At 43.6% G+C, this 72,089-nt stretch overlaps 3 protein-coding genes across 3 annotated transcripts in view; 2 read left to right on the plus strand and 1 right to left on the minus strand.

The window, feature by feature from the left end:
- The window catches only part of cfap74 (cilia and flagella associated protein 74), a 48,122-nt gene extending 17,985 nt beyond the window's left edge, over positions 1-30,137 (minus strand). Inside the window, exons 1-21 of the mRNA XM_034537349.1 lie at positions 30,046-30,137; positions 29,613-29,708; positions 29,375-29,456; positions 28,897-29,061; positions 27,956-28,054; positions 27,723-27,827; positions 26,939-27,112; positions 26,527-26,637; positions 25,529-25,631; positions 24,491-24,648; positions 24,131-24,344; positions 23,865-24,020; positions 17,200-17,343; positions 16,911-17,029; positions 9,999-10,065; positions 9,309-9,398; positions 8,855-9,040; positions 8,519-8,642; positions 6,534-6,649; positions 4,631-4,753; positions 4,413-4,534 (exon numbers count right to left, since the gene is read on the minus strand). Coding sequence (XP_034393240.1) covers positions 4,413-4,534; positions 4,631-4,753; positions 6,534-6,649; positions 8,519-8,642; positions 8,855-9,040; positions 9,309-9,398; positions 9,999-10,065; positions 16,911-17,029; positions 17,200-17,343; positions 23,865-24,020; positions 24,131-24,344; positions 24,491-24,648; positions 25,529-25,631; positions 26,527-26,637; positions 26,939-27,112; positions 27,723-27,827; positions 27,956-28,054; positions 28,897-29,061; positions 29,375-29,456; positions 29,613-29,703 — 2,549 coding nt within the window. The 5' untranslated portion in view covers positions 29,704-29,708; positions 30,046-30,137. The remainder of the gene's footprint in view (positions 1-4,412; positions 4,535-4,630; positions 4,754-6,533; positions 6,650-8,518; positions 8,643-8,854; positions 9,041-9,308; positions 9,399-9,998; positions 10,066-16,910; positions 17,030-17,199; positions 17,344-23,864; positions 24,021-24,130; positions 24,345-24,490; positions 24,649-25,528; positions 25,632-26,526; positions 26,638-26,938; positions 27,113-27,722; positions 27,828-27,955; positions 28,055-28,896; positions 29,062-29,374; positions 29,457-29,612; positions 29,709-30,045) is intronic.
- A 3,273-nt stretch (positions 30,138-33,410) lies between these two features.
- On the plus strand, positions 33,411-50,506 carry gabrd (gamma-aminobutyric acid type A receptor subunit delta). The gene is made up of 9 exons (XM_034537164.1): positions 33,411-33,475; positions 42,073-42,188; positions 44,211-44,278; positions 44,961-45,181; positions 46,862-46,944; positions 47,131-47,268; positions 47,729-47,884; positions 48,715-48,926; positions 50,183-50,506. Exons 1-9 carry the CDS (start codon positions 33,411-33,413, stop codon positions 50,504-50,506), a joined length of 1,383 nt encoding a protein of 460 aa, XP_034393055.1.
- Positions 50,507-55,041: 4,535 nt separating this feature from the next.
- Positions 55,042-59,455, plus strand: LOC117733706 (transmembrane protein 26). The gene is made up of 4 exons (XM_034537529.1): positions 55,042-55,235; positions 56,859-57,003; positions 57,508-58,059; positions 59,345-59,455. The coding sequence occupies exons 1-4, from the start codon at positions 55,042-55,044 to the stop codon at positions 59,453-59,455; spliced, it is 1,002 nt and encodes a 333-aa protein (XP_034393420.1).
- Positions 59,456-72,089: the final 12,634 nt, after the last annotated feature.

Genomic DNA, 72,089 nt, shown 5'->3' on the forward strand with positions numbered 1-72,089 from the left:
ACATTATGTAAGCATCACATTATACTAATATTTCTGTTTCATTTGGTCGCAGATGTACGGGGGTTGTTTTTTCTATGGTTCGGGATCGGCAACTCTGGCAACTGTAGTAACTGTAGCAACTGTGGTGTGAGAAAAGATTACACAACCACTGGTCGTTAAAATAACCACTGGAGCTCGACTTGATTCCCGTTTACTGTGACAGACTTTTGAAGACCTTTGCTGCATTTCGTACCCCGTTCTCTGTGTTCTACCTTTTGTCGGAGCCACATTGATAACGACACTCATAATAACCATTGAGGTTTCTTGGCAATTGAGTCGGCGCACGTTCCAGAGAAATTGCTCGTGTTGAGTCTACGCGCCTCTTCCCTTTCTTCAGCGGACCAGGTGACCGTGCCTGCTTACTCCACATGTATTGCAAAGCCTCACTGGGGCACCGAGCCTTCTAACGGTCCCCCACAATGCATCACTGTCTGCTCTATACGGTGCATTTCAAAATAACCAGCTGGAGGACTCCAAGGTTGTTAATTTGCAACTACGGTTCTAATAGAAAAAAAGAAGAAACGACCCTTAACGCCAACCACACGCTCACATTGCTCTTGCCAAACAATACAGGACCCAGGTTGGATGGTGGGCATTTTAGAAATACAGTAAACAGAGAGAAACCAAGGACAGAAGGCGTTGTGAAGGAACAAGAGCTGGTCGAGTGTGTTTGTGTGGCTGAATTTGGCCAGGAATGCTCAACTTCCCAGCAGGAGCTAGTGGAGGAGGGTTTGAAAGTCCAGGCTTCCTGTTTGAAATGAACTTTTTTTTAAAATTGAAAAATCCTCACTGCTCCCAAAGTGAAATAAAACTCTGCCAACTGCCTGCGGAATATTCCAATCATTGGCGCGCAAGCAAAAATCAAACACATTTTAAAGTCTTCAGAAAAAAAATCTTTCAATTAGCAGGAGTAATATTCAAATCACTGGCTCACAGACAGGAGAGACATATTCAATGATGCTTCGTGCCGTTCTCTTGAGAAGAATCTGTCAGAAACTAAGGAGGACTTGTGGGATATCTACTCATCTACTCAAAAGGAACAAGTGACAAACTGCGCGATGCAAGCAGCAGCTCTCTTATTGTTTCCCCCAAAAAGCCTGCCAAGCTATTTTGTGTTCAAATTACTGTCTTGGAGGACGAGTGACATGTTGCATGGTTTGCTGGTACAAGCAAACATTTCTCCTTCTTTTTGTTTTTGTTTACTTTCAAAATGCTGTCATCGTCATCTTGTCACATGAGCCGTGTGCCAGCGCACCAGATGGCAGTTGTCACAAATCCCTCACCCCCTCACATGCACTCCCCCCACCCCCACATGTGACACAGCAAGCGGCTAGGTGGTGGACGGCACGCCTGCAGATGTTACTCCCCCCCCCCCGGTGAATTATTAACCTCGCGGGGCGTCATCATGTATCGCATTCATAATCATGGGGGGATTTAGCGTTTGTCCTGTGTTATTGTACGGACCAAAGAGGATTGTGGGGATGTGGGCTTACCGCTTGGTCCCTTACCTCGTCTGGGTGTTTAGGAACATTTATCAGCTAATGCATCTCTATTTCATTATGTCAGCATGTCAGTTAGGGCACTTTGATGCGGGGCCAGCTGAAAAGTAAGATGGCCCCGTCAATTTTAAGGGATTTCCATGAGCCGGTTTTCTGTGAAAATGTCTGTTTTGGCTGAGACTGAGTACATGAGGGAGTTTTCGTGTTGCATTCAGCAAAGCCAGCGGTCCAAACTCTATTCCAAGGATGTTCCCAAGCATGACAACAAATAAAATGGAAAAATTACAAGCACCACTCACTTCTGCAACAATCTCATTGGGCTGAGTGAGGGGTTCAATGCGGCCTCTTAAATATGAATATCCTAATATGTGGTTCATTATAATAACCTATCAATTTGTCGTCAATATTAATTACAATTGTGAGTGGAATAGCCTGATGAAGCTCGGTGACTGAAACGCTGCCTTTTCAGTAAACTTCTGAAAAGCGCTGACAGTGTGAGGTTCACTACGCTCTTCTGCTTTCTACCAGGTGTGTATGCATGTGTGCATGAGCCAATATCCAAAAGGGCTTCATAATAAACAGTTTAGTACGCACTCTGTGGTAATCACACACACACTGACATGCTTTTAGTTTGCCTGCGTTTTGTTTGACGTCTTTATCTGTGAATATTGTGGAGTAGAGTTTTCACCATTACAACATTAACACAAATTCATGTGAAAGCATTTAGTCTTAAAGATACAGCGTGTAGCATTGAAGAGGATCTATCTACTATGATAATCATAACTATGTTTTCATTAGTGTATGATCATAAAATGAGCCGCTCTCTACGCGGGGAGTGGGTTCTCTTCACTGAGTCCGCCGTGTTGCACCGCCACGTTTCTACAGGAGACTGTTGGGAATAGAAGATGTTTACAACCATTGACAATATTTTATAATAGAGTAAATACTTTTTTGAACTTGAAAAGTTCACCTAGTGCCTATTAACAGTGTCCATGTGTTCGGCATGTGCAGTCACACATTACACATTGCAGTTTTTTTTATTTTTATGATGCATACATACATAATACAGCAGCTATTAGGTCTCTTTAAAATGCCTCATGTTGCTTTGATAAACCATTGATAAAAGTGGTGATTGTCATAGTGACACTGTTAACTGGCATAGAAATAAATTTCCCAGTTGGGTGGTGGTGGTCGGTGTGGTAATGGACACTTTGCTCTGGCATTTGTTTTCCCACAATGGTTTACAATGTATAGCTGTGCCCCCACTACGTCTACAAAGGCTACATTTTACCTTAGAGGCTGACGACGACATTAGAATAGGTCTAAATCCGACATGTAGACTGTGTGCACCTGGGGAGGCAAACGCTTGGGTCTCATTTAAGTAAATTGCCCGTGAAAGATAAAAAGTAGTCCTGAAAAGATACAAAATAACAATTGGTGAATACTGTGCTGTTTATTTTGGGAAACGATTGTGTGTGTGTGTGTGTGTGTGTGTGTGTGTGTGTGTGTGTGTGTGTGTGTGGACCATCTGCTCAAATTGTACATGAAAAAACATGTCGGACAGCAACTGACAGTGACTCTTTTTCTCGTGTCCCTGCTGTCAATGTTCATGCAGGTGAACATGAACTCATCTTTAGCACGACTACAACTCATAAACCCTGATACTGATTACAAAGATAGCGCTCTCTTTTATGGTGACTGATATGCACACTTCTATTATGCAACGACTACAGGACTCCAGGCAATAAATTAGGTGGCACCCACCAAGTGCACCTATTCCATTTTGTTATAATCAGTACCACATTAGTACGCTTGTCCAAACAAAATGATTTGGATTAATTTAAAATAAAAGGGGTGTGACTCGTCCTTTAATATTACTGAGTACTGAACATGCACGTCACCTTGAGAACTAATGGAATTGAAATAAGGCTTTGTACAGTTTCTTGGCACACTATGTTTGTCCTTGATCCAATGTCTCCAACGGTTACAGATGATTATATGAAGTGACACTAATATGGTATTAAATGACGTCTCGCGTCCCGTAATTTGATGCGTTGCCTGTTCAAACAAGGTCGTCAAACGAGACATTTGCGGCTCAGTCTAAAGTGTAAACCAATTAGACATCAACTAGGGATAAAACACTAGTTTTGTTCAATTAGAGGGGCAGAGGTACTTTTCTCCATCGAGTTACACGTATCGTCGGTGTTTAGTACGTCAGAGAAAACGAGCTAACAAGGTAGGCAGTTCATTGTTTTTTGCATTTTAATTTACTTTTAAAAAATGGGATTATTTGAAAAAGGTGTTATTTACTGTACATCAGGACCGAGACCTCACGCCACACAAACAGTTTCTTCCCGTCGGCAGTCGGGCTCATGAACAGAGCCGGGTCCCCCACTGACCCTCATGAACAGAGCCCGGGTCCCCCACTGACCCTCATGAACAGAGCCCGGGTCCCACTGACCCTCATGAACAGAGCCCGGGTCCCCCACTGACCCTCATGAACAGAGCCCGGGTCCCCCACTGACCCTCATGAACAGAGCCCGGGTCCCCCACTGACTGACTGTCATCCACAGGACAATTTCCCATCGGTCACTCCCCTGCACATCCCTGACTCCCGTCACTTTAAACTTACATTACACTGTTTAAAGTACTGTTATCTGTTTGTCTGGGCAGTTTATTTTATATTCTTCTGTAAATGTAAGTGACTTTTTGTTGGATTCACTAAGATAACCCTCGCGTGTTACATTCTGGGTTTTGATTTCGAGCCGACCACAAAACATGAATATATTTCTAAGCAGTGCAGACGTGCAACAACGTTCCTGTATGAAGGGTGTTTACATATATGACAGATCTGTCAGCCGACCTGGGACCAACCTGCTTTGCACCATGATACTGTCTTGATAGAGGCGGTCAAACATGCAGATCTTCAGGTCAACGCTGGGCTGAACCACAGATACAGGGACACTGACTGCAACTCCCCTCACCTGGATGGGTATCTGTTTGTTTGTAATCACAAAATGGTGTGCATGAAATAACGCCAATATGGAATATATGGCTCTATTTACTTCTATTTGAAAAATATTGTGTCTTACTGGTTTGCAAGTTGAGTCAGAGAATTTGATGTGGAAGTCCAGTTTGGCCTCTCCTGGGATGGTTGGAGTGAAAACAACTTCCAGTTTAAGGCTTTCAAAGGGTCCAATCTCTCCTTCTCTAACCTGAGGGAGGGCACATCAAACAGGACCAGTGAACATTTGATTTTGTAAAGAATTCTGAAGCTGCTTAAGTGCACACAGGACACACTTTGGTTTAACCGTTTCACTTCACGACACAAAGCCATTTCTATCCATGTAGGGGAAGTGGAAATCTCTCACAAGTGCAACTTTAAACGGCCTGCAATCAAACTACACCGAAAAGCCGTGTGGATTGTGTGCTCAGCATTAAGGAGGTGGGAGCTGTTAAAGAGTAAGCCATTCGTGCAGCAACTGCCTCAACAGAGTGGGACCGCGATAGCTTGATGGATAATCTCCCATTTGAGACACAAAGCCTTCAACCACACAATATGAAAGTATTTGTCAAGATGACAATAGCCGAGCAGAAGGCACCCGGGGGCATGCAACACACAAACACGGCCAGAACAGGCGCAGAGCGAGAGGCGTTGCACCATTAGCCCCCCACCAGAGAGACGTAATGAACCCTGAACAACTCCAGAACTTCACGTGGGCCACAAGGCACACACAGTATCGATGCTGAAAACAAGACGTAGAGGTTGAAAAATGGTTTGCAGACGGAGGTAATAATCGGTCTCTTCAGAAACAGGCCAAGTGTCTCTCCACTAGTCCTGTTACACAGGTTGAGAATTAGATTGTTGTGTCAGATCTATCAAAAGACATTCATTTAGCCAATGAAGATATGATCACTGTCCTACCAGGAGCAGAAGATGTGTTCACGTCACAGGTGAGAGATAATTCAATCATATATATTCATATATTTGCATTCCAGCAAAATGTTAATGGCTTGTTAATGGCATGTGCAAATATGGAAAAACCTAACAAAAGAAAACACAACAAATTATAGGAATCAAAAGAAACTCGGGTTAAACCCGTCAGCAGTGACTCGAACGACCTAACCCAGGAGGCTTCCACGGAAATGCACAAGAAGGCCACAGCTGAGGATGCGAGCAATATCGGAGCATTCTTTGTGACGTCTGCAAAGGAAAACGAAGCCTCCTATCTGTACCATACGGTTAAACACAGACACAGCATTGACGGTCTCGTCAGGCTCTACAGTGCTTTGTTGGGTGGGTGGTGGTTTTCTAAAAAACGAGATCATCATGTACAGGGTTTTGTCCTCGCGAGCATTTGTGGAGAAGATTTTCTCCCCCGAATGACCATCAAATGGTCCGACTCGAGAAAAATCAACTTTAAATTCATGTGAACCCTGACTTGTCAATGAAGGACTGTTTTTGCTGTAAATTATTTCTTTAATCATCTATTTCGAGGTTTAGTCACATAAGCTTACATTTTGATACTAAATTGAAATTAAGCTAAATTGAATATACACATGTTTGCCTTTCTAAATGAATAAGAATACCATTAAAACATGGACCTTATATACACACCATAATAACCACACTGACATGGCGCCGTGCACCGTGGCTCGTGAACTTTTGTCCCTTTTTTGGCAGTAAGAAAGTTGTCAATCCGAGTCTTCAGCCATGCTAACAGCTTGAATGCTAACGTCAGCATGCTAACATGCTCACAATGACAATGCTAATTGTCATTGTCATGCTAATTGTCATTGTCATGCTCACAATGACAATGCTAATTGTCATTGTGAGCATGTTAGCATGTCATTGTGTTAGTCATTGTGAGCATGTTCACAATGACATGATCAGTTTTTTACTTGGTTTAAATTATTGCACAATAATCATTTTAGTAGAGGAAAAGTCAGGGGATCGCCACATTAATTGTGTTACCGTTAGACATAAATACTTACATTTCCTAGAGTTATGTCACCAGAGTCTGAGTGGCTGTGGTCCATCTGAACATGCTCATCGGTGGACACACACGTCTCAGGAATAACTTCTGGACTGGAACCTGAAGCCTCCGACTCTGCCACACACACACACACACACAAGGCAACACCTGATCAAAGGAAATTTCTACTGTCAACCTGTCCTCAGGAGAGCTAACAACACACCAAACACAACACAAAGGAAACACTGTGAACTCAGGAGATGAAATAATTGTTCCATAAGCCAAAAGTTGGCCCTGTGGTGTCACCAAGGGAAATCTCTTCATCAGAAACCTGACAGTTTGACCTAGAAAATAAAGCGCTGCTTCTGCTTCGGAGCATGAATGGGCACGTCAAATGTGAAGCCAATCTGGCCTTTGGTTCAAGAGATATCGGTGGCATAAAAAGCAAATACAGTACACAAAATATAGATACAGACAGCCTCTCCCCAACAATGGCGAATAGATGAAATAGTCACAATCTTTTCCAAACCAGCAGAGCAGAGGCAAAAGACTGAACAGCTTATCGCGGCATCTGTGGAAAAAAGTGCTGAGTGAAGCGATGAAGCGTTCTGATCCGAGGGGACGTTAAAGAGAAGATGCCTCCTTGCCATCAGCTGTGAGAGCAAGGTGAACCCTTCGCTTTCTATGTGGGCTTTTGTTGTTGTGTTTTTTACCTGGACCAAATGTTCTAACAGAAATAGAAAGATAAGAGAAATTGAGATTTGTGTCAGTCCTCACTTTCTGTATTTCAGAGGCTGTTTGAGGAAACACTGTCCTCTACAAATGATGTTCACATACAACTGCATTGGCTGAGGTGCTTTTCAGTGTATTTCTTTTCCCTACAACACCACTTGTTGTGACTAAAGCATGATTATGGCTCAGTTTAGTCAACTCAAAACACTTTGCTAAGACTAGGGGAAGATGGTGGGTGTTGGTTGATACTGAAAAGGTCACTATATCCTACTGCACACTTTTAGTCAGTGTTGATTTTTTCCCATAGGCAAGGCAAGTATAAAATACTTTCAGTTGTCAAATAGAACCGTTTTCAGCCTGGATTTAAACATTGTCAGAGTTGAGGCCTGTCTCACATCTTCTGGAAGACTGTTCCAGATGTTAGCAGCATAAAACTGAAACGCAGCCTCCCCGTGTTTAGTCCTGACTCTGGGCACCAGCAGGAGACCACTCCCTGAGCTTCTCAGAGCCCGAGATGGTTCATATGGCTCTAACATGTCACACATGTACATTGGTGCTAGACCATGAAGAGATTTGCACACAAGCAGAGCTGTTTTAAAGTCTATTCTCTGAGCAACGGGAAGCCAGTGCAAAGACCTGAGCACTGGACTAATATGGTGGTATTTCCTGGTTCTAGTCAGGACTCGAGCATCAGCGTTCTGGATGTACTGCAGCTGTCTTACAGCTTGTTTAGAGAGCCCAGTGAGCAGGCCGTTACAGTAGTCTAACCCGCTGGAGACAAACGCATGGATTAGTCTCTCCAAGTCAGGTTTAGACACCATACTCTTGACGAGTATTGTAAAACAAGACTAGGACACTCCAGCCGTGCGAGCTGCTCTGTGAGGCTGCACTTGAGCTAAATGCTTATCAGTATGATCAGTATGCTAACATGGTTGCACGCCAGCGTAGCTAAGAAATATTATAATTATTAATATTAATATTATAATACAAAATATTCTGCAGTATGACAAAGTCAGAACACGGCCAGAGAACATAATGCAGCAGAAAAGTGACATGCAGTGTAATTTAAAAGATAGTTTGCGGTGGGCAAGGTTGTTTTGGGTTCAGGGTTGGCTAAAGGAATCCTGCCAATCGTCTGTGTCCATGCTTGTCCACGTGTTGTAAGCAGGTGTATAATGTACAGTGGGAAAAAGGGGAAGAAATGATACCAAGGTAAGCAGTACCGTTGGTAAAATTGGCATCATGTGTACATAATGTGTATAACAGCCTTACCTGGGTGCTCTTGCTGCGACGCCTCAGAGAGCTCTTGACTTTCCTGCTTTGGTTGGAGTTCTCCGGTGCCCATGGAAACAGAGCTGCTCTGGTCCTCAGATGTTGTGTTATGACTGCTTTTCTCCTGTCAGCCAACAGCAACACACACATTAGATGTTGTACAGTACATGGCACTTTATTTAAATGTCTTTCGACCTGGCAATGTCAATTGACTACACATTCGTCTTGTGCACTGTAGGATTTTCGAATATTAAATTCATTTCGTAGCTGTGAAGTAGCTCCATCAGGCCATCAAAGAAAACGGCCACTCTTTGAGGTCAGGATCGACAGTGTGACCTGGCAGGTGTTGGCAGAGACCTTGGGTGCCGTCTGGGCATGGCTGGTTTCTGGACTGAGATGTGTGGAGGTGTCCAGGCTGAACACGGTGGCCAATGCACCCTTGTTGGTCAAGGTGATCGTCCATGAAATAGCCTGGCCCACCACGTGCGAACCAAAGTCAACGAGCTGGCTGTCAACCTCCAGCTGGAGAGAGGATACATTCACACACAGCAGCTAAGAAAAGCTACTCAGTTGTTCATCCGTGATCTATTCAATAATTATTGCTCCTATTCTCCATTTATCATTACGACTACAGCAATCAGCTGTATGAGCCAACAAACTCTGTGTTGTATATACTCATACGCTCCCAAACTATAGCATGCATACAATGTATAGCAAGACAAAAAAAAAACGGATGAAAATGACTTTTTGGAACACTAATTCTCTCGGTTGGCGACAGCACACAACTCACGTCGCATCTCTTTATGGCGCATCTGACGGGCACAGAGAAGGGACCCACCGCGGACGCAAACTGGACCTCACCTTCCAAGTCCTCGTTGATCTGAACGGGAGTGAGCAATGAGACAGTGAATTCAGAAATAAACCTTGATTCTAAAACAAAAGAATGAAACGAAATCGGGCAGAGAAGTTTTGACTCGGCTGAAGGGAAGATGTACAAGCAGTGTTTCACAAAGGATCTATATATGTCATGTTTTGGGATTTGATTATCATCTTATATCTTATTTGTTAACAAACCCCTGGGGGGCTGCGGGGAATATCTCAGGCCTCTGTACCTCTTGTTGGCTTGCATTGCTCACACAGGTGTGAAAACCCTGAAATTAAGAGCCAAAACTTTGACTTTTTAGGCATTATTTCATTTGACATCCAATGTGCTATAGAACAGAGTAGAACTTTATTAAATATCACGAAAAGAATTAATCAAAAGGTGCATTGCGAAGCTATATAAGTGCATATGTCATGTGAAGAATGAAACAGAAATAAAGCAGCGTGGTGTCGAATTCTATACAGCATTATGGCCTTTTATGCAGTTACAGACATGAGTTTATGTACTGACACTAAAAGTCGGTACCACGCTTTACTCCAACTGGATAACATGATGTATACACTGTATATGTCTGAAAGGAGGGAGGATGTTACTAACCACAGGTTTAAAGACAGCCTGCATGACACAGGACATCCCAGTGGATAAAGAACCAGGAGGCTCAAAGCTGAAACACAAATCACAGTGACTTTTTTTTAATAAACAGCTTAAAATGCACTGCATTACCACATATGGAAAACAGAATGCCTTTCTTTTGGGTATTTAACTGGATATTACCCAGTTAGGACACATTGTAAAATATTTTATATATTGACATATCTCTGCCGAGATACACAATGCAAAAGCAGAGTTTCACACGTGGGCAGATTAATGTCATGAAACCAGGCTCGGTGTAAACCCTTTGGCTGTAAAGCACCACAGAGTGTACAGTTCGTGCCTTTGCATTGAGGAGGCATTCAACCAGAGATCAGGAGCTTCGGATGAAATGCGGAAGCGTGATGAAATCTCCTGAGACCGGAGAGGATAAGCGAGGAGACGGAGGCGAGGTACAAACAAGGGAAAGAAAAGGAGGCCATCTTCCGTATGGAATTATGTCAGTATCATCTCGGACCGTAAACCAGAGCAGAAAACCAAAAGTTTATTTCCAGACATGAAGAATAGCATGGGAGCTATTTCAAAGCAACATGTGTATCTCCAGGCACATGCTCACACCAACCCTAGAGCTGCCCCGAGGAGCCCTTCGTAAAAAAAGAACACAAGGAGAGAGCCGATCGATAAGCATGGAAGCGGGCAGTCAGCCAGAGAGGCAGGGAGGATTCTCAGAAATTCAATAGACAAACAAAATAGTTGGACACATGCAGCAGTGAGCATAATTAGGAAGCAGCCGCAGTCACAGAACATCTCATAACCAGGACCGTGTTATGAGATGCAATTAAATTACATTACATTCTCTGACAAACAAGTACAATATCGGTGGCTGTTGCAGGACTGTCATAATAACCCCTTCATCACTCTGCCCGTGGACTCATTGCTCGTCACCCAAGTCTTCCACAAGCAGCTAGCTTGGCAGCTGCGAGTACCAACAGTAGCCATGTTCTTGTTTTTTATGTTGATTATGATATGTTTACGTTCATAGTGATATTCTTGGGGGAGTGGCTTTGGAAGGAGGCCTTTCGGGCTAGATCTAGCAACCTTTGGAGCTAGTGGTGCCAGCTACTTTCACTGGGAAAGAACTGGTAACACTGGGCTGGTTGGATACTTTTTACAATCTAGCATACTCTTCCTGGTTCCTCCAATGTTACTTACCCAAGCTTTTAGTTTAAAATCAAGTATACACAGATGGGAAAAGAAAATCGCCATCGACCTCTTCAAATTCCATTTGATGAAACCAAAAGGTGTTTTATGTGCCATTGTTAGATTGCTATAATAAATAATACTATTTGTACCCTCGAAAATGGGGACATAATTAGCAAATGTGTGCATACTGTCACAAACACCAGTGTGCAATGGACCGTTCCGTTTTGGTTTGAGCCAACTGTTTGAAGTTGCTGGCGCAGCTGTCAGGATGGCTGGCTGAAGCTGGTATCCATGCTCACCACTGTGACCTGGAAGTGTATGAAAGCCTTCCAACCGGTTGGGGCCGTCTGGTGGTAATTATGAACGTCACACTGCACTTTGATCAGAATTCATTTTTTTCTCCATTTGGTTCTCCCTTCCTTATTGGTACACCTCGCCTTTCCTAGTTTCAAGCCAGGTTGTATGGAAAAAAAAATAAAAAAAAAATAGGACAGTTCACTTGGGATTAAATGCTGAGTGAGGCAGAGTTTGAAAACGGCTGCTCGAGCCCTATTTAGAGTGCTTCAAACGAGGCCAGTACAGTATATCTATAGCAGCAGACTGAAGTGACTGTCTGGTACTGTACTAACTACGCCGTGCTCTATTTTAGGTGCAAGCCCATTGGCTTCTCCTGCAGCAAATCAATAATATTATACAACAATATTTAGTACGTCACACTCGGAAAGCGCTTTGCAGCGAAGCGTCGAAACTCTGACGACGTGTGAGGATATTACTTGAGTGATCTTGTTTCACAGAAGTGAGAGCTTGCTCTCTTTACATCTAGTGGCGACAACATAATGCATATTTCTGCACCGTAGTTTTAGGAATGATATCAAATCAATGAAGGTTTGACATTGACAACGTTTTTTTAAGGGCAGCCTATTAGGTCAATTCATCCAAACCCAGATGTATATTTTCTTTTTGGTGGATCTTTCAGCAGCTGGAGAAAGATAGCAAACATCACAAATGGTCTGAGGTTCGAGTTGTTTTGAATAAAAACAAATATGGACCTATTAAAGAATAACGAGCTCCACTGCAGTTTTGACTGATGCCCCTATTGAATTATTTCTTTTTGGATTCTTAGTCAGACGACCAGGGAAGATGAATAAAACAACGAGCACAGTTAAGTGCAGCACGGTTTTCTGATGTCAGTCAGATTACAAGCACTTGAGAATGAACGAAAAGGCCCGTACAAACCTTTCAAGACTATAACATACTGTGGCTGTCAGGTTTGCATCTATTTGACAGTCACCAAGTCTTTGAGACCAACCAAAAGGCTGACAGACCACTTTGAAGTTGGTTCTAAAAGGCTGAAACTTTGACTCGAGGCAAAATTAAGTGGAGTTTGCTGTGATCTCGGTTGGAGTTCGCAGGCAAGGCAATCAAACTGCCAAATATGAGATCGACCAGTTTTATCTATACAGCTAGCAAAGAAAGCTCTACCGCCTCTCAATTCTAGAGATTATATATTTCTTCTGAGATCAAAACAGGGATTTTTTTTAGTTACAGTTATTGATTACTCTCGAGATTTGATCGGTGCTTACAAATCTCTCTCTGCAAGCTCACATCCTAAAAGTCCAACTGATTTCACGATATACTGTATATCCCCTGTGTGCTGAGGTTAAGAGAGAAAGTAAAAACTAGCCTACGATGTTGGCTGATATTGAGAAGACACGCTGCATAAGGTAAATTAATTCGTTAATCAAGGGGTGCCATATCGAATTCAAAACTATTATTCAAGCAGCCCAAACGGACAAGAAAGGCCATTGGGTGAACCATGCAGAGATGTTGGGGTAATTCTTTATTCTGGGAGGATTTGTGGAAAGGTTTTCTATTAAAAAACAGGAAGTCAAAGAAACAGTTACATCCTGTTAGACCTGACTTGTAGGCTACTTGTAGTTTGCAGACCGCATTCTGATTTATTCACGTGTGTTTGTAAATATATATTTATGCGTAAATGTGAATGTATCTGGCATGCTGTCATTTGTTCTTGTTATGTCTGCCTGTGAAGCACTTTGCTGCTCGTTTTGATATGTGTTGTATAAATAAGTTACTATCAATCACACATGGAATATTTTTAGATTAAAGCTTCATTGCACAACATGCGGCTAATTGCCAACAATCTAGCGGTATTACAATGGCACAGGAAAATAGGATTTTCTATAAAACAAAGTTGTTTGTCGTCAAATCTAAGAGACAATCAGCTCTGTGATCCGGCGACAGCCAGGCGTTTCCCATCATGCCCTGGGGTCATGATTGGCTACAACCGTTTGTTCTAGCAGATACAAACATCCACATTGATTGCAGTTTGACTTCCTTTTTTAAATGTGTATACTGCATTCAAACTGTCGCCCAATTAAAGAAATGTCCACAGACTGGATGCAAGATTGTTGAGAGCAGCCTCAGATTGTGTCGAGTACCACCATTTCTACTCACTTTTCATTTTCACAACGCAGCTGAGGAGCAAGCAGACCACAGAAGGGTGTCTCCCGCTCAGCATATACAGAACATCCGATGAGGTGACGTGGAGTGCTTATAATGTTCTTTGCAACCTTTTTTTGAAAAGTGCCATATAAAATACAGTTTATTATTATTATTATTATTATAACTAATTGCATAAACACTGTTTTCTATACCTTTTCCACCCGGTCTGGCCGGGACTGTTGTGTGTTTAGTCCCAGTGGTGGAAACATACAGCCGAGCCCATTCTGGCACAAATGCTCAATGTGTGTACGCTGGGTGAGGGGGTGTAGGGGGATGGGAAGACATTTTTAGAAATTCAGGGGGCGTACAGGGAACCATGGGATGGTGTGAAAAAGCCCAGTGCGTTGCTCGTTCACATCTCTCTCTCTCTCCTGATGTGCTAATGGTTTAAGCCGTGTGAGCCACGAAGGGTTTGCAGTCGTCAGGACTGATCTCAATATTGTAGGTAAACACAACAGACAGTGAATAGTAGACAGTGGGTGGCATGACGGGTACACTAGCAGAAATAGGTGAATTGAGTTTAATTTGTCTTCCTGACTACAATAGACACCAACATATTACTATTATGTATATTATCCTGTTCCAGTTATGTTGGTGGTTACAGTTACAATGGTTGAATACTGTATGTACGGTTTACAACATATGATACAAAACATATTGAATCCATATTTTTACTTATCTTTTTTAATCAATCTGTCGCTGGGCTTATCACTAACCCACTAAATCTCACTGGGTTAGAAATATAGCACCAATGGAGAAATGGGTATCCCCAATACTCACACAAGGGGTAGTTTCAAACCAGTAATCCAACAGCAACACAAGAATGCCAGACTGGCTACTGGATTTAAGTAGACCCAGTATTGCAGTCTAATGGGTCAATTTTGTAGAGAGGGTTGTTCAAGAAAAGAAATGCCTGTTTTTGTTGTTGTGCTTCAGCTGAATGAGTCATCCAGTGGTCACGACTACCTCTAATGTGAATAATCAGTGCAATGTACGTAAACATAATTGAATAGTAGACCTTCGACTGTATGATGGACCCAACGTATCGGCAGCTGTTGACTGCTGAAAGGGGGGACTATGTAACGTACCGAAGAGCGGCCACTGCAGTCATAAGCAATTAGAGGATAATGGCACATTGACTTTCCCTTCATTTCCCAAGACTCTCTTTTGTCTGTTGCTTTAATGACATCATAAGCTGACCAGTCGACAAGCAGGAAACAACAAACATGTCTCCTGGTGAGGTCTGTTCACTTGTTAAGTTCTCAGTTTTCCTAACATCAGCCACGGACCCTGACCCACTGTCACGCTGCTGGATCTTCCTAATTTGAATATTTGAGTCACTCAGCGGCTCATAACATTGGTTGGTAAGCATTTATTCTAACAGACTTTTAGGATTACATTACATTACATGTCATTTAGCTGACGCTTTTATCCAAAGCGACTTACAATAAGTGCATTAAACCACGAGTACAACTCAGAACAGCAAGAATCAAGAAAGTACAATTTCTTCAATAAAGTTAAACTACAAAGTACTATCGGTAAGAGACATTTAAGTGCTACTAAAGTGCTGCTACGGCGCTACCTTCCCTATTCAAGGGATTAGATGACCATGTAGGCGGAAATACAGAAAAAAAGTTATTTTCCATTCAAATTAGCAATGTGCTGTATTGAAGCTGTATTACAAATATAATACTCAAAACAACTGTTGTCTTCTTTGCTGCTGCTGAAGCAGCACTCGAGTCTCGGGTGAGGAATAAACACTGCACCGTCTTTGACTGATCATGGTTGGTATTGATGCATGCGTTCAAGGAAGAAAACTTTGTTTCGGCGTCGTTATTTGTCTTTCGTATTATTTAACACCCGCCTCACATCCTTTTCCCCTCCACCTTATTTTGGGAGATGACCATCTCCAACAGCAGGTAACCATCTACGCTTTGACATGGCGGAAGAAATGGAGTGGGTATAATGTACACTCTATTACAGTATGTGGGAATTCACCCATCTTTCTTTTGGAAAGTGCATGTTTGCTGCATGCGAGTTAAGATCAGAGGACTAGAAGTTGCGACAGGTGTCACAGCACGAAGGCTCAAGAACGGCATCAGTAGTTTCCAGCTGACCCTGCTGTTGCCCGGGAGACTCTTCACTCAGTCAGGCAGAAAGAAGGGAGACGAAGAAACCACATCGAGTCACGGGGGAGCTCATGGGAAAGTGATACACAGCGAGTGACCTGGAGAACAATGCATCTCCGCTCGGCCTGTGGGCTGCTGGCAGGCTGAGAGAGAGAGAGAGAGAGAGAGAGAGAGAGAGAGAGAGAGAGATAGCCGACTGACTCACTGAGCTGAGTCTCATAAGAGGAGCTGCGATCGTGGTGATACAAGCTGGCGTCAATACGTGGGAGGACAGGCTTTGCTTTCACGTCCACTCCGTCGTCTTTTGAAATGACAAGAAGTGGTTGAATTGAATTCCCACGTGGTGAAACATCAGCAGATGTTTCCAATGTGATAATTGAAGTGACCAAACACACAGTGGCTTCATAGGAGCTTTAACATAAACTCGAGCTCTAGAGTCGTCCCAATACACTGAACAACAACTGTGCTAAATTGTGTTTATTTGGGTGTCTATTTTTATCTTTGTAAAATGCATATTTTTTTATATTTTCCTGAGATGGGATTTATTTTCGGTTCTGGTGGGCTGCTTGATGCGATGCTCTGTGTGTTTGTTTCCACAGAGATGGATTTGCACCACAGTCTAGTCTGTTAATTTCGATGTAGAATCAACCTCCTTATGGCATTTGGAGTGATGGGGCGCTCTCTAGGGACGGTGTATTGACACATTAAAAAGGGACAGTACCCAAACAACATAGATCAATGTAATCCCTTTCCTTCCAGTAGAGGTAGGTCCAAGTCACGTGTCATCTACCATCATCCAGACTTTCTTGGAATTTGGATGTAGAAGTAGATGACTCTATTAGGTTTGGCGGACTGATGTCCTAATGACATTTTTGTGGGAGCAGTAGAGGAATTGAAAGTCCTAATAGCCTTGTAAAAGGGAATTCCACCAATTCTATGCATCAAAGTCTGTTTACAGGTTTTGGGGAGTACTACCGTTGACAGAGTCCAGAGTTGGAAAGAGTTTACCGGACCTCTGTAACCGTGGTTACTACTGTAGTGTGTTTAAAATGTAAAATCTTACTTGACAGAAAGGAAATCCTTCAGTTTGGCGGAGACCCCAAGGAGCTTGCAGTGGTTGGTGACGTAGCTGATGTTAGTCAGGACGATTTTCTTCTTATACATTATCCCAACTTCAAAGTCCTAAAAATGAACATTCAATGAAATGTCACTCCTCTAATTCAATACAAAAATAAAATAAAAAAATCAGCTGTTAGACATACATAATTTTGAACAGGAAACAAGTTCATTATTCTCCTTTGAAGACATGAATTCCTATGACAAAGTATTTTCAGGAGCCAGTGGTGAGGTACCTTGAAGAGGATGACCTCTGGTTTACTGATGAATGGAGGCCCTTTCAACTCTTTTCCATGAACCTTTTTAGCAGGAATGGTCATTGTCGGTGCTTTCTGGTTCACTTCTGTCTGCACTAATGGTGCTTTCACACTCAGGAGCTTCTGTAACCACAAAGAGAAGCAACAGCTGGTTGAGACTTTACAAATAATCCAATACTAAGACTCAATCGTCATAGCTCAACATAACAAAAGCAAAATCTACTGACATAAAAACGCATCTTTAATGGTTTTTGAGAGTGTGCCTGGTGACTTTGACACTAAATCTAACCTTCCATCGTCATAAATGTTTTCAAATTGATGTCAGTTCCTCAGATTATGCCTTCTACTCTGAATGCTAGAGCTACGTGTGAATAGGAACTGTGTGTAATATTCCCCTTCAGATTGAGCGGAGCTGGAAATGTGCGCCACATGTCACGTGTGAAAAATATATCATTTGATGTAGGATTATGATTATGAGATCTTCGATGAGATTGAAACAATGTACTTCCTATGGGCTTAGTCTGCTGCAATATAAAATGAGAGACTGATTCATATATGAACATGTCGCTTTATCTTTAGCCGAGTCAATTGGACACTTTGGAAATTGTCCATTGTTCAAAACTAATATTAGATATCCCTTGTGTATGCTATCTTATGGCCATTGTTGGGTCAATATATATAATGGTTGATATTAATTTATAAGATAGAACCTACTCGGTCACCATGGGTAATTACTCATTCTCTACATCACCTGTGGTGTACCACAGGGTTCAATTTTAGGTCCAATGTTCTTTTCCATATAAATGCTCCCACAGGGTCAAATCATCCAATGTCACAATGTCTCTTTTCATTGCTACGCAGACGACACACAGTTATACCTTCCTTTGAAACCCGATGACCCTGGAAGCCAAGCTGCTATTTTAGACAGGCTCCCTGATTGTTTTAGGATTGATTTTAAGATTTTACTGATCACATTTAAAGCTCTAGGGACGTGGAACGTCACCTCACTAGCGGGGAAAGAGCCGGAGCTGGTGCAGGAGGTGGAGCGGTACCAGCTAGATATAGTTGGGCTCACCTCCACGCACAGCATGGGCTCTGGAACCAAGCTCCTGGAGAAGGGTTGGACTTTGTCCTTTTCTGGAGTTGCCCAGGGTGAGAGGCGCCGGGCGGGAGTGGGGATACTCACGAGCCCCCGGCTGAGCGCCGCTGTGTTGGAGTTTTCCCCGGGGAACGAGAGGGTCGCCTCCCTGCGCCTACGGGTTGCGGGGAGTAAGGCTCTGACTGTTGTTTGTGCTTATGCACCGAACAGCATTTCGGAGTATCCGGCCTTCTTGGAGTCGGTGGGAGGGGTCCTGGAAAGGGCGCCGCCTGCCGACTCCATAGTTCTCCTGGGAGACTTCAACGCTCACGTGGGCAATGACAGAGAAACCTGGCGGGGCGTGATTGGGAGGAACGGCTTGCCCGATCTGAACCCGAATGGTGTTTTGTTGTTGGACTTCTGTGCTAGCCACAGTTTGTCCATAACGAACACCATGTTCGAACATAAGGTGGCTCATAAGTGTACCTGGTACCAGAACACCTTAGGCCGGAGATCAATGATCGACTTTGTAATCGTATCATCTGATCTGCGGCCGTATGTCTTGGACACTCGGGTGAAGAGAGGAGCAGAGCTGTCAACTGATCACCACCTGGTGGTGAGTTGGATCAGATGGCGGGGGACTCGGCTAGAGAGACCTGGCAAGCCCAAACGTGTAGTGAGGGTGAACTGGGAACGTCTGGCAGAGGATCCTGTCCGGGAGGTCTTCAACTCCCACCTCCGGAAGAACTTCTCACAAATCCCGAGGGAGGCTGGGGACATGGAATCCGAGTGGACCTTGTTCAAAGCCTCTATTGTGGACGCGGCTGCTCGGGGCTGTGGCCGGAAGGTCATCGGTGCCTGTCGTGGCGGCAACCCTAGAACCCGGTGGTGGACACCGGGGGTGAGGATAGCCGTCAAACTGAAGAAGGAGGCCTTTCGGGCCTGGCTGGCCCAGGGGTCTCCTGAAGCAGCTGACGGGTACCGGCGGGCCAAAAGGGCTGCAGCGACGATGGTCGCGGAGGCTAAAACTCGGGCATGGAAGGAGTTCGGGGAGGCCATGGAGAAGGACTTTCGGTTGGCCTCAAGGAAGTTCTGGCAAACCATCCGACGGCTCAGGAAGGGAAAGCAGGGTCTACCCCAGGCTGTTCTCAGCAGGGGGGGGGAACTGCTGACCCGGACTGGGGACATCGTCGGGCGGTGGAAAGAGCACTTTGAGGAACTCCTAAACCCGGCCAACATGTCCCCCGGAGAGGGGGCAGCGCCGGAAGACTTTGGGGTGGATTCACCCATATCCCTGGCAGAGGTCGCTAAGGTAGTCAAAAAGCTCCTTGGTGGCAAGGCGCCAGGGGTGGATGAGATCCGCCCTGAGATGCTGAAAGCGCTGGACATTGTTGGGCTGTCTTGGTTGACACGCCTTTTCAGTGTCGCATGGGGGTCGGGAAACAGTGCCCATGGACTGGCAGACCGGGGTGGTGGTTCCCATCTTCAAGAAGGGGGACCGGAGAGTGTGCTCGAACTATCGTGGTATCACACTGCTCAGCCTCCCGGGAAAAGCTTATGCCAGGGTGCTGGAGAGGAGGCTCCGACCGCTTGTCGAACCTCAGATTCAGGACGAACAGTGCGGATTCCGTCCCGGTCGTGGAACAGTGGACCAGCTCTTTACCCTCGCAAGATTACTGGAGGGGTCCTGGGAGTTTGCCCAACCAGTTTACATGTGCTTTGTAGACCTGGAGAAGGCTTTCGACCGGGTCCCTCGGGGGTTTTTGTGGGGGGTGCTGCGGGAGTATGGGGTGCCGGACCCGTTGGCACGGGCCATCCGGTCTCTGTATGCCTGCAGTAGGAGCTGTGTTCGTCTCCTCGGTAGTAAGTCAGACACGTTCCCGGTGGGTGTTGGCCTCCGCCAGGGCTGCCCTTTATCACCGGTCCTGTTCGTGACCTTCATGGACAGGATATCTAGGCGCAGCCAGGGGGCGGAGAGGATCCGGTTCGGGAGTCTCGGGATCGCCTCTCTGCTGTTTGCGGATGATGTGGTCCTGTTTGCCTCCTCGGACCGTGACCTCCAGCATTCACTGGGGCGTTTTGCAGCCGAGTGCGAAGCGGCAGGGATGAGAGTTAGCACCTCCAAATCTGAGGCCATGGTGCTCTGCCGGAAACCGGCGGATTGCTCCCTCCAGGTGGGGGCAAACTGCCTACCCCAAGCGAAGGAGTTCAAGTATCTCGGGGTCTTGTTCACGAGTGAGGGTAAGGTGGAGCGGGAGATCGATAGGCGGATCGGTGCGGCTGCAGCAGTAAAACAGGCGCTGTACCGGTCCGTCTTAGTGAAGAGGGAGCTGAGCCGGAAGGCAAAGCTCTCCATTTACTGGTCGGTCTACGTTCCAACCCTCACCTATGGTCACGAACTCTGGGTCGTGACCGAAAGAACGAGATCTCGGATACAAGCGGCCGAAATGAGCTTCCTCCGTAGGGTGGCCGGGCTCAGCCTTAGAGATAGGGTAAGGAGCTCGGACATCAGGGGGGAGCTTGGAGTCGAGTCGCTGCTCCTTCGTGTCGAAAGGAGTCAGCTGAGGTGGTTCGGGCATCTAGTTAGGATGCCTCCTGGACGCCTCCCATTAGAGGTTTTCCGGGCACGTCCAACTGGTAGGAGGCCCCGGGGAAGACCGAGGACACGCTGGAGGGATTATATCTCCCGGCTGGCCTTGGAACGCCTCGGGATCCCCCAGAATGAGCTGGAAAGTGCTGCGGGTGAGAGGGAAGCCTGGGTCGGCCTGCTGAACCTGCTGCCACCGCGACCCGACCCCGGATAAGCGGGTGATAATGGATGGATGGATGGACATTTAAAGCACGTCTGGGTCTCCCCCCAAACTATATCGAAGAAATGTTGACCCCTTACGAGCCAGCTCACAGCCTGCTCTATTTTATCATTGATATTATTATTTTATTTGACGAAATTACTTAATTTCATTTATTAGTTTAATTTTTATCATATCGATTGGTATTATGTTTAATTTATTGTACTGGTTTCTCTTATCTTATCATAGCTTTGTCTTGCTTTGTTGGTCCTCACTGTCGAGCTTTCTGTTGTTTTGTTGCCTTGCTTTTGCTGCTTTGTCCGTGTTTTAAAAGTGCTATATAAATAAACTTATTATTATAAAACGGCTAAACAGAATTTTCTGAAATGCTAAAGATAATGTTTAAGATCACTCAGAAAAGCTTTTGCCAGTACATTGTTTTTTCAGCAGAGACCACGGACATATTTGTATTTCAACAGTAATATGTCCCACTCATGACATGGTAGGAATTCTTAAAAAATGTAAATAACTTGTTTTTCTACAGCACCTTTTGTTCATTTAACATAAGCGGCATTTAGGTTTTAAAATATTGTCCAGACAAAAGCATCCGTGCAAGAAATCTGCCTCAATAGTACACATTTTAAAATTGGCAAGGTTTCAGAAAATAATACCTAATCGCCATTCGATACAAGCAATCGACAATTTTGACACACGGTTCTTTAGACGGTAGCAGAAAAGTACTGTTGTCAGATAGTGTAATAATTAAGTTACTTAAGGAGAAATAAAAGATGCAAACTGTGTGTTTAGTGTTCAACATGTAAGCGCGTTCTTTAAGAGCCACATTTGACTTCTCGTGGTCATTTTATCCCTGCTCTGTTCTTCCTGCGTTGAAAAGCTCTTGACGTGAACTGATAGTTCATCATTGCCCCCCCCCCCCCCCCATTATCAATCATCTCATTAGCTTTGTTACATTGCTGTGCTCATCTATCGCACACGCCATCCATTACTGTGTTGAGAAGATGAGGGACTGAGTCTGATCCGTTGGGAGCAGGGAGAACGCTTCCACTCGACTTGCCACTTGCTCAGCGCTGCGAGCGCCGCGCTTGTTGCTCGGAGGCCTCGAAGGCTCCAGCGCGATGAGAAGCGATGCCTTGATGTCCCGCGTTTCGAGTGTGTCGACGGGCTGGACGAGCGAGACAGCCGACTCACCTCCACGGCTGCCAGCTAGGGACACACCATATCAACGACTAATGATAAATAATAAAACAATACCAGCTTTGCACTAAATCTGTTGTGTTCTCAAACTGTGTTAGAAAGTCAGTTATAGTTGCCTACAGGCGTTCTAATAGTCTGTATGCTAATGTATTAGTATGACTTTGTCCCCAGATATCAGTGCCATACTTTTTTTGCAACAAGTAAAACAAATTGTCTGGTAACTCTTGTTAAACCTTGTTAACTCTTCTTGACCCTTTCACCAGATTCTAATAAGGCACTTTGATAACGATGGTGATGATCGTTGTTATTGCATCGCCTTCATCGCTCCTATAATCAGTAGTAGTAGTATCATCATCATTATCCTAATGATGAAGGGTTGTAATGGATTTCAGAAATTTAGCCACAGATCATTTTACGGGGGGGGGGGGAGGAGTTTGTAAAAGTAGCAGCAGCCATAAGGAGCTGGACAGATGAAGAGCTGCAGGCTTCCGCGGTGTAGAAGAAAAACGTCTTCTACAGTTCATCCTGCTGCGAAGGGCCAGCTGCTGGAGACACACACACATCATTTGGCAAAGACACTGGCGGAGCGCAGAGAAGACGATCAAACTTGACTATCTAGAGGAAGTAAAAGTCGTAACAAGGTTTCAGATAATGTAAATAATGTTGCACTGTCTTTAGGAATTAGCGCTTCGCGCTTTTTTCTCGAGCGGTCGCTTGATGATTAATCCACAGTTGGACTGCAAATAAAATGATGTACATTTTTTACATGAACGTTTTTTGTTTGACTTATTACTCAATCGTAAGTAATAATATTAAAGTGAAAAATACAAATCTCTAAGTTTCCAAGGTGGCGTCCTCAAGTGTTTTCTCTGTCCAAACCCAAATATATACATTTTGCCACAACGTAAGACAGTAAAATAGCAAATTAACAAATTTGAGAAGCTGGAACCAGTGATCGATCACAACTTTGTCACAAACATTGTTGTTGAATAATTTTCTGTTGATTGATTAATCAATGAATCATGAAATTATTTGTTTTGGTTCCAGCACTAATTGCTCACATCCTTAATTTAAATCTTCCGGTCAAGCGGAACATTGAGCCCTGATGGTGGTGTGAGGGGTCCCGAGGAGGATGTGGAAGTTCCCCCTCAAAATCCAGCGCCCCTAATCCCTCTGCGTCTGTAGTGCTGGAACGAGAACGTGACCCCTCACTGACTTCCCAGGAGCAAACTGTGTTTATTGGGTCACACTAAAAAGCTTGCAACCTCCACCCCAATGTCGAGCCAATCCCATTAAATCAGTGAACAAGAACTCGGATGAATCAGCTTCGTTGTTTACATCAAACCTGCTACGCAACTATTTGAAATCGATTAAAAAACGTCTTTCAGTGGAATTATTTACAACGTGCGTCAGTTTGTCGCCGGGGTATTCCGCTGTTGAAATATATGAAATAAGTGCGTCCAAGAAAAATAATAATTATATGGCTGCTGTACATGGGACATGATTTATGAGTGTTTGAATTCAACAGCTTGCAAGGATTTGCTTTGAGTTGGCAGTGGCACCTTGTGGTTCTGTTCCCACAGCCCAGAGAACTCAGGCTCAGCCAGGCTGTCAGCAAGGCTCTGGTGGTCCACTTCCTGGTCCACGGTTTCCTCCAGGTCCTCAACATCAGAGGAGGCTGACGATGAGCTGCTGAGGTCACTGAACTGTCTCAACTGCTAAACACACACACACGCACACGCACACACACACACACACACACTATTGTTTCAATTCACTCGACCTCTGTTAACAGCCATTTCACAAATGTCATCTGGGACCCACTCACGACGGTGGTTCTCTCTTCGGCGGCTGGCGGGGAGCTGGGATCCAGGTAGCGCAGGAGCTTCTCTCTCGCTCGCCCCAGAGATGGGAACTTGTCACCGGTTGAGGGTTTGGGCAGCAGCGCCTGTTGCCTCTTTCTGCTTTTTACCAGCTGTTCCTCCTGAAGGATTTTTGCCACAATCTCCACTCTCTTTGACTTCTGCCTCTCCTCGAATTCCCTGAGAAAGGCAAATCAACAACACCACATTATACGGAAAATGCACTCATGTACTCCTCAGCGCACTGCGAGAGAAAACACCCACACACTGCTGCATTGAGTGGGTGTGGAGGACATGCATGTGGGAGAGGAGAGGAGCGGACGTACGCTTGTTTTCGTTTTATCTCCTCTCGTTGTTTCTGGTGGTACATATGCTTGATGCTGTTGATTCCTTGGGCCTCCAGGGATTCTCTCAGTTGTCTCTGTCGCTGCTCTTTCTTCTGGGCATTCGCTTTGGCTCTGCTTTGTTGGACCCGTAAGCTCTCCTGAAGAAATCAGATTAATGAAGCGATATTTGACCTCATGTGAACTAAGAAACTCAGAAACTATGAAATGTACCTGTTGAATGTTGAATCATAAAATACAGCACTCAGCATGATGTTGGCCGCATTGGACAGACACAGCCCAGAGCTGAGTTTACTGCATTTTGGGATCCATGAGGGGGTGTAGTAATGACAATAAAATGGAAATGTGGTTTCTGCATCACATCTCTCCTTGCTCAGAGGATGGAATAAATAAATCCAGGTCCTAATGGCAAACAAAATGCACGATGCGTTCCTTTGTCTTCCCAATGCAGTTGACCGAATGATAGTCTTGTTTCAATGTGCAATGAGTCATTTTCAATGTAGATACACATGATCGGAGACATTAATGCAACTTCAACAAGTCTTATGCATATGACACCGACGGCTCTCCCATTAAAACACTGTATTCACACTGAACAAGTGGGCGTGCTGGGAAGAACACACACATTTTGTTCACACGGGACTAATGGCGATGCTTTGCTTGAAATTAATTATGACCCTTGGCTGTAATAATAATTTGTCAGACCAACATCAGAAAAAGACATTCAGTTTCATAAATACAGAGTTATAAGTGTGCTCGAGTTGACATGTATGCACAAATAAAATTAACTTGTATCTCTGTCTACGAGGTCTGTAAAGCTTCATGAGCTAATAATGCATCACTAAATATAGTTTGGACTTAAAGGTTGTTCACGTGTGCCCTTTGGATTTAGTCTTTCTTATATTGCACTATAGATATGGCGGCTATAGAAAAAGTGAATAATACATAGCCCTAAAGCTTGTGTTTCTCAATGCTACTACCAATGATTCTGCAGTGTCAGTGTTGGAAAGTGTCGCTCACTTGGGTGGCCGCTATGTTAGATTTCAGTGACTCGACAGCCTGTATCCTTTTCTCCAGCAGCTCCTTGTTCTGCTGCTCCTTCTCCGCCTCTTGCTGATGCATCCTGAATATAACGGGGAAGATCCAAACAGCACGTAAAACTAATTGTCTGTTACTGCTCGGGATCGACACGCACCACTGCGGTTAATTATCGTGAGTGACTCAGAGAAATGATGATTACGCAGAAATAACATTCGCATCAGCGTTTAGGTGGCACTCTGTTAGAAAACACAGTTCCAGATACATGTACGCATTTATACGAAGAAATACATATAAATATACATCTGTGTAAATGAACGGATACAAATCTTTATACGACAACACCGATTTTTACATAAACTAATGACTTTCGTTACAAAATGTATGAGGAATGGCAAGCAGATGAAGTAATCAGGCGTCTGATTGGCTGATAGCTTCTTTCACTGTTCGAAGCAGGACATTTATGTTAATCAAAAGTAGAGTATCGTAATATAAATAGATGAAAAATGATATTGTGCATGATGACATGTTTCTATGGTAGAGGCAGGGCTTTATTTACAATTCTTTGCTTGATTATCTGACTCGTGGCACATAATAAACTAGTGCTTATGGTCTTGGTAAGGACGAATCATGTGACCCATTGCTGTAGCATGGCTCATTGATGTGGTTTTAATAGTTTTTTTTAACCAAAATGGTGCTCAATAAACTTCAGTACATCAGAACTGGGCTACGCAGGGAACACAAAGAGTGATCAGTTCAATGTTGGAAAGGGACATTTTATCTCAAACTTTTCTGTATGCATTTTAGCGTCTTCATGTATCCTGTCCGGACGACTTTTAATATATTTTGCCAGCATGAGCGAATTATCAATATATTGATTATTTGCCTATAGGCTGTGTCAACTCTCCAAAGAGTCCTCTGGGTCACCTCATATTCTTGTACTAGTCGACGGCCTGTTTATTGGCTTAAAAGCTGATTACCTTTTAATGGTCTCTTTCAAGTACTTGGCAGCTATCTTGCGGCTCGCCCGGCCCTCTTCAACCTTCTTCCGGCATTCAGCCTCCTCCATCTTCAGCACGACTGCCTGTTTACTATCAGAACACAATTCCAAACACTTACATATCAGTCATCACATGGGTTTTCAAGGTTGATATAACTGATTCCCCCATACAGCCGTCTCATAAAAGAATCAATAAGAAAATGCTATAGGACAATGTCACAGGACCAACATTACCTCCATAGAGGGAGTGATGATTTGGATATACTTTAAGGCATTTTCTTAATCATTTACCATGTGCCTATTAAGTGGTATTGTACATATACACACACACACACACACACACACACACACGAAAATACAGTGTGCACATAAAAGACGATTGCTGTCCCTACTCCCTGAGGTGCTGCATCTTGAGCTGCAGGTTCTGGCTGGCTTTCCTCTCCTGCTGCAGCCTTGTCGCTGCCTTCTGGCTCCTTAGGGCCTTGAAGACCCGTTCCTCCTCCTGCACCTCCTGCCGCAGCGAGGAGAACCTGCCGAGCTCCACCTCCACCTCACTCAGCAGCAGTCTGAGAAGCGAAGATGGGGAATGAGATGCATGTAGATAGGACATGGAAGTAAAGAATGGTGGTTTATATTATCTACCAGTCGCCATTTACTGTCATTTAGCCGACGTAAGAAGCTAGACCTATATTGGGGTTTTGAAGCGTAATGCGGCTTTGATTTTGTAATTATTTTTTTTTTAAAGATCAGTCAACTGAATCAATTGGCCCAGGAGGCAAACACTTAACGGGCGATGATTGGAAAAGCCTAGAAAATAGCATTCTGACTGTTAGAGGATATTGTTTTCCTTTAGAACAACAAGCAGTTCCTTAAAACAGAACGAGGCAGCTTTTCTTGCACGTCAAGCTGGAAGACGATGGTTTGCAGCATTTATAAATCACTGTGACGCAGCTGCACAAGATGTCAAATGAACAGGCTTCCTGACTAAAAAGAACGCTGCAGTGTTGTGGGCGGTTTGTTTCAGGTACCACTGAGATGCTGAAATAGGATCCGGGAAGGCTGTTTCGAGAAATAGATTCACAGGATTGAAGGTTAATCAGACGCCTAAGCGCTTTTTTTAAGCCCTCTGTGTTTGCCCCCCCCACAGTGCCAATGCCCGTGTCCTCTGGGACTCACTCCTGTTGCTTCAGCCCAGTGTTGACGTGGCCCTCCAGCTCCTCCTCATTCTGCAGCTTTTGACACAGATGCTTATGTTGGGCTCGCAAACGAAACACTGCCACACTGCAGATTGAAATAAACAAAGAGCGGAATACAGTTGTGAGGGGGGGGGGGGGGGGGGGGGTTGGACAAAGTGGAAACATCTCATATACGGATCAGACCAGTAAAGAACAGACCAGTCACCAACTCACCTGTTGTCCGCTTCTCTCTGTCGCTCGATCTCTTTCTCCAGGTCGTCCCTGTGCTCCGTCAAGCTTTCAATGTTCTGACGACAGAGTTCAAGCTCTTTTCTGGCAGAAAATAAAAGAAAAGAAATGTGAAATAACACAGAGCGGCTCCAGTGTTGATATAGAAAACATCTCAGATCAAAGCCAATCGGAAAGAACAATTTCAAGGCTGTTAAAGTGCAATGTACACAAAGCATCAAGCTAATGGATTTCCTTGTGGCCATTGCAATAAAAGGAAGGCAATCCTGTGGGCTAACAAGGTAATCCAATGAAGATATTGAAGCTGAAAGTGGACACACACACTCACACACACACACACACACACACACACACACACACACCCCTTAACAGCTTTGAATTGCCCAATGTTTTTTTTTGCAGTTTAATGGCGTGCAAAAGAACAATCTGTGAGCGGGGGAAAAAGAAAATGGTGGCGCATGGTACAGCATGGGCTGCATGTTGGTTAAAAGCGAGGTGTGCTTAGGTTCCATTAAACTTGAGTTTGGTCAGAGCACAGCTCTACAGCTCTACTCTGACCTTTGATGTTTTCTGCTAAAGGCAAATGACGGCCATTTTCTTTACCGGGGACCGCATCACAGATCATGGGGCGCTTAATGGCACGCAGTGCAGACAAATAAAAAGTGGGAAGAGAGCACATTATGTGAAATGTTCTCTCTGCAGCTGAAATGAATTCCTTCAAATAGCTGAATCAATTGGTTTTGATTGGCTCAGAGTGAAGAGGGCACGAGGGGAATGACCTGGGAAAAGTGGAATTGAACTGAAAAAACAAAAAAGAAACAACAAAAAATCTTTCCAAAGACTTTGTGTATATATAATATAAGATTGTGTCATGTTGTTTGCGCTACTGTGGCCCTATAGAGGTCTGCTGATTGCCAGGTCCGGACCTGGCTTTCAGCACGTCGAGCTCCTTCTGTCGGTGAAAGCAGTCCAGCTGGTCCAGGTTTCGTCTCAGCTTGAACATCCGCGCTGTCTCGGCATTACGCCTCTTCTTACCATTCACGGCCGCAACCGCAAGGTCACCGTCACCGTCAACATCGCTGTGGTCATCGCTACGGGCAGATGGAAAACTACATTCGGGAAAGGTTGCATGTTTCATGCAAAATCTGCATTAAACACGCATTATGCACACGCATAACATTAGACCACTTTTATAACCGTATGTGTTCGTACTGAGGATTTTACAACGTACAAACTTATCATGATCACAATGAGCTTTGCCATTTACTAGCAACATATCTTAATGAGAATGACACTGAGCCACATTGACTTGATGTGTGACATACTGAGAGGGAATTAACAAGGATTGATACAATCATGATATATCGTGATGATATGATCCTCAGAGAAGCAAGAAGCACTCACTCATACAACTCCTCTAACCACTTCAAATCAGGAGGAAGGGCTCCCTCTTCATCTTCAAAGGCCTCCTGGCCCTCAGCGTCATCTAGAGTAAATGTGTATTTTAAGTGAGGGATCCCAGTCTCTTTAAAACAATAAAACAGACAGTTATATGTATAATTGTGAATTAAAGATATCTTACAAGTTGAGGCTACAAGCTGCATTTTGCAACAACAAGGCAGCAACAGAGGCTGTCACTCACCATCGCTGTCCTCATCCCCGAGGTGGACACTCAGCAGTCCGCACCTGTCCGACCCCACATCGAGTGGACTTTCCTGGTCTTCGACGTCCATTTCGCCTGATTCACGAATGACACGTGCGCATGTCAGCGGACAGAAACCCCACATATTACATTTTTAGGATAATGTCGATATTGTTTTAGTGAATTGGCCGAATTAAAGACCGACTCTCGGAGGCGTGCAGCAGGTGTTGGGTCGTATGTTTAATGTGTTTGTCAGGAGACATTCAATGACCAGATTTGTGAATGGAATTTGGCGTGTCGTGTCTTCGACAGCGGCTAGCTTGAGACAGCTCGGCAGCTAACAGCTAGCTCCGTTAATTCGCAATGAATGCTGAATGTAGGCTATACGACATGTATAGTTCACAACGTAATTTAACGAACACCAAGCCGTTACCTCGCTTGTCCGGGGTGTCCACTTCTTGGCAAGGTATCTTCTCAAAATGACTTTTTTCTCTCACTGCAAAAGTTAAGCCGCCATGTTCGCTAGTGTTGCCAAGGAGACGGGACGCAAGGGGCGAGGCCCCGTAGTCCGTGGAGACCTCACTGCTGTAAATAAAGACGTCCGTCACGTGAACTTCCAACTGAAACCTATGGTAGCAGAATAGAAACTATAATGACGACATAATACTTTGTGGTTCCAATCCACAAATCCACTGAAATAACCCAAAATTACGTTAAAATAGTTTTTTTTCAATGATAAAAACGCACTGTGCACGAGCGAAAGGCAGCCAAAGTAGACTATAGTTCATGTTTGAGTATGTGACACAGAGCTGCTGTTGCTCTTATTTTAAAATCATTCTTTAAAATAGCATTGTGTGACTGTCTGCCGTTACCTTTCCATATAATTCCCCTCACCAACATATTTCATCTGATTAACATCCGTCGAGCCAGACTCAGCAGAACACATCTCAGCTGGTTCGGAGAGATGAATGACGAATCTGTGAGTTATGCAAAATCTTTTGTCAAGCATGCGAGACTGCTATCTACATTTTACACTGGAAAAAAGACGTTGATTTGTAGTTGATCAGTGTTGCACTGGCACAATGGGCTTTTGAAAAAAAAGAGGAAATATTCTCTCTTATTTGACACACAAAAGCTGTCTTTCAATTCATCATAAAGTCGAAGAGGAATTGAGAAGAAGAAGAAGAATAAGAACAGACGTGTGTCCTACTGTATAACATAGTGAATACTTGGGATACACGAATATTTTTGGATCACCATGGGAGACTGAATAAATAAATATGAGTGTATGTGTGTGCGTGTGTGTGTGTGTGTGTGTGTGTGTGATAGGATAGAGGGCATGATTTGTTGGAAAGATAAAGCAAAGGCAGCTGCGAAAGGAAATGAAGAGCTAACATAAAGGATCAACAGGAGGAACGCAGATGGAGATAGAGAAAGGGAATACAGGAGGGTGAGAGGAATAGAAGGGAATGAGGACGAGTTAGTGTTGGAGAGACAGGCAGAGTCAAATCCAATGCAGTTCTGTATTCTGGTGTCTTCGTATCAAAAGAGCTTGCAGAACGAATCCAACTGGAGGGACCGGAGGAAGGGACAGACTTGTGGTTTCAATCCAGCACCACTGACTCCGGGCCTCTGCTCCCCAGGCAGCAGGAATCAGGGCAGGTGCATATATATATATATATATACTTTTAATGAGGAGAAAATAAAAGCCTGCACACTTTGACAGAATGGAGGATACAATTCTTGTCAATCACATATATATATGAAGTAATAGAAAAATATATGAAAATGAAGTGAGATGTGTTTATGACTTTGTTTTCCCTTGGCTTCGTAATCTATTGTAATATGTGTTGAGGCCCGTTGGATTTGATGACCTCAAACTAGGTATATAAAATAATGTGAGCACAAGGTGGGTCATGATACAGCGAACCCATGTACTCGGCAGACAATCGACACATTGAATTGTCAAAGAAAAATGAGACAACAGAAATCATCTGAGCCCTCATCTGATGCACAACACTCAGATGTTTTTACTATGATACAACAGATTATAACACTGTATGAGAAGTGCTAGCAAGTTTAAAATGAGGCACATATATCCAAGGCTGACTAATTGTCATTTAGTTATTTGCATACCCAAAAGTAGCTATCATTTAGTTATGTTTTGTACTCCTTAATAATCACTATAATATTTGTTTTCATTTGTATGATTCTTTTAAAAAGCTGTCCCACGCCCACTTTTGGAAAGGGCAACACTGAATCGTGATAAAATATATATCTATTTTGATCACTTTTGTGTTTTGATTAATCTGCATGTTTGCGGTACTACATAGCATCTTTAATCTTATTACACTGTGAATGTTGTTGATAGTCCTATAATACATAGTTTTATATATTTTGTCGTGGCGCCCATGCATTTTACATATTATGTATATAATTTGTGTTCTTTATATTAATGTTTTTTAGTATCTTGGGGGGCATTTTTATGCCTTTAGTCAAGGGTTGAAAGTACAGGAGCCGGTTGGGAGATGGACAATGCCATTCAGTGAAGGTCCCTGATGGACGGTTTATGTTCGGGACCTTAACCCCTTTATGAGCCACTATGGCCCCGTCGTATGTGTCTGTGTGTGTCTCATCTTACTTTGTGATGCTACATTGAATCCCCACTGGATTCCTGTGGACACTTTATCGCTTCAAACAGTGGTCTTTGGGCCCATGGTGTGAAAAGTGATATAACCTCGACAGGATCCAGATACGAGACATATTCAGATCTGCATTGTAACATAATTAACTGGGGAACAGTCTGGGCCGGAGGTCTTAAGTTTGCAGTATGGTTCCTTCCTCACGTTATTCTGCTGACCAAAAGCCCAAATCAACTTGGTGCAGTCAGCTGTTCCAGAGTGAAGACTTGTTTTCATTTTAGGAGAACTCATCACCAGTTATCCCCCGAGCTGAGCCCTCCAAAGTGGAGTGGACCTCCCCGGGGGAACTCATTTTACTAATTAGTAAAAAAAGATAACAAAGTGTATCCTAAATATGTGGGATTTGGTGTTCAGATATACTTACCCAGAAACTGACTTTGTGAAAACTCATTCCTATTAATAAGGGGGGGGGGGGGAACCAACCAGACCAACTCAAGCCCCTGCACACTTTGGGCCCCCCTCATATGCTTTTTCCCGTTAGTCCCTTTTCCACCAGAGTGAAATACGACGTTATTAGAGTGAGTAATTACCACAATGCCTTGATTCGAATATGTTCAACATTACATAATATACAGCTCGTGGCCCCTCCCTTCCCCCGGCCAGATTGAATCTGACGTTTAGAAGCCAAGCAAGGGAGGAAATTGACAGATTAGTGACTCTCACTCTCACTCTCACTCTCACTCTCACTCTCACGCTCACTCTCTCTCTCTCTCTTTCTCTCTCTCTCCATCCCTCCCTCCCCATTCCCTCTCTCTGCTCTGTTGCTGGCGGACTGGCGGCGGTGTTAGATCGGCTCGTTGTTGCGCTCGGAACCGGGACTTTTGTTTAGATCGGCTCTTGTGCGCTCCTGGACGCGGAGGAACTGGGGAGCATGGCCATGGGGTCACCATCACCATCACCATCACCTCCACCTCCACCACCCTCAGCTGCATCAGCACCAGCGCACTCTACTTTCTCCTCGACGGCGCCGGATCACGAGGAGAGCGCGCTGAAATAAAACTCTTGGCTGTGGCTTTTGTCGTCGATTTCAATCCTGGGAAACTTTTTTTCTTTCTTTCTTATTGTACCCTGAATTATTAACCACAACGCGTGTGGTATGGAGATCCCAACTTTCCTGGCGAGTCTGGTTCTGCTCTTCCTTGGAGGGGATATTTTTACCTGGTGAGATCAGCTTTGCTTTATTATTTCTTATTATTTTTTTTTACTTCTGGCAGGTTATTTCTACTTCGCACCACAGCAAAATAAAATAAATGAATACAAAATAGGTGAATACAAAGTTGATCGGAAAAGGCAAACGACCACTACAAATGAGAATACCATTACGAGGAGATCATTACAATACCAACACCTCTCTGGACGGTACATCACGAGACAATCAACACACATCATACTTTAGAATAATCAACATCATTTAAAGTTTGATCTCCCTTGCGGCGTATCGCCTCCCACGACGTCACCTTATTAATATTAACGTGCGGTTATAACGCTTCCAGTATGCATGTGCACTTCTTCCCACCCACAACCCGAAGTCTGCTTTCTCCTCTGCTTCACCTGCGGGCACATAGAGGACTTGATGACGCTATTTGCATAATGCATATGCATAGAGAGAGGTGGCGTTTTTTAAATTTATTTATTCATTTTTATTTTATTTTATGGAGATTAATTTTATTTGAGGGTGAGTGCGTGCCTGTTCCATCAGGGTCAGATGGTGCCGCCAACATAGACAGAAGCCCAGTTTGGAGAGTTTAAGGAAAGGGAGGGAGTTAACAGATGGACAGCTGCTGTCTCAGACTTGACGCCTCCTGTTTGCTGCACATTAAGCTGAAATGAGTCTTTCAGAGTTAATTTTAGTGCTTTCATCTGTGGATTTATAGTGAGATGAGATTTGCAGGGTAAAATGAAGATCCTATACGTGCTAAGGCAACCTTGAACTTAGTGTGTACATTGGAATTGACCTCTGATTGTCAGCATTGTAAATGACCTTCTCACGCGGCTGTCTTGAATACAAAACAGGTTGCTTTTTGTCAGCTGGCTAAACCAGGTGTGTCCAAACCGCCGTGGCCAGTTTTAGTGCTCCGAACTTTATATACACGTTGAATGGAGGCCTCCACGACACATTCATCTGTGTGCGGTCGGCATGCCCCTCGCGCTCTCATCCATGAGCTTTCACAAGCATCCAATTCTTGGGATAATCAGCATCCACTGCCGAGCCCCAGTCCCCCCCCCCCGAAGCCCATATTCTGGCAAGTGCCTCCACTGAAAAAGGGCAAAGGGTGAAGCTACTTAAGCTTTGGGTGAAATTTGGACAAATCACTTCTATTGTCCCTCTTGGCTGTCCACCAGCAGAGGGAGTAACAGCTATTGTAATTGGCTTTTCCCTGCCCCGAGCCACTGCTGTTATTATTGTTTTGTTCCCAGTACAATGCAGAGTGGAGGCTTTTTCTTGCACCTCATTATGTGTCAGCTCTCTCTCCCTCGCACACACGCACACACACACACACACACACCTACACACACACACACACGCACACACATGCACGCACGTGCACACACACGTTTTGCCTTTGGTGGTTGAAAGTTGCAAACTGTTTCCTTCTCTCGCTCTGAACAGAATGACTCCAGTTCCCTATTTAGCTCCTCATTTATCCATTTCACCAAAGTTGCTTTGCTGAGTTACGCCTCGCCGCCTTTGGTGTGGCGTCATTTTCACGGCTTTTCTTTCCCAGCTGAAGTGTCACCCTTCACAATTCACAGAAAGGGACTCAGAAAAGCACGACAAATACGAGGCGCTGGACAGAAGAGCGTGTAAAAGATTGTTTTGTTACGTCGTTTACTTTTCACCTGGTTTTATATACTTATTTTAAGTCCAACCATGATGTTGGACCCGAATGGAGCGTCATAGTGAGAAAGTGACGTCAAGGGTCCCGACCAAGCGACCAACTGACATGTGTCGTGTTGCACGACTGCAATTTTCAAATCCATAAAATTGTGTGGGGATTGTTAGCAGAAAATGTCACAAAATGTTTGAGGGCACTATAAAGTGCATAAATACAGCGTCACAACAACTGTTGTCTATTGTTGACATAGTCGGGCAAAGCTGCGCATGTTTTTAGTGCATATGAGCGTGCACCAATCCGCTAGCTCGTGGCCGCCGCTCCGCCCCGCCCTCACACAGAGCTCATGACAGGGTTACAGCTGATGTTGTTTGCACTGTTGGCGCCGTCTGCACCGTTAGCTGCGAGCGGCCGGCACTTCATGCTCTCGATTGACCACTTTAGCAGCTTTACACCATTGCTCTGGGCTGTGCACTTCTAGCTGGAAGTTCAAAAAGGTGCAAAAAAAGGCCTATTGGGAAATTAAATCATGCTATTCCAAAGAAATTGAGAACAGAACAATATATTTGTATAATATATACTTGTAATTGCACACGGCAAAACATGAGTTTATAACCAAATTCTATTTTCCTATTTCTAAATCAATTAGCATGTAATCGAATGACCACAAAACTAGCTGATGCAAAAACAAACGAGGCGGCATAATATTCAGGTGATTAATTTTTGGGGCTATCAGTATCGTGTAATGAAACACAAATCAAACCTCAACTCTATCATTCGTAGTCGGCTGTGGATCAGATAGGAAGCATTCACAGTGCACGGAGAGTAGGAGGGTTGAGGGCCAATAGGAGCCCTGCATGAGGGCTGATGTTATTGGATGTTAATAACGTCAACATATTTGATCATCTAGTCTAATCGTAGATGCTAATTCATCTTGCAATATGGACAAGAAAAGCTCAGTCGCATGTTTCAGCTTGCCAGGTAAACAGCCAGAGGAGTTGTGAGACCGTAAACATTTTGTTTGTATGTGGTCATATTATGGTTTAGCAAGATGTGGCAGCAAGATACGTTGCAGCAGGATTTAATCCCAGCTTGTCACGACCTCTCTGATCTGTCACACTTGTCCTTAAAACGGCAAAATGACACAGTGCTCCGAACCAATCTGTGTAAGAGGCTGAGTCAGCGGATAAATGTCTCCTGCTGACCGAAGAGTACATTTCCCAATAACACCGTGATTGGATCATGTTCCTCTGGCTGCATGAACCCAACTCTGCTCCTGCAGCGGGTGGGAGAGGGGGGGGGGGGGGGGGGGGGGGGGGGGGTATACTTGGGGGTATAAATGAAAACTTGATGGATATATTGTATTCCATCGTTAAATGTATACTAGATGTATCAGCATTTGACTAAGTACAATTAATAAATCAAAGATTCAATATTTCACGTCCAAATTCCTGCACGTGTGGAGAATGCTCTGATACAGCATTTTTACCTTAATGTGTGTGTTATTGCAATTCAACAATCATAAACCCCACACAAATGTGTTCACTTTTGCAATATGGGATAAGAAAAGCACAGATTTGAGAAGCACTGCTATTTTCCAACCTGATAAATGACTGAAACAGAACATATTTATTAATTGGACTTTAACCATAGTTTTCACGAGTGGACGCCTTCGATAACTCAATAAGATATTGTTTTAATATGACCAGTTATTCCCTTTAAAGTAGAGCTTCTCAATTAACCAACAACAACTGACAACTACAGAAGAGGAAGAAAGTCATTCAGTAATCTGTTTATCAGCCTCTCGTTTTGTCAGGTGAACACAAGGATGTGGAAATATGTTCTGTATGATTTGCAGTTCATATGAACACAATACTGAAGGTGAGGATTCAAGCCTCTGAAATAATCTTTGAGGATCCTCACTGATCGTAATGTTCGCCCTGCAGCCTTTTGAAAGCACCTGCTGTGCTGTAGATCTCCTCAGTACAGTACAGTACAGTAGACTATGTCCATCCAGCAGACCCCCTGTAGATCTCTGTGTTCGTGAGGAAGGAACGGAGGCCTCGTGGTCAGAGAGAGCAGCCTGTAACTATGGAGAGTCAGTGTTCAGACCCTACACTGCTTAAGTGCCTTTGAGCAGCAGAGGGAGGAGGTGCGGGGACAATTCAGTGCTTCCACTAAAAGCCTCCTGCTGGATTGGAGGCGACGCACTGCATGGAAACAGCAAAAAGAAACACTTCCAAACACAAATATTCTGTTTTCGAATTAGTTTAAATAGGCATACAAGCATTCACATTTGGATTGATCAAATGTATCAGAAATCTTGAACAAAAAAAAGAAATCTCTGACAGCAATCGGGCACTTGCTTATTGGAGATATAATTTCACTTTGACAGCACAAACATAAATATAAGCCCATCAAGAGGTCCTGACTTCTCGTCCCTGGATCCTTCCCATAATGCAACTAACTGACTCTTTTCTTTGGACCCTCCCTGCTCGGTAAATGTCCACGCCCCTAAAACTTTATCAGACTTGGCAAAAACTCTCTGGAGTCACGGAAGACGTTATACTGAATATATAAATACTGAATATATGTGAGAGGAACAAAATGATGGACTCAGCGCACTTTAGTAAAAGTTAGGGAAACATCAGCTTGTATTTGTATTTTGTTTAATATATGTATAAAAAAGTCTCCACACACTATTGTGGGACTCAGGATGCTAACTCTTGATCCATTGGTGCACACTTAGTTTCTGTGCCATGTGTGTGACATTTCATCCACTTTAAATGGAAAAAAAGTTTGGACAAATACAAAAAACTGTTAAAGCCATTTTTCTTTCCCACCCCCCTTGTTCAAACAGCACACTTTCAATCGTTTATCCATTTCCTATTTCCCCATATCTTTTTTTTCAACATTCACAATTTTCCTCATTTTCCTCAGAACATTAAATGCTAGGATCTAGGAAATTTGGATTAAAGAAATAAAGAAAAGTCAAAAGGATTCTTTACCTAATGTTGTCAATTGAGCGGATAGAAAGGTAAAAATGCAATATTCATTCAGTAACACGTCAAATAAATAGTATGCTGCTCCTTGGATTCCTCACATAAATGCAAAACAATATATCCAGAGTGTTAATGTAGTCCATTAAACGATGTGTTTGCTAAAAGAAAACTGTAATGCACACATGCTCGTGCTCAAGTAACTAGCGGTGTGAGTGTAAGAAAGCAATTAGGCTTGTTAGTGCGTGCCTCACACTGCGTTCACAAATAAAAAGAGGCCAAATAGGATAATTAGAACCATGATAGGAGCTTACAACTGAAAGAAATACAGAAGCATATCAACTTTATATCAAAATCTGATGGAAAAATTAGGAAATACAACATTTTATGAAAAACTGAAATGGGAACAGGAACTTGGTGTGAATATTAGGATGTTAGGATGAATGGTCCAATATTTGGAGAATACAATAATCCTCAACATCTGCGCGAACTTGGAGAGAACATTGTTGGAAAAATGTATAATCAGATTCTTTATCACCCTGTAAATTACAAACAAATGTCTGTCTATTGTTCAACCATGTTGCAGTAAATGTGGGGCAGTAAATGTAGACCACTCCATGTATTTTGGCTATGCCCGGGAATTTTACAGTTTTGGGGAAATGTCCATATGGTTATTGTCACAATTCTGGGCTATGACACACAAGTCCTGTCTGTTTCTCTACTTTTGTAACATGGCAACAGACACCGTGTTAGGGGAAGACAGGTGCTGAACATTCTGCTAGCAGCTATTAAAAAGGCTTTTACGAAGAGATGGCACACGATAGAACCGCCATCACAACATGGATGGTTGAAAATCGTGACCGATATGTCTGATATGGAAGTGTTAACTCACAGGATAAGAGCTCAAGAGGAGCAATGTCATGAGAAATGGACGATGTTTACATGTCAACGACAACACAAGATAAGAACACTTGAATGTTTTTGAGAGGGCAGAGCAAACAGACCCTTTTTGTTATTATTTATTTCTCATTTCTGTATATATATATGTGTTCTATCTGTGGTGAAATGACAACAAAAAAAGGAAAGAGGCCATCAATTTAAGAGTGGCTGCTGCTCTTTGTGTTGTTCTTCTCCTCCTGTCTCCTCTCCTCGTCTGTTTAATGTTAGCTCATCAACAGACGGTGCAGATCCAGGCCTTTCGGAGGGACGTTTACAGAAAGGGAAACACACTCGGCGCTGTTTGTCATGGATGGAGGGCTGAGAAAATAGAGGGGTTTACGTTGACTGTTTAGAGGATCTCCACAGAGAGCCCTTGCATGTCTTTCAGCAGCACACAGTGATATCCTATATTTTGGAGAGCTGCGTATGTTGCAGTTCGGCTTTTAAAAAAAATGCATATTCGGGTCGGGAAATCCCAGAGTAAATACTTTCACGTTTTTCTCAAACAATAACATCAATTTAGAAAGTCAGATGAAGTCGGACCTGCTCTTTAGAGAGCAGCGTTTAATTGAAGCAATATGTCTGTGACAATTTAAAATAAATGCCCATTTTGTTAGTTTGTTACAATTATTGTTGGAGAAGCATCAGGGATACTTGTAAGTTTACTAAGCGTTCACATTTGACATCTGCTAAGTATTTTGGATTCAATAAATAAGAAGCGCTTCTGATGTGGTGTATAAGAGGAGAGGAGCAGCAATAGCCAACAGATAAACAGATAAATTCAAAAAGAGATGATATAGGGCTTCCACTGGTCTGTGACATAAAGGGGACACAATGCTACTTTTCTATAATCGGTAAATATAAATACACCTCGTGAAGTCAGGGATTGCAATACTAAGAATCCTGAAAAATGAACACAAACACATTACGATAGGATTGGCCTCCCTCGTCCCTCCATGTGAGGAGGCCTGTTTTAAATGGTGTGCTAATGGACTTCTTAAAGGAAAAGGTCTTTATTTCCATATTTAGAAAGTACCAATTAGTGAAGAAATCCAGGAGTCACGCGGTGATTAATTAATCCGCTCGGTGCTCCCAATTTATTTCAGACATGACAGTGATTGCCAGGCTAAAAATACATCTGCCACGACAACACGGATTCACCAGGGAAAAGTTATTAATGTTTTTTTTTTACTATTTCATGCTGATAATTATTACATGCTTTTCCTTTTTTTGCTGAGGGGGTCAGTTTTCCACGTAGCCGCGGGTGTCATGCTTCGCTCACTAGGATGTCGACTTTCTCCAAATGTCAGCTGAATGGCTTTTCATTGTTGGTCAATAATTACGTCTTCGATCAAGCTCCCATACGGTCCATTTCCCTGTCAATGCCACCCCCGGCCTTTGTTATTTTGAATGTCAGTGAAACCTTTCACTTCATTCACTTCCTTTATCACACGTCAGCCGGCTCTTTCAACTCTGGATGGCAGTTTTAGCTTCTAAAGTCAGATTCTTTGCCACAGATTGTATATGAAAAATATGAATGGGTAATTCTCTGCTCTATTGAGTGACAGCATAGTGTCTCCCATGGCGACGCAACTGACCTGACGTAAACTCAAATACATTAGGGTCCATACTGCAATATTTATCTGCGTGTCATCTTGTTTACAGCCTCTGTTTTAGAATCCAAAACTGCCACCTGGTGGTCTGAGCTGTGCTGCTCTTGTTACATCCTACACGGAGGCAGCGTCTGTCAGACGCAGGCCGTGGGCCCTCTGGGACTCCCCGAGGGCTTCAGGGCTGTTGGGGGGCGTCCTTTTATACGATATACATATAAAAGGACGCCCCCTATATCCTATTATTCAGCTCTCGAGAGGTTAGAGGAATGGGAAAAGCTAAAAGCACTGCTTGAGTCGAGGTGTCGCTGCCCCACACGAGAGACAGCAATATAATAAGGTGCTAACCTAAAAAGCCTTATTAAATGGGGATATGTGGTCTAATGAGGACCCGTCTCGTTTGAATAAAATGGTGGCCGAGCTCCATGGACTGAGGCGCAGCAGGACGCTCCGGCTGAGCTCTGTGAAATCTGAAGCCGCACTGCTAGATTTGGATCAGGCTCCTTGCGGACGCACTCTGGAGACACAAATGAAGGAAAATATGCCAATGTGGCTTCAACCCATGTGGCTTTCATATGCTGGATGCAGGATTATTTGGGAGGATACAAGTGACGGCTAGCGCTTTGTTCTGACATTCAGTGTCAGTAGAATGTGGTCAATCCCATCCAAGAATCCCCAACTAATGAGATGTTTTTTTTTTTTTTATGATAACGCATACTAATTCATTGGTTACATTTTTCATTCGGCTCATTTGAGAGCACGTGCATTGCACTCAATGTGACTTATAGATGCATGGAAATGTGTGCTTTGCGGCATGTTATTGTATAAATTAAAAAAAAAGTATCAATATAAACAGAGAGCTTGCTTTATCCAACTTAAATCTCTTATGAACATGTATGTGAAAATATGTCGAACTATAGTATCCCAATTCAGTAATGAATAATTCAAAAAAGATTTTTAGAGAACATGGATTTGTAGGATACGGCAGAGAGACTTCTTTTATTCTTATACATTTAATAAACATAAAATAAATAAACATGTACATGTTGCTCTGTGCTGGCTGGATGTGTAGATAGGCAATTAGTTACCAACAGTCTGCCTGAACTTTACAATATGTCATTCTGGTGTTAACAGATTGTTTCTGCTTCCCTTACGTGGCAAACCCCCCCACCCCCCCCAAAAAAACTAAACCAATTGTGCATCTTTAAAAGACAAATGAATGATTCTGGGTTAATTTTCTCAAACTAAAGAAAATGTTTGAGATTCTCTTTTTTTTCATTCAGAGGTGTGTTTTGACCTGTGCACGTTCCCGTCTGTATCCTGAGGTAGCTGGACGACGTCTGAAGGCTGCTGTGTTTGCTGTGTGTCTCCTTTAGGGCCATGCTGAGTGACATTGGGGACTATGTAGGTAAAGACATTCAAATATCCTGGTTACCGAACCTGGATGAGTTAATGAAGGGCTATGCCAGAAATTTTCGCCCTGGGATAGGAGGTGAGTATGAGATCTACTGCTCGTGGCGTTGGGTTGCATTTCACCCCCTCACATTTACAGCCATCCTTAGCATCACCCACCTCAAGTTGCAGCAACCCGGGGCGTTCACATTTCATTCTCCAATTCCATTATCCTAGAGAGGTTGTCTCTTCTTTTTTTTCCCCTTCTCGTACGACATTTGAAAACAAAGCCGTATTTACCTTACGCAAATACCGGCTTTGACTCTTCAGTTAGGCGAGTCATTTGTTAAGGACACGAGAAAAAAAAGAAAGAAAACCATCAAGGTGGGGAGAGAGGCTTTGCTTATCGAGGGGCTTATCGGGGGACGATGACGCCCTTCAAGGACGAGAGGGAGACGGGTGGTGCAAAACGACGAGCGCCGCTCTAGAGACGTTGCTAAGAATGGCTGCAAGATGTGAAACATCCAATGACCACAGCGATAGATTTCTCAATCTCACAGCTTAACTCAGCTGAGCAAAAGGTGAAAATGTGGAGCAGGAGCACCGCTTTCACCACAGGCCTATACGCAGAGCACCGTACCACAGCACCACGTGGTGACTGCACTCCTGTTGAACACCGGCTGACAAAGGACAGCTCAAAGGAAGTGGCTGGTGGTGACCGCTGAGGAATCATGTGTGTTATTGGGAGGAGGTCCCTTCATTCAACTCACATCCCATAGCCTTTTATTTCGGAGTTATGTTTGTGTCATTAGACCACAATAAAATACCGATGACTTTTGCACAAATAATGATAATACCAAAAAAGGATTCATAGAAGTGTTTTTGCGTGACTGTAAGAGAATCCACGTTTACGAGTATACGCACAAGTGGCAAAATATCATTTAAGACCAATTATTTTGGTTATGAAAGTACAAAGACTATTTGTTAATCGCATTTTGTTTTGCTTGGGAGACGTTCATAACAGATATTTTATGAATGGATTCTATTTTTTTTATGTCAAAAATCCAAACATGGACACGATTGGATTTGTGTAAATGGAAAACCGTATTTGTGAAACAAACCATTTGTTTGTACTTTACAAAAAGGGTTCACAAGTGCCATTGTATTGTGGAGAACATTTTTACATTACAATCATTTACATAACATTCATGAGGCAGATGCTTTTTGTCCAAAGCGACTTACTGCACTGTTTAATTGCATGGCTCTCAAACAGACACATATAGTGTTCTATGAAAATGAATTGCATCAAACGCATCTATGAATCCGAATGTATTTGTGTAATATTCATGTTATTTATTTTAGGTTTTATGATACAAAAAATGACATTTTAATATGTACCTTTCAGTATATAGTAAGACAAATTTTCCATGTTACTGCTTATGCATTTATTTTAAATGTATTATTAATCACTGGGGGATAATATGTAAAACATGCTTGCTATTGCATCATTTGACACCCTCTAAACTTGTCAGGCTGACAATTGGCATGCAATGAACATGCCATTGTAAATCCTCTCACACTTTACATCCAGTGTATGGCCAACCGAATATGATTTAAAAATGGTTATGGGAAGGTGTTGAATGGTGGGGAATGGTAAAATATGATTCCTTAATGCTCAGTATAAATAGCCTTTCTGCTCTGCATCAGTGAGCTCCCCTGTAGTTTCTGCCCTCTAGCATCCGATCACTGAGGCACACTCCATGCTAATCATATGGCAAACTGTTGAGTGGAAATGCTAGCTAGCGTGCGTGTGTGTGTGTGTGTGTGTGTGTGCGTGTGTGTCAGTATGTGAATGTTGGCAGAAGCTCACTCTGTGCGAGTCCATGAAAGCCCAGTGCTGTTTATGAATGCCCACAGTGTGATGTGCCACTTAGCATGGTTAAACTGGATAATGCTTAATCTCTATGCACTGTAGGAGTGTTTGAGACGTGGGATCATGGTAGGTGGGAGGGGAAACAGATGGGAGATGGAGAGCGGAGGGGACTGATGGGCTCAGAATGAGCAGAAATGGCGTCTGTTTGGAGGCGAGGTTTGCTTTCTATTCTCACTTCTCCGTCCGCAGGTCCACCGGTGAACGTGTCCATGGCCATTGAGGTGGCCAGCATTGACCACATCTCGGAAGCCAACATGGTAACGTACACAGTCGCTTTCTCCTTCCTTCTACACAGAGATTTCCTGACATCCCTTCAACTTCCCCTTTGCGGCACAGATCAAAGATTTGCTATTTGCATAATCCTGAATTATCCCACTTGAGGGTTTCAGAGTACTCAGTGTGAACATGTGTGACACATTGGCTGAGTTGTTAGATAATTCGATACTTTCAGGGATTTTGCATGGTGAGAACCACATCTAGTCGATGCACTTTATGTATGTGACCCTGATTCTTTTACACACAAATAAATATGTTCATGCATTCCAATAAAGGCTCAAAACCAAAGCTGAAAATCAGGCAAAAGGCACAACTGACTACATACAGTAGCTCCAACCTACAACGTTCTGGACTGAGCTCCACCCTCTTGTCACTTCTGGCAAATGTCAAACTCGAGGCTTCAAAGTCCACGAACCAATGGGTGTCGTCACGGTGACGATGTCCACTTCATACGGTGCCGGCGAGAGCCACGAAAGACATTTTTGTTTCATTAAAAAATAAAATATATAAATATATTCTTGTTTCAAAGTGAGTTTTAGAACAACATAATGATTCCTCTTTTTTTCCCCTCCCACTGTAGCGTTAGAGGTGTTTTCTTTCTGTAAAGTTTGTCTCCCCGTGACTCAGCCGCCTGTGTGTTTGTTTGCGTGCTGTTCTTGGCAGGACTACACCATGACCGTGTTCCTGCGGCAGAGCTGGCGCGATGACCGCCTGTCCTACAATCACACCAACAAGACGCTGGGCCTGGACAGTCGATTCGTGGACAAGCTGTGGGTGCCCGACACCTTCATCGTCAACGCCAAATCTGCTTGGTTCCACGATGTCACCGTGGAGAACAAGCTCATTCGCCTTCAGCCCAACGGAGTCATTCTATACAGCAGCCGGTACGAGCGAGCAGATTATCGTCTCCACTCGTCTGACGATCAGACAACACAACCAGCGAGACAGTTTGTATCTGGGTGCTAAGATGTTCTTTTTTAGAAGAGAAAGCTCTCGCTTGTTTCAGATTTTGTTCCCAGACATTTAAGAACACAGACATCTCCTATCATTGGCATGCAAATCCCTCAAGATCCCATCAGACAATGAGTCGTTTCTTTTGGTACTAACTTCATAAGCTTACATGAAGTTCTCGGATATGGTCTGATGTGCATGGACAAGGATGCAGAGAGATGGGGGAGGTAGAGGAATATGGAAAAGGTAAAGTGGGTCCAGGTAAATTATCAAAAGAGCACAATTGGGTGTTACTGTGAGTGTAAAATCCATGAACTTTGAAACAGAATCGTTTTACTGCTATGATGAAAAAAAATAATCCTCCAAACCTAAATGACAAACTATATCCTTTGTCGTTGCCTTTCCAAACCCCGCATATACGTTTTCCTTTCTGCTGCCTGTTGGTAGGATGACAATGTTTATCAAAAAGATTAATATGATGGTTTTCTTCTTAAGGTGTGGAAAAGATTGCAGCCATGATTAAAGAACAACAGCATTGACAGTGGGTAGGAGATAAGAGGCGAATAGCGGTCTCAGGAAGCACAGCTTTACACTTTCCGTGCAACCCCAACCTTCTTTGTAAAAGGTCGCCCATATCTCGTTTTATCTGGCTGAACAAATAACCAATGCTGTTGTTTTTCTGTTTAGTGAAGCTTTTCATTGAAGCTGCTATAATTGATATTTTTACATCAACAACGGATTAATTTACTATGTAATGTAGGAGTGTCCCCAACTAAGAATATATAGTCAAATCTGATTGGTCAAGTCTTGTATATATATATATATATATATATATATATATATATATATATACACACTCATTTGCAACATTCCGGTTTTACCACACCAGACTAAAGAGCTAAAACAATTTGTCTTCTTGACTTGGCATAATAATTAATTTGATAATAGGGCATTATCTCAGGGCCCTGGGACACGATGGGGCAGCAATGTTTGTTGCCTGCAGGTGGGGCGCTGTCGGAAGTAGTGAAGAGAGAGGGAGAGAGGGAGAGAGAAAGAGAGAAAGATAGAGGAGAGAGTGAGAGACAGAGCAGCAAGGCTCAAACATCTGTTTCTATGCGTTTTAGTTTCATTGCCCATAAACGTGTGTATTGGTTCAGCCTAGCTGCTCTCATTAGCATCGTGGCCATGATCCAGCATTTAGCAGCTAAAGTGCCAGATACTCTTCTCAGGAGTTGGTGAAAACCAGAGATAAAAGGAGAGTGAATATTCAATTTGCATTCGTCAGGTGGCCAAAAACACGACTCCAGGTGAATATTAATGTGGCTCTGCGTCTTCTGGATGTGTAAACGAGTAAACGTTTGCTATTTGACTTTATGACATATGTCAGTGTTGTATTTACAGAATAATTTTGTTTTTTAGGTCTTCTCTTAAACTTATTATGATTGCTATAAAGTAGTGAGCTCCTTTTCATCTCAGCTAATAATATACAATGTTGTAGTCTCTGGAAAGAGGTGAATGTGAACGATGTGTTAGTCGAACATGTTGGGTGAGTTGCTAAGAAACAACAGGTGCTGAACATCAAGTCATGATTAACTGGGCTGCTTTGCTCCTAGAATCACTTCAACGGTGGCGTGTGATATGGACCTGACCAAGTACCCCATGGATGAACAGGAGTGTATGCTGGACCTGGAGAGCTGTAAGTCTGGATTCGCATGAACTCTGCTTCTTGCCTCGCACATTCATGATGACATTTTTGCCTTCTTGAATTGTCGTTCTTGCCAATGTAAAGGGACGCCAAGCTTTCTCCATCACGACCTCTACCCTCACATTACTGCATCATTGTGGGTTGGACTGATGACGTGTCTTGTTGTCCTCCGTCTAGATGGCTACTCCTCAGAGGACATTGTGTACCACTGGTCAGATAGTCAGAAACACATCCACGGCCTGGACAAACTGGAGCTCTCCCAGTTCACCATCACGGACTATCGATTTGTCACTGAGATGATGAACTTCAAATCTGGTGAGCATCCATCTAGCTTTGTTTTTCTTGTTGTCGAGGCGCGCTCCAATAGAGCCGGTCCTATAGCTCCTTCCATTTGATCGAGTGCTTTATGCACTATGTACCATATGAGCTTTTCAATTTGGCTTGCCTCTTGCGCTGGAAGACTCAGATTCTTTTTGAAGCAAGATTTCTATTTTAACTTGAAGCACTTCTCTGGTAATATTCTATGCATAGAAGGAATGAATCAAGTCAGGCTTGCTGCTGAGCCAGGCAGGAGGTTTAAGAGATGATAGGAGTTGCTGCTGGGAAAATGTGGCTTTGCAGCACTTCTTTTATGTCTGGCATCTTGGAGCTTTGCCACCAGGGGCACAAGTGAGCACATAGCCATGATGTAGTAACAGTAAAGCAATTATACATTGTGTTAATTTCCTAAACACAGCAAAGCAATTAAACACAGTGTCTGTTTTCTGCTTCCCAGCGGGACGATTTCCGAGGCTCAGCCTCCGCTTTGAGCTGAGACGTAATCGAGGCGTCTACATCATCCAGTCATACATGCCTTCCATCTTACTGGTCGCCATGTCCTGGGTGTCCTTTTGGATCAGCCAAACAGCCGTCCCTGCTCGTGTATCCTTAGGTTGGTAATAGATTGATGAGGTCTGTTTTAACTTTTTTTTAAATGACATTTTAGAAGGTGGAACAAAGTAGCATCTGTAGAAAGGTTAAACCACGCAGTCATGTTTTACTGCACTAAGATGCCGCAGCTCGCTCAGCACTTTCAGTTCTACACAGGCTACACGTTTAAAATCTTGAGTAGATGAATGTGATTAATCGTACTGAACAATATTGACCACTGCAAATGTCAAATGCACGCTGGTTTTGGCAACAGAGAAAAGACAAAGTCAAAATATACTTTTAGTTTTCATGGCAATCTCCCAGGTAGTGAGAAATGTTGCGTACCGTGTGGACTTCTTGTCTCGACAGTAGGAAAGCTCATTAAATGTCCACGTTCATCCTTCGAGGAGCATAATATCCTCAGTAGATTTCATGGCAATATGCCTATTAGATATTTAATGTGTAGAAATTAACATTGGGGCTTGGCATCTGGCCAGATGTTATTGGGATTTATTACTTAAGTGTCACCGAGTGACTGTTCAAGTGCTGTTCCCTTCCAGTATTGCGAGGTTTATGCTTAAACTGTGAAGAAAGTGATGATGATGATGATGATGATGATGATGATAATCATCACTATAATCAGCTCGTGGCTTATTATACAAAATGTAGCAGGCAATATGAATGTTAAATGGCTGCTACAGTCAACATATGTGGTCTGTCGATGAGACAAAGAGCCTGCAGCTATGCTCGCGGCTCTGTGCAGCTGTACTTAGGCACTCTGTTGCAAGAATGGCTAAAAAAAAACTAAAGAATAACCATCATCTGCATGTTGTGCCTGCATTGTTTCCACAGGGATCACAACCGTGCTCACCATGACCACACTGATGGTAAGCGCCCGCTCCTCCCTGCCTCGGGCGTCAGCCATCAAGGCGCTGGACGTCTACTTCTGGATCTGCTACGTGTTTGTGTTCGCGGCACTCATCGAGTACGCCTTCGCTCACTACAACGCTGACTACAGACTCAAAGAGAAGGCCAAGGTGAAGGCCAACAAGCTCAGCTCTGAGGTGAGGAAATCATTCCTGTCATGTACCCCCCATCAGCAGATCACAATGTGGAACTCCGGGGAGGGGAGTGTTGTGAGTAATGAGCACGCCCTTCAAACATAGACCTCTGCCGGCGCATCAAACTCTGGTGCTGACAGGCAACCGTGCCACTGACCTTCAGCAAGACAATGCATCTCTATAGAGCATGATGGGGAACGGGAGAGTTCCCGTCAGGGAGTGACAGTGACTCTCAGCATACTGCCTGTTTGCTTTGCAGTGGATATACATCTTACTGGGGTATACCTTTTAGAATAGGACATCAAATGATAGAATGACGACAAAGACATGACAACATGATTGAAATGAGTGACATTGAAAAGTGATTGGAAATGTGTGGAGACCCAGCATGCATTGTTGATGAGGGTAAAATATCAGGGACTGTAAGAACCTACCAAAAATAGTCGAAACGTAACTACATTTAATCAAGTACTGTCCTTCCATTTGTACTTTACTTGAGTCTTGTAAGTTTACTTTTCACAACAAGTTCTGCTTCTACTCCACTACATTTATCTTGTTGCTAGTTAGTTTACAATATATGATTTTTGCACAGAAAATAAAGAATCTTCCGGCAACTTATTTGAACAATGTTTTAATTTAATTTTTTTACAAAACCATTTGTAACAATTTAAATGTTACAGAGTGCCTTTAGCGTGCTATATTATTAGTTTTACTTGAATAAACCATAGATTTCTTTCAAAATCAAGAGCCTAATCAGCCTTGTTTCAGGAACAGCTCTGAGCAGTTCAGGACTGTAATGTTTTATTGTAAAAATATCTGAAGTGTCCGGGGCTAAATGTTTTTATTTAAAAAAAATGCAGAAAGTTACAAATGCCATGTCCTTTATAGATAAAAAAAAAAGAGCAAAAAAAGTACTTTTATGATAAAGCAAAATAAGTGTGTGAAGTGGTTCAGTAGCGCAGTGCAAGAAATACAAGAGGTGGTTTAACAAAAAGTGTGGGGCGTTCTACTGTTAACTATTGGGGAACGTAATAATACAAATAGTGGCTAATGTAATTCTCAAAATATAAAACAAAAATGTTACTCCCTCTCTTTTATCTCTTGACATTCATCAGGGTTTATAAATCTTATCTGGATTCTCCACAACTAGTCCATCAGTAGATTGGCGAAGTAACACGTTTGTAGAATATTGGATGCTTAACGACTCCAAACTGTTCTCTCTCTCTCTCTCTCTCTCTCTCTCTCTCCCCCCCCCACAGTCCATTGTGAAGAATGGCAAACAGGCTATGGTTCTGTTTTCCCTGTCGGTCACCGGCATGAACCAGGGCGTGATGATTTCCAACCGCCACGGGCGGCCACAGCGCTCCAGCAGCGAAATCCCCGGGGAGGGCGGCAGCGAGGAGGCCGAGCCGAGGAGGAGAAGGTCCAGGCAGCCGGAGGAGTGCACGGAGGAGAAGAAATGCTGTTCCAACTGCGCGTGCAAGCCCATTGACGCCGACACCATCGACATCTACGCCAGGGCCGTGTTCCCCTTCACCTTCGCCGTGGTGAACGTGATCTACTGGGTGGCGTACACCATGTGAAGAGGAGGCAGCAGGTCTGAGCGAATGGCCGCCACCCAGGGCTGTATATAAGAAACTGCTGGAGTTGGGCCTCTTCAATGCTGGCAGACTGGTGCAGCTAAAATATACTGCGCCCCTCAGTAACAAAAATTAAGAAAACTTCAGAAGAAATGAAGTGTTATGGCCTGTGCATATGGAAAATGTGGTAGTAATGGAAGTAGTTTAAAAAGTGTTTACAGGACTTCATGAATTCAAATAGAAATACAGAAATGTGCAGTATAAATGCAAAGGACTGTGTTGCCTGTTGGAGGTTTACATAAACCGTGAGCTCAGTTTAGCCCCGACAGTCCAGATCCACACACACGTCATGCTGTTATACGACGTCAACACGGGACACCGAGACAACACATTCTGCTCCAACACCTGCAGTACCGACCACGAGCTGAACACAAATAAGCATAGTCGGCTTAACTAACTCAAAAGCAACAATCTGGAGTGAACCGCCTGTTATCTCGAAAAAGCAAACGCGCCGCCCAAACTAGAAAGGATAACAAGATGAGGTGTACTACTATTCTGCATGGCTGACAGCTCACTCACCCTCCTCCCGCACCATTGCCACCCCCACCCTCCCCCCTCTTCCTCTCCCGCCTTTGGTCCTCCACCCATTTTCTTTACAATTCATTTTTTTTGTTCAGGACACCGTCTGGGGTGTCTTATCTCCCTCGGCCAGTTCTGCCTTTTTTCCTCACCATTAAAGGACTTCTTCCACTACAGTACCTGTGTGTGTGTGTGTGTGTGTGTGTGTGTGTCTCTCTCTTTCTTCAAATGGTCACTTGAATCTAAAATCCAAATGGTTGTTGAGTGTGATTAAAAGAATAGAAATGCTGAAATCCCTTGTGGGAGATTTGTCAATGCAAAAAACAAATTGGCCACAGTGAATATTATTATAAGGCTCTAATTTGAGGGATTATGAATACATGACTTGCAACTGACAGAGGTCAAGTTTGTGCTCTGATGAATATTTTCAGACTCTTGTGCGTCCTTTGCATGAACTTGGAAATGGATTTCAGGGACGTTCGTGATGAGAGAGCACACTGTTTCCCAGTCAAAGAATGACCCAGCTTTCAACATCACAGTATCGCCTTAATGCGCTCTCATTCTTGTCTTACCGCATTCAAATTGGATCCAATTAGAAGATATTGTATAATACATCTTCACCAAATATATAAGTGTTATGCTATTTTGCAGCCAAAATGTAGAGTTTCTCTGACAACCATGAAGACAAAGGTCACAGCAAACGTCTGATATTTCTTGTCTACAGGGGACACTTTTCATTACCTGATGTGTCTCGAGAGGAAAGGTCAAAGGGTCACCAAAAGCATTAGGATTCATTCACTGGGGACTATTAATATTCACCTCTAATGCCATGGTTAGTTCTCACAATGGATTTTCATAAAAATGGACTTGGTGAAAGGAAAATCCTGACCTAACAATGGGACTAAAGAAAAGGTCAGGGGCTCTGCACAAAAACATCCCAACAGGAGTCTGATGGCTGAAAAACAAGCAACTGCAATACAGAAATACCAAAGATATGTCTGAGGACATTTAGAAACACATGACACCATGCAGTGTCTCTTTGGCCCAAACGTACTCATGTATAGGTGTTAGCTGTGACTACACACACCAGATGTGTGTTGCGATGCCGTGACCCCGACTGATCTTGAAACTTTCCTCTGTAACTTTTCTCGACACACACACACACACACACACACACACACACACACACACACACACACACACACACACACACACACACACACACACACACACACACACACACCTCCCCTGTACGTCTCGTCTCCGTATGTTTACACATTGGAGGCATAATGCCTCAAGATGAAATGTGAACATTTTCAGCTCTCACTGCCTCAATGCGCACGACACGGAACAAATACTCGTCTGTTCATTGACATCAAGTGCACTCATGCCGCCTCTAAAATCGGCCTTCCATTCAGTTTGGACACACCTACAAGCTTGGGCAGGGAAGTTGATTATAACAATTATACAACAGAAAAAAAACCAGCCCCATGCGTCGCCAACTCTTTTCAAATGGAAGTAGCACGAGCTCCAAAAGTAAAAACTAAATCCTCAGAGAAAGTCCCCAGTTGGCCACACAGACGGGCCCGTCCCTTAAAGACTGAGGTGTCAGCGATAGGTTTCGACAGCTTGGCAGGCTAATCCAAAAATGGGCAGAGAATATATCTGATGTGGGCCCCAATGGCACAGCAGCTGGCCACCTGGTACATCACTCAAAGTGGCAACGCTCTCAATTATGCCTCACTTTAAGCCTTAATATAATTTAAACCTGTAAGTTAATACAATAAAAATGAACCCCCCGTAGTCCATGGCAACTGTACGAACTGACGAATTAGCTGAAGAGAACAAAACCGAATGTCCACTCACTCTTATAGTGACTGCTCAGGGGGACGTCGGCGTCTCCAATACCTCTTGTTGCTCCCTGTTTTTGTGCTCCATGAGAAAAGTGGCCATGGAGCGAGGCTCTTATCAGGGGCAAACAGCGCCGAGGCAGCACAGGCATGGGTGGGATCGGGGCAGGGCTGGGTGCTCTCTGAACAGGGAGCGCGACAGGCCGGCTTCTCCCAGGGAGATAACTTTGTTCTGGGCCAGGAGAGATGACATCATGACGGATGGCGATGAAGATGTGGGCGCAGGGGGCAGGAAACGCTATCTCCTACTATGGCACCGAGGGGACGGAGACACACACACATACACTTGTGGGACACACTAATGCTCACTGACACTCCAGTGGACAGCAGTCACACACACACACACACACACACATACCATTGACTTGTCTACACATCCAGAGGTGTCATTTAAAAAGGCCAAACCGGTCAGAGTGCGTGACTGTTCTTCTTCTGCTGCAGCGACCGACAACTTTTGGGAAATACACTGAAGGAACTCAACCAATCTCAGCGAGGAATCCATCTTACACTGTAGGTACTGCACCATACATATGGCATGAATTCCCTTCAGGGTACATTGACCTGTCAAAACGGCCGTCATAACAAAATTAATTTGTGAAGTCTTTGTAAACAAAAAGAAACAAAATATAACTAATATATTTAGTTATTTAACATAGTCCTGACGCCAGACTTTCACTAACTTGTGCTTTTGGCTTTTAGAAAGCTGTGACTCTTTTATGACTAACATCTCATCACTGTGAAAATCACGTATCTCCATCTGTGGCGAATGCTCTATTGTGGGTGCCAGACCCGTCCTTTAGAAACTACATTTATATACAGTATCAGCCACACAGGGAACGTAATGCCGACTGGATGACGTTTTGTTGTCACATGACGCGCACATGTTGTTATTGAAAGTATCTGGTAACAAAAAAACCTTTATTAACGGCTTGCTAACGTTTGTAACGGCACAGAGAGAAAGAGATCTTTCACAACCTGGCAACGCAAAGTTGTTCCTATTGATGGTCTGTGCTTCATCTGCAGTGTTAGTAAATTATTTTTTTAACCACTAAAAAAAGTCTCCAAATATAAATCTTGTTACAAAGTGTGCCTTATTAGAAAGTAGCATTACAAAAACATTTTTGATGTTGCATTTTGTCTTAATTACACGATGACAGTTCAGAAACAAACAGGAAACATAGGGGGACAAGAGAAGGATATGAAAAGGTCCCTGGACGGCATTTTAACTGGATTAAGCGGTTTGCATTTTAACCCCTTTCAAGTCCTCAAGTAATCATAATAATCAACAGATCCAGAGATCAGATTTAAGCAAACCCATGCAAAGCCTCCTGGAGTTATTTAATTTGGACTCCAGATCGCTTTCTCTGACTTGCTTATTAATCACTGCTTGCTTTGAATTCCCCCAAAGATCAGAAGCTTTTATCCTAAGCTGACTAATTGACAGCGAGGACTGTTTGCACACAAACAACTTGAAATAGTCATTGATAAGGAAATCTCAATTTGGGGCGTACAGCGTGTAATGATGCAGGCGGTTACTTAACTGTTTACTACATTTCCGTGGTTGGTTTGTTTTTTTGGCTGCCTGGTTGACAATTCTGTGTGAGTTTATTGCTTGAATTTATTGCAAAATGCAATCAAATTAAACTGGCCTTTTTGGAAATTTGCAATTCTATATAAGTGTCTTGCAGTTAAACTATATGAGATTCAAAAGAACATAAAGACCTTTATTGTTGCAACTTTTCAGACATTGTAAACTAAGGTTTTGTTAAAGTTGTACAAAAATACTGGCAAAACCTCAGCTTTCATTAATCTTGAAAAAATGATCTGTTTCAAAGCAAATGTGGTATATAAATAGTCATTTAATATACTTAATATGTTCTTGTGTCTGACATACTGTAAATTAGTGGACGTCAGTGGGCCAGGCAGTATTAAACAATACCAAACAATCAGTAAATGAAGGGAAGAAGAAAATCCAAGGAGGATTTACAACACTTGTATTTTGGTTTCCACAATGAAACGGTCTTCTCTACAGGTCGTCTGTTGCCCACGATGTGCCGGCTCCTGAACTTCCTGCTGGCTCTGCTGAGCCGCTTCCTGTTCGCGTTGCACGGGGCGGTGACGGTGTGGCGCGTGGTGGCCGTTAAAGAGGAGCCCCTCTATTGGCTGCTGCTGACGGGCGTCGCTCTGCTGGGCGTGGAAATGGCCGTCACTCTGAAGTGCACCCGAAACGCAGAGTGGAAATGGTAACATTTAGGCCACAACAGTGTTCATGTCAGGACTAGGCTGACATTTTTGGGCTAAAATTGGACCTTTTCTCAAAAAGTGCATCGTCTGCAGCCAATGCTGACACTCTGCGAGGCTGTAGCCTATATTAGCTAAATGCCAACGCCAGTTTAGCTTCATTATTGTCATAATTGTTAGCACATTACAATCTGCTTATTGGCACTTAACACAAAGTGCAGCTTGGGCTGACGAGATGACGATGGTTTTGAATGTTTTGAACAGATTAAAAAATTTATTCAATTCTCTGCACTCTATAAATGACTCTCGAAAAAATGATCATCCCTCGAGCCACAGCACGCATCGATTGCAGACACTGACACCACAATGTTAATAATAATATTCTGATCCAATCTTACCAACCTGCAAAGCAGCTCCAATAGATGCGTATATTCAGCAGTTTAGTATTGCACTTCCATAAAGTTGTGGGACTCACAAGAGACAAATAAAAAAAAGCGAGTCCGAAATATCTTGACTAAGTATGGATCAAGTTCCCGAAAACGCTGGATCCTCCATTTCCCATAATGCAACTCGATTGTGTCTCTTTGCGAGGCCGCCCCTGCCTGGTAAATTAAGCCAAATGAACCCTGACGACATCTCCAGGGGGGGGAAATGAAACAAAAGGGACACAGAAGACATTGTATACCTGTTTTCAGAGACTGAATTTGATATTCATAAAAAAGGATCCGCATCTGATATGATAAACAAAATACCTTTTTAGACTAAATTAGCGCATTCAAACCATCTTTTGCTCTTTCCTAAAGCGGTGACATGAGGATGGAGGTGTTGTGCGCAGGACTTTGTAAACCTGTTTTTTTGAGGGAGAGTAAATAACTTCTGAACATTTTACAACCCATCTGCTCCGGGTGGTGAGAGGCAGCTTGTGTACGGCCTGTAATATTCTCTGCCACTAAATCCTCTGTTATCCTCTGCAGCTCTCCCTCTCTTTCTCTGTCTATCAAAAACGAATCTATTCCTCCGCGCTGCTATTGCTCTGTGTTTCACTGAGCTTATGTTCTGATCCTGCCATCACGTCTCTGTCACAATCTCTCCTTTCCAGTGGCGGAAAGAAAAAAAATGTCCGCTGCTGGCTCAAGCCGTTTCTGTCCAGCTGGATTAAAAAATAATATATATATATATATATATTTGGCTTGAGTAAACATAAACTGACACCGACCTCTATTACGCGAGTCTCCAAAGGATATGAGCATTTAGTGTCACACCTCATTCAACATCAAGCTGCGTCTCATTCAAAAGCTGTAGCTCTGTGACACAGACGGGTGAACATCCACAGACGCAAGCTTTCTTCAGGCCTCTCTCTTCCTGGCTGAGTCTTACTTTGAAGTTCTCTCCTCGTGGAGGAAGGCTTTGCACTGTCAAGAGGGATTTGCATATATGATGAGAATAAATGCGTCTGAAATTCGATGCTTCTTTTGGAGAAAAAAAAAGGGACTCTTTCTTCTTAAGCGGGTGGCAAATAAAATTAAAAAAAACGGAATGTCCCTAAAAAAAATACCCCCCCCCCCCCCCCCCCCCCCCCCCTTTCCCCTGATCACCCTCCCTCTCCTTTGGTGGCCCTCTTTTAGGTTCTCCCCCATGGTTTTCCTCTACCTCAGTACTGTCATCCCGTCCATTTGGTTCCTGGAGCTGAGCCTGCTGCAGTCCAAGCTGCCTGTCAACAATTCCTCAGGCCCCGAGCTTCATTTGCTGGCTCGCATCCCGATCACAGAGGTAGGCGCCACACCACAAAACTGCCCTCCACGCAGCCACATTAAAGCTACACCTGATATCAGATAAGATTTAAATCTAACAAAGTGTGTGGATAAACTGTTAGTTGCAGGAAATGTGTAATTGACACAGTGAGATGAAGTCCATATAGGCTCCTGCTCGCAAAACTCTCAGATCTCTTAGTGCAGTTTCTTTCATGTAGGATTTGGGAACTTTTTTGCCCCTTGGCTGTGCTTGAGGCTGGGTGGCAGCTACTGAAAGTGGAAGACGTAGTGTTTCGGTAATGTTGAGAACTGTCAAGCGGTGCTGTAAGGATAAACTAAATTACATACCACATACCGAGATTGAAAATAATAATATCTCCGTGGATGATTGGAAGTGCAATATCAGGGAAAGCCAAATGAGAGTCCAAAGGAAAGTGCTATGTAACACAAACTGTGAAAAATGAACTGTCGAACTTGAGGAACGCCTCTGTCGTAACCAGACGTTGCTGTTTCCTTCACCCAGGCCATCGTGGAGCTGGACCCGGAGAACTGGGTAGCTGGCCTGGAGCAGACAATGCTCATAGTGTTGGTTCTGGGACGCTGGCTGATGCCCAAGGGGGACATGTCCCGTGACCAGCTCTCCCAGCTCCTCATGGTCTATGTGGGACTGGGCGCCGACATCCTGGACATCTTTGACACCTTCAAAGAACCCGAGGTCAAAACCAACCAAACCGTTGTCTACATGGGCCTGGGCCTCTTCTCTTGGGCGCTCATGCAGTTCCCTCTGGTGCTGACCCAGACACAACTCCCAGAGGCTGAGCCTCCGCAGAAGAGTGCGGCTGACCTCACCGGCCGCCCCGCGGCTCCGCTGTCGCCTGCCTCCTGCTGCTCCAGCGAAGTGTGGAGCCTGCTGCTCACCGTGGGACTCCAAGATGGCCCGTTTCTGGTTTACCGGCTCTACCTCATGGTGCGAGAGCAGGTGCTCAACCAGCTCATGATCTTCTTCACCTGCAAGAACATCCTCATCGTCCTCTTGGAGCTTTACAGGATCTTTGTGGTGCAGTGCGCGCAGCGGGTTGGGGAATCGGGGTCGGGGAGGTGTTCTGCTTTGGTGCTCCGGTGTCAAACCCATGGGGGTAGGGTAGAGGAGGATGATGATGATGAGGAGGAGGAGGATGAGGAGGCAGCAGGCGGAGAGGAGCAGAGCTGTTGTGCAGACACAGAGAGAGGCACTAAGAGGGAGGAAGATCAGAAAGGTGCCCAGGTATAGAAAGGCTCAAAATGCTGTGAGGCACAGCTTTAGTCCTTAGGGGGGTTGGGGGCTGTTCGCGGGGGAAGATGCCTTTCACACACCAAGAGAAAAGTCGAACCCATCTGCCATCTCTTGCATCGCAGCCTCGCCCAGAGACAGTCTCGGCTCTCTGGAGGTTCAGCGACTAGAAATAGACCACGAGAGAAGAGAATGGGTCCCCACTGAAAAGATCAGAGAGGAATTTATGCAACCCCCTTTGATAAGTCAGAGGAGGTTTCTCCGCTGAGGAAAACTAGTTCCACAAGTTCAACACTAACTGTCAATCTCTTTGATACATGAGACAATTTTACAAGATGTCTGGAACCAAATCGCATTGCTTTATGCAATCTACAACAGCTTGTCATTACGTAGTGCATGTGAGTTTTCTTATATAAAACGATTGTCGTGATGATGGCTTTGACAGGAGACAGTATGGATTGTGCTAATATGGCAGGGTAAGAGGATCACAACATGCCTTGCTTAATTAATAATCTTTTTTCCAATAAAGATGTTTCGGAAAAAGCAATATGCTCTTTGTTTTTTTTCTTCTTGTTTTTAAATTTTTTTTTTTTAACTCTGATCACCATGAGATGGCAGTGTTGCCAAGTCAACCAAAGCGCCACACACATGTACAGTGTTCACTCGAACATGCCTCGTACATAGACAGAGAACAACAAACCCGTGAGACAACAACCCCGTAGCACCGTTGCAGAGTTGAACTTCCTCGTTTGTTGGTTTCATGCATGGACATCCTCTCCGTGATACCTCTCCTCTGATTCAATGAAGAAGTAAGGCATTTGATAAATTCAAGTCACCTTACGGCCGTGGCTGTGAAATGAATAGTCAGATAAAGGCAATCTCGACACACCTCAAACAGTATCACAAGTAGGAGGAGAGTGAAGAGGTTTGTTTCATTTTCCAAGGTTCACTTCCCCCTCGAGCACAATCAATCCTGTTTGAGAGCTCTGTGCAGTTTACAAAAGAATTATGTCTGAAAAAGCACACTCGTGATTATGTGGGAGTTGTTTGAGTTTAACAGGATTCGCTCTCACTTTCTCTCTTCCGAGAGATGACAGGTGCTTTTGAGATCCGCTGCTCCGCAGCCCATAAAAACGGGAGGCTCTTTTTCGAGAGCCCACGAGGACCCAGAGACATTCAAGCCGAGGCTCTGGGCTCCTGAGGCTTCCAGCTACTTCAGAGTGGGGACAAGCAGCCGGAGCACAATCAAAGCCTCCCCGTCTCGCCGTCTCCTCGATCCAGACAAAACCTCTCCTCTGAAACGAGGGCCAATTCAAACACAGGCCTTTCCCGTGCTGCCCTGTATCTGTGTCCATCAAATTGCTGCTCCTTCACCTTTCACCTGCAAAGTAGCGGCCGAGGCTCTTTGTTTTCACTCAGCTCTCAATGAAAGAAAGGCAGAAACATGAAGAGAAAGGGGGAATCATTTTTTATTTTATTTTTTTGTGTCTGTGTGTGTGTGTTTTCTCCCTTTTGTTGTACGTGCTTGATCATGAAAATGCATAGGATATGATTGAGAGTTTTCTGAATCGACGACCGTCGCGGGCTTCTTGCAGAAGACTTTCTGGAGGGCACTACTTTATTTCCTCTGTTTCATCTTTGTGGCGGCACTTTGGCCTAAATTATTGATGGTGGAGCCAACTTCTCACAGAAAGAGGAGAACAATTAATGAGAGTCCACCATTGAGATGTTGATTCTTCCAATGACATAATGCGATCATGGGCTCCTGGAGTGCAGGCTAATGCCCAATTCACAAAGTCACTCCCAGGCAAATGACATCAGGCAGAGCCACGGAGAGGGCGCCGCTTCTTCTAAGCACCTGAGGTTTGGGAGAATCCGATATTTGCGTGACAACGTGATGCGGGCAATACAAAAGGGTGATGAAAGAGCCGCTTGCTTGTGAAGAGAGTCCTTTTCCTCTTCAGATTAACTGCATGCTTTAACAAGATTGTGTGGGCAAGTGGGAGGATGGGGATGTCAGCTGATCCACGGGCTGCCCTACATAGATAGAGAGAAAGAGAGAGAGAGAGAGAGAGAGAGAGAGAGAGAGAGAGGATGAGAGCGTGGAAACTCAAAGCCTGCAACTCCATTGCACATGAATATGAAAAATAAATAAAAATAAATCAACCCTCGCAAGCCCTCGACTGAAAGATATCTGCTCACACGGCAAAGAGTGATGCTGCCTTCAGGTGCATGCTTAAAAGCTCCTGCATGTGATATGGTTTGCCATACGATCACGTTTCAGAGGACAAACTAGAAACCACAGATCACTGTCCACATATCAGTTGGTTGGAGGGATGTGAGTGTGAGTCATGCTGATGTGGTTAGAAGCATGGTGCTCCAACGGATTGGTCTTGATCGCCGCTCTCGAGCAACATCTACGCCCATGTGTTGTCACACACACCCTGCCACGGTGAGAATCACCAGATGCAACTTGTCGCACGTTCAAGTGCGTTTTCTTTGGAAATACGTTCAGATACAAAATGTACCCACTTTTATTGCTTTGTAGTGGCAGGTATGGGTTGAACCCCCAGGGGGCCAAGGCAAAGCGGAGCTGTTTGCTGTGTATCCTGGTACCTTTAAAGATGCAGTGTGTAAGATCTTGCCAGAATGTTGGTTTTGGGCCTAAAAGAAATTCAAAAATGTAATGTGAGGAGGTGACAGTGTTGACGTTATGTCAAAGACGTGTATGTATTGTGTTGCATAGATATCTACCACAAGGAGCATGCTAACCAGCTTGTGAGTCAGTAAGTAGCTTTTTTATTATATACACAAATACGGCATGCACAAAGCACAAACAAGAAACATTTTTATTTAAAAACGCAATCAAACTCACTTCAGAACACAGAAAGCAGAGAGCAACTAGTTACAACATTTAGAGAAATTAGAGAAAAGACAACTTGAAGAAAATGATTTTTAATTCAAGAAGTAGATAATTACGCGAAGGTACAAGCATCTGTGTGCTTTTTTTTCTCCTTCAAGTTTGTTTATTGTATTAAATCCCAAATGGCATACATAATACGACGAGTATGGGATAGCGCGTTATTTTTACTGGCTTTCCGGGGTTTAGCAGTTTTGCCACATTTTGCTTATTCTTGCCCCGCTGTTAAATAATAGATAGAAATAGATTATATGGACGCAGTAGGAGAGTTTAAATGCTACTGGGATTTGTTTGGAGCATGATGATTGATGTCCATGACAAACAGAGCAAAAATACTATACCGGGAGATGCGGTTAAGCTCTGGATAAAGCTATTAAGAGGACAATGAGTCAATATTTCTTCGTCCAGCTCCTGTTTCTTAAATTAAGGACGCATTTCAACTCTGAAATGAACAATTAATCAGATTGGCACAAACTAATGGCCTCACAACGTCAACTTGGTTCCTTTGGGGCCCCTGAGGGTCTGGGTCCAGCTTTGTGTGTTGGTGGCTTTTTATTTTCTTTTTTAAAACTTTACAGACGTGGAATGAAGAGGATCAAGCGTGTAATTGATGTTTTGATTTATTCGGAAATGTGTGAATGTAATCAAGAGCAGAGCTTGTGCAGAGATTCTTCAAGGCCTTTTACGGTCTTCCCACAACATATTTACTCACCAGTCATATCTGCACTGCTTTATGATAATAAAATGGTAAATAGCGAGTTATACTACAAGACTCAAATTAGGTGTCTAAAAGAGAATCATAGAAAATGATTGATTGCCATATTTTGACATAATTACCATTTTCTAATGTTTGACGTAAACGAGCGAGACAGACAAACCAATTCACTCAACCTGAGCAGGAGCATTTCCCATAACAGAGGTTTCACCACATGCTACAATTCCCCCATTTCGTGTCAACTAATCAGGAAGTCCAAACACACCAAGGTGCGCCTCATCAGCTTCCAAGGTAAACCTGTCAACATGCCACGGTACAGCAGGAGAGGAGGAGGGAAAACAAAGGCAATCTTCAAATGAACTCCACAACTTTGACAGGTTGCTGAGGATCCGGACCGAATGTATCACCATGGATGGCAAAAATAATGAGCTTTACTTCACTGGTTGTGGATCAGGGATGGTACATGGCGGTCTTGTTTTCACATAGAATTGGATTTAGGATTTTGACATACAGTGTGATATAGAGGTGCCGTTAAGGACAAATCTACTGCAACTTTCAAATATTTAAACTTCTCTGAACATAATATGTAATAATATGGTCATTCCTCCCCGGGACAGTGCAGGTCAGCATATCCTCCTCAAGGAGCGCCTGATTCTATCCTCAAGAGTTCAGATGTCCTGCAGAGTTGTAGCATTAGGTTTAAGGATGCTGTAAGCCAAACTGTTAACTTTCATTATGAAATGTTTACATCCATAATGATTCGACTTTTCTCTGTTCTTTGATATTCAACGTGGAGGCATACGAGAAAAATCTATAATAATTCAAGTTAACACAGGGTGACGTGTCGTTAAATGGTCATTTTGTGGGCGGAGTATTCCCAATCTCGTCACACTCAGATGCTCCAATCAGAGATTGGAGAGGAACCAGAACCTCCTGGCAACTTGGTACAGTACAACCCTAGAGTCCAACACATGGACTCTTGGATGTAACTGACAAAGGTAGGGGCGGAGTCAACACCTGTTGGATGAAGGTCAGGTCGGCTGTAGCTCAGAGGTAGAGTGAGTCGCCTTCCAATCGGAAAGATCGGTAGTGCGATTCCCGGCTTCTCTGGTCTGCACGTCAAACTGTCTTTGGGCAAGACCCTGAACCCAAACTGCACCAAACTGTGCAGGTGGCATTTGCATTGGTGGCCTCTGCCCTCAGGTTATGGATGTGTCTGAATGGGTAAATAATGGCAGCTGGAAGACTTGAAGGGCTCTAGACAAATGCCCTTTCTGGGAGGAAAAGGTGTTGTTGATCCATCCTCTCATATTCAGCATAAGTTTGCTCATCTTATCTTGCCGATCCAAAGACAAAACAAAGTTGGTGAAGAGAAGGTGTCTGATTATGTCGACATGTTGTCCCTCAGCCTTATTTATATTCACCATTTTTCCTCCAGTGTTAATTACTTCTGTAACCAATTCTATGCAGAATGCAAAAGTGAGCGATGAATATGAAATCCCTTTTTTAAAGTGAGCATTTTGAATTCCTACCCGCATGGCAGTTTTGAAGATAACTGTTCCGACAGTTAGCAGTTTAGTCAGTCAATCTCGGGCCACAGAGGATGTATTGTTGAAATATTAATTGGCCGCCTCCTTTGCCATCCCCCGGTTCCCCTGAGCTGGGAGAGCTGCCACTTTACCCACTTCCAATCTACAACATGGCCTCCGGTCATCGAGGCCGAGGCCACGTCGGGACACCAGTTCTAATGAGGAAATACAGTCGACTGTCTGACTGGACGACGTAATTAGGGCAGTTGAGAGCACTCGATGAACAAACGTTTTTTGAATTTAGCTCAAGTGTTGCCGAGCCATATGCCTTGCGATATCCCCGCAGTGTGTTGCTGATGCCCTAATTCTGTCCTCCACGCGAGGGGACTGGCTACTCCCTCCTCGTATGCAATAACTCAACCGATGCAGCCCAGAGCTTTTTGTTTGTGAAAGACTGGTACATTCATGTATTCACTTTGGGTGCCAAATGCAAAAGGGAATAATATAAAGTAGTGGCTCAAAGTTGACCTTGAATTTAAATAATATAGATAGAGAATGTATTCTAGTTCACTGGCTCTACTATGACTCTATCCGTTCAGTCAACACGGTATTTACATTAACAGTTTGAGAACCACTGCCATATGGGATGAACTAAGGCCCTGCCCACCCTACAGGGGTTTTCAGTGACTTTGGCTGATTATACCTCCGTATCAGGCTGATGTTGGAGTGTACGTGATGCATCGGCTTCCTTGAACCAATAGGAGTGATGAAGAAGCTATTGGTCCCACGCTAACAGGTGCAAACAGAAGAACGTCAATCAAGCAGTCTGTGCTCCCACCGGCCAGGAGGTCAGATCTGCCAGAATAAGTGGAATTCACTGTGTGGGGATTTAACTGCAAGTTATTTTTTCACATTTTCATCCAGTGGACTGATAATCAGACGTTAAATGCAATGCCATCGTGTTTATGTTTGCCAATTTCTGCTTGGGAAATTATTATCTGTCCTGCTAACTTCCCTTTAGACACGGAAGTAAAACAATATGCCACAATCCTGAATATCATCCACGCAATTATTCTGTCAAATGCAGGTTGGAGAGTGTACAATCCTATTGCGGTGTCTTTTGATACTACCAATTGGAGTCACCAAAGTCAGAAATTGTCAGTTGCCTCACAGAGGGGCTTCAATAACAAAAGTTTGAAAATCACCAACGAGACACAGACGTGACATTTAGCTATTGAGAACCCAGCCTAAGAGAAGTAAAGAGTTTCCTTTTGTCACTTCCATTCGGTCAGCTTTCTTGGACACAAGAGGAACTGTGATGAATACTCCTTCGGCGAAGCTAAACTTCATGGAATGGCCTCTCAGACTTAACGGTGGTTCTAAGCACCAACCTAGCCTCAAAGTGTTTGGCATGAAGCACAGGGTGTGTATAAACCGTACCATTTGGCTCCCTTCTTCACTCATCTCGTGAAAAAAAATACAACCCCCCCCCCCCCCTCAAAAAAAAAAGAGTAACATGGTCTCCGAAGGAGGTCAAGCTCTGACATGGTCAGTTATGTGAACACGTAATGTGTCAACGACAGGGCTCAATGGTGAGAAAATGCAATCACTTCACTTTACGTGCGTCTTCATCGACCTGACAGGCTTAGCCGAGGAAAATGCCCCTGTCTTTAATGGCACCAATGGGCTGTGTGTGTGCTTATGTGTGTAACCAAGGACTCCTTAAGAAGATAGAGATAAAAACAAAAGGGGGAGAAAGCAAAGGAGTGATGTAGCCACTTTGCAGATTGAACCACGCTGTAATGGCACAAGTGGTCCCCAAGTGAGCCAATATAATCAATGGAAGCATCCGAGAGGATGTTCCTTTTAATGGCTGGACCAATGAGCTGTGTTACAGACATGCTGTCACATAGATAAGGCACGCAAAGCTGTTTTTATCACGTCTTCTCTCTCCCTAAGCTCGGTCCTCTTTAGACCTTCATTATATAAGTATTCTATGCAGCTGCAATTTACCGAACATCAGTGAGCGTAATGATTGTGTGTGTGTGTGTGTGTGTGTGTGTGAGAATATTACGGCGGCGGCCCATTGCCCACCGCTGAATGACGATCAGGCCTTGCAAGGTGCATTTCATGAAGATTGAGGCACCAAGTGGTTTCGTTAAGAGGACAGAAAATAGCCGTCGTCATTTCGGTCTCTAGAAAGCAATCTGCCGTCAGGCTCTCATACGCGCTCCTCTCGGCACTTGAAGAACTTCTTGAATCCATACATGCACATAAAAAAATAAATAAAATCTAAATCAATATTAACAAACGACTCGGGCTGACTGTATCGTTGTGTCCTCAGCAGCACCACCACGCTCGACCAGAAGCCTTTCCTGTGCATTTAGAGCTCTCTCGATGATCATCTGCCATTGATTGCGTGGTCGATTGTGTTGTGGGCGGGTTCTTTCTCTTGGTTTGGTTTACATAATTACATTATGTAGGACATGGGCAGCCAGAAGCACTTCTTCTTCTTTGGAAGACTTCACAGTGTGAATGGAGCGGATCTATTTCAGGAAGTGGGTTAGTGGTGAGGGGGAAGAGGCTTGATTCAGAGAATAAACACATATTTTACACATTAGGATATTTGTTATTGTACCATGCAGCCCCTGGTGCCCCCGCATCTGTAGATTGTGAGACAGAACCATGTCGGGCACATCTCAGCCTGGATGAAGCAACTATTGAGTGCACGGTATGTTTGCTCCTGTATTATTTACGTCGTGCATTACATTCAGAGCCATGTGGAGGATAGTTTAGCAGCATGCAGGGATGCAATTATCAGATTAACAACTTCCACCGCTACCAGCTCCATCTTTTGGATTCAGCAATAACGGCTTTAAGAAATACAGAGAAGGTTCACATTTACAAACTTGGGGAGATTGATATCTGGAGGCTGGACGGTATTTGCCTCGCTAAGCTTAAAGACTGCTATCCCAGTCCAAAAAATACTCACTGATTAATACGTTCTCTTCTCTGTTTAAACCCAACATGAACAGATATTTAAAGCATTTAAAATCCCACTTAAGTACATGTATTATCAGCTAAATATGACTGACATATTATCATATATTACATTATTAATGGAGAACTGGAGAATGTGAAGATATCATTTTACCTCTCAGTAAAACATCTTTACATACATATACTGAAACTTGACCTATCTATTGAACTCAGTTTAAGCATGTGGGGTTCAGTGTCTTGCTCAAGGACACTTTGACAGGCAGAAAGGAGGAACTGGGGATTTGAATTCAACAATATATTTATTACATATATACAACATATGTAATAAATATATACATATATATATATACATATATATATATATATACATATACATATATATATATATATATATATATATATATATATATAAAGTCTCTCCTGATTGAATTACAATTGATATCAACCTTCATATCTCACCTTCTAATCAGAAGATGTGACCCATAATGTTGAGCTTTCTTCCAATGCTCAGCACAACTCTTAATATTCAAATCCTCAAACACTTACTGTGCACTTCAATCAAGCCAAGCAACCATCAAATTGAACTAAAATTATGCTGAGATTGAAGTAAAACACAAATAATCTGTCGGCATTAATTCAGTCGTAGCATCGTTAATGCGCCGCTAAAGTATTATTGGACTTGTCCTTGAAACTCACGTACTGTGAATTGATAAAGCGTATTCTTTGTTATGCCCCTCTCAAAGAGCCTCCCATGCGATTGTACTACGGGCTAAGACTTGATTTCCTTTTCCACTGCACGATAACAGCCTCGCCTCACTCTTACCGAGCGACAGACGAGGATAAAAGCCCAATCAAAGGCAGTCGAAAACAATTTGACAAGCTAATGGGTTTGAGGGGCTGGGGTTCTACGCCCAGATTCCTCTAACATGACATCGCACGCTGCTGTACACAAATCCCACGGTTCACCATTTGTGTGCCGGTGAAGTGTTCTCCACTGGTTAACGCCTATTAATATGTGTTACTTAAATCATAATTGATGGACTCGCTTTGATGTACATACACGCTTTGAGAAGAAGAAAAAAAAATCCTTTGAAGGCAGAGTCTCCAACATCCCCCACGGTGAGCTCGACCAGGAACGGGGAGCAGAATCCCAGAGAAAGGGGAGTGGTGAGCTATACAGTACCGCACTCCGGCTCTGGCTCCCCAACCAGAAAAGAAAAGAGACTCCCAGGCCTCATATCATATGTCACTGTCAATACTGGCCCACATGAATCCAATATGTACAGCAGCAACCAGATACTTTGTTCCAACAGATCACTCGGCATTGGATAACGAGCAAAGTGGCTCCGACTACCTCTGTGCCTCTGCTCCTCCATACATTACATTAGATTTCATTTAGCTGACGCTTTTAGCGACCTACAATCATACATCGTAGACACAGCTACAAGGAGCAATTCAGGGTTAAGTGTCTTGCTCAAGGACACATCGACTAGGTCTAGCCGGGGATCGAACCACCGATCCTCTGATTGAAAGACGGATCTGCTAACCAGTGACCCACAGTCGCCCCTACAGGGAGTAAAAACTGCACAACGCATTCAGAAAGACACGCAACCGGCATGCAGAAGAAGCAGGGAGAACCGCATCCGAGCTTCCCAAAGTGAATCGTTTCCTAAAAGGACACGCTGTGGTATTCGCCCCACAGCTAAAGGAAAGATTGCTCAATCCAGAACACAACTGTTTTCTTTTTTTTTTTGTTGCTGATCCTTTGTTTTTGAACAAATAGTTGTATTAGCCTACGTGACGCCTCTGGGATGAAGGGAGACAGAAGGAGAGAGGAGAAGAAGAAGAAGAGGGGGTGGGAGGGGGGGGGGGGGGGGCAGCGTCAATATAAATGGCAATATAAAAGATCGCAAAGTCATCGTCTGACAGGGATACAACTCGAGCTTGTTTGGTCCGTGTCAGACTTTCAGTCAATAGCAGACACATGAGTATGGACGGACAAAATGAAATGAGTGGGGATTAGCATTAACATTTACATTAATTGGATCTCAGTCTAATCAGAAACCCCACTGACCCTCAAGTAATATGAACGACGACTCCACACACGATAACTATAACTGCAGTCTGTAAGTATTAGGACAGCGATGATGTGTGTTTTTCCATTGTTTGAGCTCAGCGCATTGAGGTTTATTTATTTAAGAGATCTCGTCTCTTAGTGGAGTAATCCCTGAACCATTGGGAGTGAGTGATCCACAGTCCAGCCTCCCCACTACACATATAGAATAGGCATTTTGTGTCAAATTCTTACTTATTGCCCCTTTTCAAAATGGAAATACCAATTAAACCTCTGATGTGAAACCAGCAGCAGCACAGTCTGAGTGCATGACAGCAAATATTACCTCAGGAAGATAACACATTAGGGATTTTTAGGATTTTCATAGGCGAGTCGGAGGGCAGGAGGTTCTTTTTCTTCCTTCTTTCTGTTAAGTCGGGAGGCACATCAAAGTTTGACGAGAGATTTGTTTTCGATGCACTTCTCACAGCTTCCAGTTTTGTGTCGCTCCAGTGCACATGGTGAAGCTCCCTCGCTGGATGATCTAGTGCAACACTTAAAAGTCGGCCGATTGCTTTTACAACCACATTAATCATTGTTGCTCTTGGATGCTCGGCGAGCACCCTCAGACACTTGTGGAAGGGCAGAGCGCAGCGGGCTTCTCATGAATTAAGACCCGAGCGGGGCAGAGGCCAGTCAACTGCGTGTCCCACTCTCCGCCCTATGATATATGCCTGTCGCCTTGCTATAAAGTTATGTCTTGCAGTCGGACATGAGATTATTTTACCGTCCCTCCGTGTTAAGTGGACGGGGGATTTATGTTATTATTGTACTTCTCTCTAATTCTGCTGGAATTAGTATCGTACAACAGAGAAAAAGGCACACAGGCGGATGCACTAAGTTAGTCATCATCGTGGAGGGCTTTCTGTATAGTTCATACGTCTGTCCCGTGCCATGTTTCCTGAGGAAGGGGGAGAGAGGAAACTCAGGAGAGATATCGGTGTCTCCATATGACTGGCAGTCAGTCTGGAACATCCCCTGCTCGGGTTTATGGTCTGTCTTGTCTTGTTTTTTTTTGTCCTATCGTTTATACACTACAAACTGTGTTCTTCCTTTCTATTTTTAGAATTCTTTGATTGCTAATTGACACTAAGTGCGCCTCTAACAACCCAAATAACCCTCATAGCGTTATTACAAAATTCACTGATGATTGACTGCGATCTCGAGCCTTCTGAGTTCCCCGATGAGATAGACGTCGAGCGAATTGTTTTCTAAAAGGACATGTGACACTAACCATCGCATTTTGAATGCCACCAAACTACAAGAGAGGTTCCTCGAACCCGAGGCAAGTGACGATGAGTCATTTGGCCATCAACAACCAGACAACCACGGAACGTATCCTTGTACAAATACTTCGCTGTCCACATAGACGACCTGCTTTGCTGGAGAACACCCGTTGATAACGTGTGCAATGGGCTGCGGAAGAGACGTTACTCCCTAAGGCGATTGAGGCTGTACGGAGCGAGCAGCCACATCATGTGCTCCCATTCAATCCTAGAGCAATCATACAATATGGAATCACCGCATGGTCTGGCAAACTACCAGCGCAGTATAAAAGGCAGGCTTGCCAGTATGCACGCAAGGAAAGAAAAGACTGTGAGCTCGTATGGAGCATGTGCGAGCGGGCAGTCGTTGACACAAGCGACGGAAATCGTTGCAGACTCTCTATATTCAGGGAATACCAACTTCTGCCAATGAGGAATAAAAACAGTGTGTGAAGCTATCGTTTGGTCCTGCAAAGCACTTTAATCTGCCGTGTTGTCAATGTCAAACGTTTCTTGCTGTACGTTTAAAGATGGTTTCCTCTGATTTTTGTGACATTTTTTTATTTATTTACGACTGTAACACTGTTCCCCGAGATAAATAAGATAAATATCCCCGCTGGGACATCAAATTGTATCTATCTGTTCATCCATCCTGTTTTTATCGTACATTTTCAGTTTACGCATGTAAAGACTTGCTGGTGGACCAGTCGCTGTATTAATAAAAAAAACAAATGCAACAAAGTGCAAGAGAAAGAAAACGTTGGCGGTCTCCAACATCACAGATGTGTGGCCTCGTGACTAGAACGCGACGGGAATACATGAAACACACAGAAATGAGCTCAACCGGAACAACAATATAATATTTTTTTGGAACGGTAGTGGATGGAAGCACACATTTCATTTGCCAATTTAATGAATATTCGGTCAATAATTGCATAATGTTTGAATTAAATACAGCACTGGGAATTTATTCAAACACTTAAAAAACTCTTTGACTGCGGTTCACGTCTCCTACCGACAGCGAGTTGATTGGATTTACAGAGCATTTGAGTGGATGAATGACACACCTCAAGCATTTTTTAAAGTATATTGCATCCTATGTGTGGAGCACTGAGTAGTCCATTTCTACCATTCTCTACCCCCATTTTTTTTCAAGTTTTATCTGCCTCTCTCAGTTTTGCAGCCCTTTTCATCCTGAAAAGAATATCCAGACACACAAATCCCCGCCTGCAACAACTGTGAGTGTTTCTGTTTGTTGCTCCCACAATGCATTAAGTGTGAAGTAAATCTCCCTGTCTGCCTCCAACAACATTTCACCATAACCAAAAGAGCAGACAGGGCCACTTAATGTGCTCTGTGTGAAGTCAAAACCTCTGCTGCCTGATTGGCACCTCATTTACTCAACCTAATGGAAGGAGGTGGGCCCACGCAGATGCACTGAGTTAGTGACAGGCCTGCTACATTGTTAGAGACAGTCCCCTGGCCTTGACTTTGTTGCACACCAGACGCTCAAACAAGGCAGAATTAAAAAGAATCTTTTGATAGATTGTAGAAGTAGTTGATTTATTCAAGGTGTCATGTTGCCCTTTTTTTGTTGTCAGCAGTAAGCTCTTTGAAAGTGGGTCAAAGAGTAGGTTAAATGAAGCAAATCTATATGGAGTTGTTCAAAATATGAGCTAAGATGCTAAAAAGTGTGATGCATCCAGCATCCGATTGGAGCAGAGGACACTGCGGATATATATATATATATATATAGTAATGCATCTAATGACCATGTGAAAACAGTGTGCAAGGGGCCGCTCGTAGTGATGAACCTACAGAGAAAAGGCAAGCAAATCTGAGTTATTGTTTCTAGAGCAGCATCATAAATATCTTCACAACAGCAAAGTCATTAATATCTGGAAACTAAATTAAAATGTCAATTAATAAATAACATTCCTGAGTGGAGTTTCCTCACGATACTAATTAATATTGAAGAACACAGACATCAGATAGTTTCACCATCAATGTTAATCTCCACTTCACCTGGTTCACTTCCTTGTCTCTACCGCCGTCGTTTTGCTGTGTGAAAATATGAATACAAAAATAAAAAAAGAAGCAATTTAGACCTTTGGGTCATGTCAAAACGGCGCTCACTGGCGCTGGTGTTCAGATTGTCCCTTCTGGTCTGCTGTAGTAACATAGTGATGCAACACGGCGGACTCCGTGGAAGAGGACCCGCTCCCAAATAAATACAACAAACATTAGCATATTAAATTCCATTTTTGCCAATTAATCCCTATAAATGTTCCAC

Source organism: Cyclopterus lumpus, chromosome 7 (genome assembly GCF_009769545.1).
Source record: "Cyclopterus lumpus isolate fCycLum1 chromosome 7, fCycLum1.pri, whole genome shotgun sequence".
NCBI lineage: Eukaryota > Metazoa > Chordata > Actinopteri > Perciformes > Cyclopteridae > Cyclopterus > Cyclopterus lumpus.

Excerpts from the sequence above, each read along its gene's own strand:
- gabrd (XM_034537164.1), top strand. The coding sequence starts at position 33,411 with ATGGAGATCCCAACTTTCCTGGCGAGTCTGGTTCTGCTCTTCCTTGGA. Across the intron at positions 42,189-44,210 it reads TTTTCGCCCTGGGATAGGAG|GTCCACCGGTGAACGTGTCC; the intron begins GTGAGTATGAGA and ends CTCCGTCCGCAG. Across the intron at positions 48,927-50,182 it reads CCAACAAGCTCAGCTCTGAG|TCCATTGTGAAGAATGGCAA; the intron begins GTGAGGAAATCA and ends CCCCCCCCACAG.
- LOC117733706 (XM_034537529.1), top strand. The coding sequence starts at position 55,042 with ATGTGCCGGCTCCTGAACTTCCTGCTGGCTCTGCTGAGCCGCTTCCTG. Across the intron at positions 57,004-57,507 it reads CTCGCATCCCGATCACAGAG|GCCATCGTGGAGCTGGACCC; the intron begins GTAGGCGCCACA and ends TCCTTCACCCAG. Across the intron at positions 58,060-59,344 it reads TGGTGCAGTGCGCGCAGCGG|ATGACAGGTGCTTTTGAGAT; the intron begins GTTGGGGAATCG and ends CTCTTCCGAGAG.